This window comes from Pinus tabuliformis, chromosome 6 (assembly GCF_031772625.1).
Source record: "Pinus tabuliformis cultivar Carrire ecotype Pingquan chromosome 6, CPIR1, whole genome shotgun sequence".
Taxonomy (NCBI): domain Eukaryota; kingdom Viridiplantae; phylum Streptophyta; class Pinopsida; order Pinales; family Pinaceae; genus Pinus; species Pinus tabuliformis.
In genome coordinates, this window is record NC_142292.1 from 605,940,416 (window position 1) to 606,012,504 (window position 72,089).

The following is a 72,089-nucleotide window of genomic DNA, read 5'->3' on the forward strand; positions in this document are numbered from 1 at the left end:
CGTGCAACATAAATGTAAAGTGTATCAAATGGACATAAAATCAACGTTCTTGAATGGAGTGTTGAAAGAGGAAGTGTATGTTGCATAACCACCTGACTATGAGGTCGAAGGCCAAGAAGACAAGGTGTATAGGTTGAGGAAATCTCTTTATGGGTTGAACCAAGCACCACGTGCATGGTATAGTAGGATAGATGCTTACTTGTTGGACAATGGCTTCGACAAATGTGACGGTGAACCTACTCTGTACATCAAAGAGAGTGATGGTAAGCTTCTTATTGTTGTTTTAAATGTAGATGATTTGATTTTTACAGGGAGTGATGATTTCATCATCATTGATTTCAAAGAAGTCATGAAAAGTGAGTTTGAAAGCATTGACTTGGGGCTATTAAGATATTTTTTTGGCATAGAAGTGAAGCAAACAGAAAACGGTATCTTTATTTCCCATGTCAAGTATGTAGCAAATATTTTGGAGAGGTTTAATATGAAAAACAACAAGCCCGCACCAACTCCAACTATCATGGGGTTGAAGCTGAGCCAAGAAGATTGCAGCAACAATGTCAATCTAACATTATACAAAAGTAAGGTGGGCAACTTGATGTATTTGACCGCAACTAAGTCAAATATAATGTATGTAGTAAGCATGGTGTAGAGGTTCATGGAGACACCCAAAGAGACACGTTGGCAAATAGTCAAAAGGATTCTAAGGTATGTCAATGGGACAAAGGAGTATGGTATTTTCTACACTGATACAAATGATTTTAGGTTGGTTGGTTACACTGACAGTGACTCGACAGGAAGTGTCGATGACATAAAGAGAAAGTTAGGATATGTTTTTCATTTGGGTTCTAGAGCCATTTCATGGGCCTCCAAGAAGCATCCGATAGTGTCATTGTCCACAACATAAGCCAAATATGTCGTTGCAACAGTAACAACATGTAAAGCAGTTTGGATGAGAAGAATGTTGAGATATTTATGCCATGACCAAGAGGGGACAACAACTATTTTTTGCGACAACAGTTCTGCAATTGCACTATCAAAGAACTCTGTTTTTCACAAGAGGACTAAGCATGTTGACGCTAAATATCATTTTATTAGAGAGTTAATTAAGAATGGTGAAATTGTGTTGTAGCATTGCAAGTCACAAGAACATTTTGTTGATATTTTCACAAAGCCATTGGCACATGAAAATTTTGTTTATCTCAGAGATTGTTTCAGAATTGTCAATGGTGGTAGTTGTGATTATGGCGGAGTGTTGGAAATATTAATCTCGACTACCGTAGTTGCAGATTATGCATGTTGCAGATTTTGTTTGCACATTGAAGAACAAAAGCTCTGAGTATTAGTAGGAGTTCTCCATTTCGCAACATACATCAAGAATTTAAGAATTAATGTTTATTTAATAAAGGGTTGGTAAATATGTATTGTCAAATATTTACTGCACAACTCTTACTTGTAGTCCGACAAGTTTAGAAAGTCACTTACCTTGTACAATCACACATCATGTGCCTTAATGTTTTGTTCAGTCATGTATTAATTTTTCAAACATGCATGTGCTCCATTGTTTTACTTTGTTTGTTGTACGTAAAATTTATGTGTATAATGTATTTCATGCATTAAGAAATATAAGCCAAAGTTTTTATTGTGTTGCTCCATTTTTTTTTACTTTGTTTTACTCTGTTTTGTTGTGCATCAAATTTATGTGTTTTTTAAGCTCCTGTCCAATTGCCATTTGTTCGCCACAATTGAATATTGATCTCCACAACTAATTTGTGGAGGGTGAAGCCCCTGAATATTGATCTCCACAACTAATTTGTAGAGGGTGAAGCCCCTGTCCAGTTTCGATTTCGATTTGTTCACCACAATTGAAGATTTGGTCTCCACAACTAATTTGTGGATGGTGACTCCTCTCCTCTACCTCCTGTAATTTCTTTCACACCATGGGTTTTTATCTTTTACCAGAAGGTTTAAATTTTTAATACTTGTGCTTGTGTAATGATAGGTTAGCTTCTACTCATCTAACATGGAATGGAATAGCACACAAAACTATTTAAGCGTTTGATCTAGACATATCACAAAGAATGCTTTAATAATGTATCCTGCCACTAACTATCCTTGAATATTAAGCTAATAAAAAAATTTGCCATAGGGCAAAGCCTAAAGGTGGACATGGGCTCTACTGAGATTTGAAATTCGGTTTACATGTGTAGCGAATGTTGTGAGCAATTTCTCTAGGCTTAGGAATAGAGTGACAGTTCTATCTTAGGTCTCTAAATGACAGGTGACAAGTCTAGTATTTCTCTTGATGTTAAAACAAAAAGTAAATATTTTTTTTTAAGATAATGGAATTTATTATAAAAAATTTGAGTGGATTTAGTAAGTTGGAATCCAGTAAAAAATATTTCAAAAAATCTTATAATAGAAATGATTGATACGAGTTTTTAATGGTGGAAATAAAGCCAGCACCATCAGAAACCCCTAAAGCAGCCAAAATATTGAAGTTTAACAATTATAACATAGATTTACAAAATTTCCTACCCAACTTTATCAAAAACTTGCCAAAATTTCTATAATTTTGGAGAAATTTGAACGGGGTAGACTACGGTTAAAAATACATTAGACACGATACGAGTCAGAAAGCTCAGGTTTCACGATTTATTTGCCAAACGTAGAAACTTTAGTTAGAAAGTTCGAAGTATCACGGACTTTAGGGCAAAGTTCACCTGAATGTTATAAGATTCAGGAGAAAGATCGAGTATCACGGATTTTCGGAAAAAGGTTCACCGAAAAGTTTGTCACAAAATTCAGCAATTAATAAAATTTACGGGTGGAATCAAGTATTGTGAGCAATGTTTACCGAAAAGTTTGTCACAAAATTTAGCAATTAATAAAATTTACGGGTGGAATCAAGTCTAGTGAGCAATATTTTCAGTAATCTCGCCCATGTGAAACCAATGTTTGGAATCGATTTGCATAGTCTCACCACCCGTGTTCTAGTCCCACCACCCGTGTTCTAGTGAGCAATATTTCCGAAATTCCGACGAAAATTATAGGAGGAAAAAACCAAATCAAATATTTCAGCAGGACTAAGTGAATGCCGCCTATCCCACGGGGCTCTCCCAGCTGATTTGCACAACCTATCAAGTTGGTCGCCAATATTGTCTTCATGTTTTCTAAGCCGCTGATATTTATTGAAAAATAAATCAAGAGAAAGCAGAACATGTTTTTCTGTTCCCAGTTCAATGCAATGTCTGGAACTCCTCTCCTTCGCCTTCATATATGCACTCTGCTCATCCTCTTCTTCTTCTCCTCGTCAATATCATGTTTCCCGAATAATTGGAACAATTGTTCTGCTGTTAATAGGTGCGGCAACTTCAGTTTCAGCTATCCATTTGGACAGAAACACAGCAGCTGTGGTGACCGTTATTTTCAGATTAACTGTGATCCAGGTATTCACCGCCCTTTTATAAATATTAGTGAAATTGAATTTCAGATATTGGAGCCCTATATCTTGGGGAATAATAGAACTAATCAGAGCATCAGAATCCTCATCAACGATTTCTGCGGGACAGGAGCCAAACTTTTTGGTAATTACTCTCGTTCGTGGTGGTATCGTCCCAAGCTTTTCCAAATGGACCCAGGATACACAGATTTGCCGTTTTGGACGGACTGTCATCAAATTAATCCCTCTGAGAAGAATTATACATTAAAGATGCTTGAGTTATGTGGCAAAATTTGGTACTACAGTTTCAACGCAGAAACCGATATGAATCGGACACTTCTATGTGAAACGCATCTTCATCTACCAGTTAAGAAGGAAGTTGTGGAGTTCAATCAGTCCATTAGTAACCAGACATTCATGAAGCAGGGTTTTTGGATAACATGGCGTGTCGACCCCTACAGAGATCAAAACTGTCGGACTTGTTTGTCGAGTCAAGGGTTTTGCGGTTTTAACGTATCCACAGAATTTCTTTGCTATTGTCCCGATGGTACACCGAGGTCTGACAAATGTCATGGTCAGGGTCAGGGTAGGTCTTCCCTTCCTTCTAATCATTGAAATACAAAGTTCAATATTTTTAATATTTACATGATGAGCCTGATCATAATTTAGTTTTTTTTAAGAATTCTTGTTTTCCAAATATAAATAGGTTAGATTTAAGAAAGACTGTATATTTTTTCTTACTTATTATATAAGATTAGATTAAATTCTTCCTTATTGTAATTTTGATAGTCAATTATTTTATTATTATTATTTTGTTTTAATAATTTTAATAAAACATATATATATTTATAAGATAACCATTAATAATACTTGTCTTTAATATTGGTATAAAAAATAAAATAACAAAATTTACTTAATATATAATCAATAGTATTGAGCTTTTTCATATTAATCAACTATTAAACTTATATAACCAAACTAGTGTGTTTTTTCTTACTAGTAATAATTAGTAATAATCTGTAACTATATAGTAATAAAATTTTCAAATTTCATTTTTATTACTACAATCTCACCAAAAAAAATGAAAAATTAAATTTAATATTATATAAAATTTCCGGAATTAATTTCTATTACGGCAATCGCATAATTTTTTTTTTTTTTTTAAATTGAATATTATATATATGCGCCAAGGAATTACACATTCAAGTCCCACTGAATTGCACAACACATTTCATTTCTGTTGATACTTAAATAGGATTCTTAAAAAAGTGATGTATAAGCCCTTCTATTACTCCAAAAATAATGCACTGAGATAATATTTTTTTCTATTAGTGCAAAAATAATGTTTAGATAATATTTTAAAATTGTTACTATATATTTTTCCTGTGAAGTATGCATTGTCTTACCAAAAAACGGTGTACCCTTGATACAGTGGGATCAAACATATCAGCCATTATAACAGGTAAATATGTTTCCTTGCAGTTCGGTACCAGAGGAGAATTTGTATTTTAGTTCCATTAATATTCCTATCAATCTCTTCTTTCGATCGCCGTGGATTTGCAGTGTGTTTCCGTTAATATTTTCTTTGGGGATTGCTATCAATCTCTTTATTCGATTGCAGGTTGTTCCATTGGAGGGGCTATGCTCACAGCTGTAGCAGTAATACTACTGTTCATGATGTTTTATGTGAAGAGGATAAAAAGTGTTAGGATGGATTTTACAAGTAGTTTCAGCAAACACAAGAAGAAAGACATGGAAGAAACTGGACTCGGTGAGCTTAAGATACGTAATTTTCCTATATTCTCTTATCAAGAACTTTGTCAGGCTACAAATTGCTTCCACAGGGAGAACGAAGTTGGGGATGGAGGGTTCGGGTTGGTATATTTTGGAAAGCTCGGGGACGGACGAAGTGTGGCCGTAAAGAGACTCTATAAAGATAATGCTAGAAGAGTCGAACAATTCATCAACGAGGTGACGACATTTTCCAGCTTGAATCATCCACGTGTGGTTCGTCTCTATGGCTGTGCCTATGAAGACAGTCCAGAGCTTTTGCTCGTATACGAATTTGTCTCAAATGGAACCTTGGCAGATCATCTTCATGGCCAGCGCAGAGGCCCCAAGGGATTAGCATGGGACACTCGTTTGAACATTGCTATACAAACGGCTCAGGCTCTGGCTTTCCTTCACAGTCATGATCCGCCTTTATTCCACAGAGATGTGAAATCCTCTAATATTCTCTTGGACGAGGATTTCAATGTGAAAGTAGCAGATTTTGGGCTTTCCAAGCTTATGCCTCTTGATGCCACACATATCACCACTGCTCCACAAGGCACACCCGGCTATGTTGACCCACAGTACCATCAGTGTTATCAACTGACGGAGAAATCTGATGTCTACAGCTTCGGGGTTGTTTTGATGGAGATCATCTCTGGCAAAATAGCAGTGGACATAAATCGGAAGAAAGGAGAAATCAACCTTGCAAACATGGCGGTAACAAAGATCCAGGAAGGGGCTTTGCATGAAATAGTGGATGAGCAGTTGGAGATTGAAATGAATCCAAAATTGAAGGTCGGGGTAACTGCAGTTGCAGAATTGGCCTTCAGATGTCTGGTGTCAGAGAGGGATGACAGACCAGTCATGAATGAAGTTGTTGCTCAGCTGGAGCAAATCAGACAATATTCGTGGCTCACCTCAATACCTCCAGGTGAACAGTCGGAATCATTTTCTGACATCAAACAGCCAACGACAGAGGAAGTATCTCCCATATCTGTGCAGTACAAGTTGCCTAGCATAAGCTCTACTCCCAACAGTAGTGTATAAATTTATGCTTTATATCTGAGAAGCAGTATACCAAGGAGGACCATACTTTTCATCCATTATGTAATGATATCCAGATTGTACAGCTTTGGACCTATGCATCTTCACGGTTTTTGTTTACCAGTAGCAGTAGAATCTTTGCAAAGGAGTTTGTTTGTGTCATTATAGTTGTTTCACTGGTCGGTTTATAGAACATACATCTCTGTATGGTTTTTTCCAAAGGAAATATCTAAATACGTCCACTAACATATTTAGCTCGGACTGAGAGCACTTCAAATTTTAGGCCATTACTTCTTTTTTTTCCTTGGAAAAAAACGCTTTTGAATTTATATTAATAAAAACAGATAGTACATCTTGTTTGGTTTTCTATTCTGTCTGTATTCAAACACTTTTTACTTGTGTCTATCTAAAATTCAAATGCAATAAAAACTATTTTTTAACTTACAATATGTCTGGAGTGTTCCCATCTTTACATTGCCTTGTAAATATTAGTATTATCCCAAAAAAATATCAAAAAAAACTGTACAGTCCATCATACCTCCGATATTTATGAAAAATTATGTTTCTAGCATTTACCATGGTTCCTTGTTTACATGTTGAAAAGAAAAACTTACCGTCTTTTTATCAATTTGTTTCTTTCATAGCAAGTAGTCTAGTTCTGTTCCCGGTAGATGTGATGATATATGTTCACCAAAGTCCTCATACCTTTCATTCAATTGATTAATATGTGAGGATTGAAATTGGTATAACCTTTCACCCAATCTATTATTCTTTTTGCATCACCGTAGACCTGTATGTGTTCCATTCCTAGCGATTTTGCCGTGATCAACACTCCCCATAGTGCAATAACCTCTGCTTTACTGTATGTGCCTTATCTTCCTTCCCATCAGAAATGAAAGAATTCCTACGGTTCTATGACTATGTAGGCCCCACATCCACATCTTCTTCTCGAGCAAGCACCATCAAAAAATCCCACCAGATATGTTTTCCAGATATCTCTGTGCTTGGTAATTCTGAGTTTCTTGCTATTCTTATATGGGCCATATTCATTGAAATATGCCACAGTTTTGAATAAGTGCATTCCGACTTCGCCAAATGGACCATAAAAGATATAATGGAAGAAATTTATACCTATCATGTGTTTTGAACCAATACCTTAGATAGTGCCTTAGCATTGTTTGATGTAGAGGAGACACAATGCCGAAGAAGTCTGAGACCCCTTCCCAAAGAGCTTTCATGTAAGAGAAATGAAGAAATAGATGAGCATTATTCTCAGTGTTGTTCCTACAAAGTAGACATATCCCTAGGACTGAGTACCCTCTACACTTAATTATCCCATGTCAAGGTTATGTCCATGATAGGTAGCCGACAGAAACATTTGATCTTGTTAGGTAGATTCTCTTTCCAGATGACTTGAACCCATGTTGGTGCCGATTTCCTTTCTCTTTCTTTTGCAGTTACATATATTATTTCCTTTACCATCGGAAGTCCCTTTTTTAAGTTACCCCCCCATGTCATCTGATCCTCCTAATCGTTAAGTGATATACCTGTATTTATGAGATTTGCAATATATGCTTCCCATTCACCAATATATTCTTGAGGCATTTGTATATCCCTAGCTCTTGTCCACGATTGTCAATCAATGTAGAGTACATTCTGGCTGAAAATTTGTTTAAGGAAAACAATCTTTCTTAGGATCTGAAATGATAGAGAGTGGTTTCCCACCATACCTTTGATTGCATCCAATCCTATCATGATCTTTGAGCCATCGTCTGCCTCCCACCGTACCAACCCTAAGAGCCAGTGGATGTTTTTCATCATACTTCTCTAGATGTATGATGTAGTAGATTTTATCTTGGCCCCTCCAATAATCCATGGTGTGAAAGTTTGCCCAAACATATATTTTTCCTTGATAATTTGAGACCATATTCTCGAACGAGTTACTTCCCTCCACATGTTTTTAACAGTCAACGCCCTGTTGAAATTTGTGGGATCTATGATGCCCCATCCACCTTCCTCAATGGGTCTTGTGATGAGGGACCATTTTACCAAATGAAACTTTCTAGTAGTGTCCCGTCCGAGATAAAGCATCTCATGATCAATTGTATCCTTTTAATGACTTCCTTAGGAAGTAGAAAAAGATGCATCCAATATAATCTCCCAAGATAAAGCATCTCATGATCAATTGTATCCTTTTAATGACTTCCTTAAGAAGTAGAAAAAGATGCATCCAATACACTACAGCTTTCCATTTCCAAGAGTGTTTGTACCATTTCCAATTGTGTTTTTCTATTTCTGATATTAATATAGATGTATATGTTATGAAAAAATCTACTTTATTATTTCTATTTCGTGTTCTGCACTGATAGTTAGTTTTGTTTTGGTATTTTTTCTTCGAAGGAGGTTTTTAATTTTATCTAAAAATTAAATTGGAAAAGTTATTTTCTAAGTAATAAAATACATAAATTATCATATATTTTTCTCATATTTTTTTTGGAAAAATATGTTGTAATAAATTATATTTGAATTTATTTTATTTTTAAATAGTTTTTGGTTGATTTAATTTTTTCATTAATAATAAAAATTTTATATTTAAATTTTACAATTTCGAAACAAATAATATTTAAAATGTATTTTTTATTTTGTAATTGATAAATTTATATGAAATGACTAATTATATATTATTTTATATAGATGTAATTGAAATGTTTTAAGATTTTAGTTTTTTTTTTTTTTAATCTTAATTTGATGATATAATTTCTAGTAAGATTATAAATTATTTTACCTAAAAAACAAAATTATAACAAAGTTACACACTTTTTTAACAAAGTTACACACAATAGAGGCTTCAAAGCATTCCATTGGCTTTTGAGCCTCATAAAAAATTTAAAGTTTGATAAAAAGTCTTTCTCCTTGTGACAGGAAGATGCTAAATGTCCACTTTTTACAAAAGTAATATATTAACAACATTTTTATATCACGTAGTCTAACGAGGTGGAGGAGTTTCCGGAAAAGTTATAGAAATTCTAGTCATATTTAGAGAAAATGGATATTTTTGTAAATCCAGGTTATAGTTGTTAAACTTCAAAATTTTAGGTGTCCTAGATGTTTTTGATGATGCTGAATCCATTTCCACCATCAAAAACACGATTCAAATATTGCCTCTACAAGATTTTTTGAATTTTTTTGGCCAGGATTTTGGCCACTTTTGGCCGTCCGGGCAATTCCTTCACCTCGTTAGATGACTCCTTTTTATATACCTCCTATGGATAGTTAAACATCTACGAGACAAAAGTAATATATGAACGACATTTTTATATACCTCCTCGGGATAGTTAAACATTTACATACTGTAGAATTTACATAGGTTAGGAAAATATTTTTGTTGTTGCCTTTTTTCAAATTTTGTGACTTTAAATATGCAAAATAGATTTGAGTAAATTCATGAATTTATTTTTGTTGTTGTTGTATTTTCACAAAAATTAGATTAAGAGTATAATTATGAATTATAGTTATTTCTTTTACCTAATATATAATTTTTTGAGATTCAAAATAGATATGGATAGAGGTGAGAATTTGTTGTAATTTCTCAAAAATTGGATTGAGAGTATAATTACATATTTTAATTACTCTTTTTACTTAATTTATGACATTTTGAGAATCTCTTTAGACATGGATAAATATGATTCCTTGTGAGATAGCAATTTGACATAATAATTTGAGAGCCAAAAGTTCAACATAATTGTTTGAAGCATGCCCAATATTTACATAAAAGAATATGAATGTTGTTTGAGATAAATGGAGTATTCCTCTCGCCCCACCCAAAGAGGGGGTCCATTGAGCTACCCTGTCAAAGAATGTCCATGGAGTGTCTTTATGAATTTCAGTTCAAGGAGATGATGAGAATGTAGAGCATGTTCCTTGTTAGGAAGATTTTGTGCAATGGCTAGGCTTGGAATAACAATATTGATTTTAGAAGTGGCCTTGTCTTCAGAGATGCCATGGTTTCTTTCTAGCCATATTCCCCAAGCCACAATTAAGGGAACGGAACCTATGGTGAGATATTTTCTGAGATGCTAGCCATAAAGAAAGGTATTCATAAGTGTTTGAGCTATTCCATGCATATGAAGTATGAAGAAAGGCATATCATGGTTAACCCCTCATATGTTGTTTAGACATAGAAGTTGTTCCTTCATAAAACTTCATAATATACATGAAAAATTAACTACGACATGAAAATACAACAAAAAACAAGGTCGATTCATTATACAGTGACACTTAACTACAACATACAAGGTAATTACATACACAAGAATAAAAAACTTTGTGCAAACTTATAATCCATTCATAACATTCATCATCGGCACAAAGTCTTTAAACATCAAGATCATATATTTGGAACAAAGCTCATTGAGATGTCATATTTATATTAACCAGTAAATACAAAATGTGCATCAGTTTTATGTGTTCGATAACAAAGACTCAAGAAGTGGGTGTTCATATTATACTGCTCATTGATGCCATACAATACAAAAAACACAACATCCACATAATGGTACCACGTCCGAGCCTCAATATTATTAATTCCATAGAATCCATCAATAGAACTAGATGGTATTAGACAATATAAAAAAGTGAACATAACAAAATAGAACAAAATTTCTGACCACTAAGAAACCAACTAAGCAACAACTAATCATTCGAATAGTTGAATAATGGAACCAACCAACCACAAAACCCTTCAACTTGGGGAATCATTTGGCATGTCACCTAGAGGAGTTGTCCTCGTATGTGAAAAGCCTCAACTGCCAGTCACACTACACTAAGCCGAATTGCCACCTTATCTCATATATAACCAACCTACACTGCTGGCGAATAACCTGTCACTTGGGAAATATTTCGGTTACTGTGTAATAATCTTAAGCCATTGTCGCACATTTTTGTTATCTATCATGTCTTTGTGGGGTCTGTAGTGTGTAATGTCAATACCCTCAAGTGCAATACCTCCATAATTAGATAAAATTTCAAAAAAATTACCCTCATCTCTTCTTTGCCCCAACAGAGGATATGGATAAAAAAATAGATGGAAGAAACATTAATTCATATATCACTAATGCTTTGGCCAAACTTATTCAAAATTGTAGTATGTCTCACCATGTATTTTTTTCTTTTTAATCCAAAAAGTCTAAATTATCAATGTGTTTGTGCTCGTCTAGTGAACTAAGAGGTTGGATTGTACTTATCTAACATTGGGTGGAATGTCAGACATAACTAATTAGGGTTTTGAAGTAGTGATGTCATAAGGAATGCCTTAATAATGTGCCCTACCACTAATTGATGTTTGATTATTAAGTTTATAAAATTTGTGCCCATTGGGCTAGGTCGAACGGTGGACGTTCTACACGGGAAAGATTTTTCCAATCAATATAGGGGCCCCTCCGAGGTTTGAAACTCAATTTACCTGTGCAGTGAAGCTTGTCAATAGTTGCACTAAGCTTAAGAGTATAGTGACAATCTCATCTTATGTCTCCTCAATAACAAGTGGGGCTCTCGTGGATTCATACACCTAGAAGGAATGGGGTTGTCTCAAAGGTTCAAGGTGTAAATTGGGGATGTGGATATTTTTTATGCAAAACTCATAAATAGAGTTATTCATCCCATCGAGACATAATAGATATCAAGAATTTGTTTGAAGAAAAGCATCCATATTTGGAACAAATACATATTTGGCTTTAATGTTAATGTGTTCAAGTTGCAAACATTTGGCATGGGACCCAACTTGAAGAGATTTGGTTCTGTTCCCATCTGGCTCTTTGCAAAAGTACATATGGCCAATTTATCCAAACTCTTGGATAGAGCTATAAATTTGGTGGAAGGATATTTGGGGTTGGGAGTTGTCTTCTGAGGTGACAATTTTTCTTAGAAAGCCATTTTTTGCTGGAATCTAGTCATTTGTTTTCAAAAAATCCAACCATATGAGTGTTTTAATCGTTTTTTGATGGTGGAAATAGATTCACCACCATTAAAATATGAGTGTTTAAATTGTTTTTTGGATGGTGGATATAGATTCAGCACCATCAAAATATGAGTGTTTAAATTGTCTTTTGGATGGTGGAAATAGATTCAACACAATCAAAATATGAGTGTCTAAATCATTTTTTCGATGGTGGAAATAGATTCAGCACCATCGAAAACAACCGAGGCACCTAAAATCCTAAAGCTTGATAGTTGTAACCCAATTTCCGAAATTTTTTGCCAAGTTTTAATTAAAATATTGCCAAAATTTTTACCATTTTTCAAGAAACGCTTTGGCCTTGTTAGACTAATCTTTCAGGCATTTAGCAGAGGCTTTTGTTAAAAATCATCCAAACCGCAAATTAAGTCAAATATTTGAAGGTTGACAAAACCCGAGCTCGTGTTAGGTGTCTAGTCAATTTAACGTCTTAAATTGCTCTACATAAATTATCAATCCGGGTATCGTAAACTGATGAAGTGTGGTGCACTATATGTGCTTAGTTAACCTTTCTCTTACTTCGTTGTTTTATAGTTTATGTTGTTTTTGGGGTTTTGTTATTGTTTCTTTTCTAAAGTGTTTAATGCAACTTAAAACATGTTATTGATGGAGTTAGTATTTAAACAAAAGTGTAAATATACAACTAGTTCAATCGAAATAAAATGCAATAATCAAATATTGAGAGAATGACTATGAGACCCAGTATCCTTGCTGCTTCAGCAAAAGGACAAGATGATTCTATCACGTCATTAGTTCATTAAAAGGCTATGTGCATCACTAATCTACAATCAACTTGAAAGAAATTTATGTACAGCTAATATACATGGTGAAATAAAATGCAAAAATAAAATGACAACTATACAAGGCAGGGGCCCTCTACCACCTATGAAATCAAATGCTTAAAGGAAAATAAAGAAATCAAATAAAGGACTAATGACATCGACCCAGTATCTCTGCTGCTGATTTAAAATGAAAATGAAATCTATATTAAATTCAATTAAAAGTGAGAACAACTATCTCACACTATTTTAACTCTTCAACTTAATCTAAGCAATGTGAAATCTAAGTGACACTACATAAAGGAGACAAATCACACTACTTTAACCTTTTCTTAACCTTTTTGCCTTTCAGCTAGATTTATCATGTGAGAACAGTTATGAGCAAGTCAGCAATGTGAGTCTTAAAGCAAACTAAACCAAGCTATACTAAGTGATATTTTGGCTCCAATAAAGTTATTTGATTATGGAAAAAGAACCATCAATAGATGAACAACTTGATATCTAAGAGCAGAAAGTAAAGTGCAAGTTAAAAAAATGATACTAATGAAAATCAAACTGCAGAAAAATAAAGGTTAGCAACATAGACAAGATGATCACACATGCCACTAGTTATGAAATCAAAGCAAAATTGAACACACTTGCATGAATTAAAATTGCATGAATGAAAAAACTAATCTACCTTACATTCTACAAAGCAATATTTACAAAATGAAATCTACTCTACCTTACATCATAATATGTTCCATGACATCTACTTCACATCTCCTTCCATGTTGATAACATCAAAGCTTTATTCAATTTCTTCAAAAGTACAAAGTACAACAAAGTTCTCCAAAGCTTTCAAAAGCCATCAAGGAAGAACTACAACTTAAGAACTAGGGACTAAAAAGACTAACAATTGAAGGAGAGAGATCTCCTATTTATACAAAAAGATGATAGCCATCTCATTAATGAGAATCCATGAATCTCTCCCTCTACCTCTAGAGTCCTAATCAAAATAGGAACTGATAAGACACATGTCTTTTTAGAGTTACAATACAATTAGGAGATGTGACACATATCCTCATGATCCCATGATTCTTTCCAACCAAATTCGAATTTGGCCTTAGAGTGCCACATAAGGGTCTTCTAGAAGCCTCCTTTCAACCTACACATGTCAACAATCTCAACCCATTTGTTAGGTATAAGCATATGCACATTATTTTCTAATGTTTAACCACAAATTCACTTAAAAGGCTTAGAAATAATAAAGATTGGAAAAACATAAAGGTGGCCCAATGATAATGAAAGTGGGATGAATGTGGTGACATAGTAGTGAAATGGAAGTGAAATGGAGGTGATATAATGGACATAATAGTGAAAGTGTAATGGAAATGAATGACATTTTCAAGACTCAACATACCCCCCAACTGAAGCTATTGCATGTCCTCATGCAATATATATATTACATTAACTCTTTTGATCCTTGAGCTTTGGCTTAACTTTGCATGATATCATTTGGTAACTTCATATTTCTGCAAAGTGTTTCACTTGAATTGCAACATGGTTGGTTCTTGTGTTACAACCATTTTATTTTTTATTTTTTTTTGTTGCCTTCTATTTTGATCTTTTAACTTTGCATAATGATATTTTGATTATTGTTGCAAAGTATATCTTTATTGGATTGTATGATGGTTGGTTCTTGTGTGACAACCATGATTTTGTTTGTATCCAATTTGTCCTTTAAGCACTTTTTTTTCAAAAGCCATTGTATGCTCATAATAGCAATGTAATAATTAATATATGTTGGAAGTATGTGAGCTCCTGAATATGATATGGACATGGCAAGATATGAATATGAATGTATTCCCCTCCCCAACTGATGGTTTTGGCAATTTTATGAAATGAGGAAGAGAAATGTTTTTCCAACAATTATCATTCTAGCTTTTTATGGAATTCTATGGTCAAAAGTTAGAAAATGCCGTACCTTCACTTACCCTTTGGAATGGATGAGTTGTATGTGTAGTGGCTGAAAATTTCTGATCATATTCTTCTTCAAGTGGCTGAACAGGAGGAGTCATGGATAGAGAGATAAGATGACTTTTTATTGCTTTCTACTAAAACTTGCTGAATCTGCTCCAAAATGCTGAAAATAATAGTCTTCATGTCTTCAAAACTCATTGGCACAATTCCTACTATGTGAAAAGATGTTCTGATGTCGAACATAGTAGGAAATTGTTGGCTTAGTGGCCATTAATGGATGCCACTAGTCAACACGAGAACTCTCACCATTGATGACAATGAGAGTCAAGATGCCCAAACACATCTTGCTAGGTACGAATGAATTTGCTGAAGTCGAGTCACCTAGAAGATCTGACGAACAAGGGACATTAATGTATTCCCATTGTTTGTCAGCATGAGGACTTGCCATTAAGGCATGCAAGCCTCAAGGTGTTTTTACAAAGAACTTAGACTCAAAGGACTATGGACTCAATAATTTGCATTGAAGCAGGGCTTATTTGCGGAATGAAAATGACAGGAAATGGAAGATGAAAATGGAAGATGGCAATGGAGAACAGAAATGGCAATGGCAATAAGCATGTGAATGAGCCTCTTGCTTTTATTTGTGGGTTATGAATGGACAAAAAGAGATATAAAGTGTATGTGAATGTAAGTGGAAAATATGGAGTGGAATGAGGTGAATGGTTTATTATGAAGTATGGATGGATGTGATGAATGTGATGGAGACAAGAGTATCTGAAAGTTTTTCAAGTGTTTGGATCTGATTTTGCATCAACATATTTCCTCTTTGTTGTTGATCATCCTCTTATGAAACAAATTGGTCTCTTAGAGAGACACCATTCTCTTGTAATCATTTGTCCTTCCTCCTGAAACCTGCAAAAAAACTAATACTTCTTCTGCAATGGAATGTAAGATTATCAAAGGAGAGAGATGGCCAATCTCTCTAGTTATGATATTTACACACAAAACTAAGGATTTGTATTAATGAAACAAGTTCTCAAAGGAAAAATCAAAAGAATTTATACCTGATTTGGAATTAGTGCCTCAAGTTGATGTTGCTTCTTTTCAGCAATTTATTTCATTATTTGCCATTTCAATCTCAAATGATGGATTTTTCATTGTGTAGATCTTGTTGAGATCTTTCCAATGGTACTTAAATCATCAAAATCTGATTTTGTATGAAAACGTTAGGCTGATTTGAACAATGAGGTTTTTTTCTGGCTGCGGAATTGGACTTTAGCTGCGGAATGTGCACAGTTCTATAGCTAAAAATCTTGAATACAAAGTTAGCCATTCATCTTTCATCATCAATCCAAAATTAATCAATACCTTCAGAAAAGTGAGCAAATAACTTATTCATTTCATTGATTCAAAATTATTATTTTTTTTTCTTGACATGTAGCGACTCAGTGTGGCGACTTAGTGATAACACACAATTTGACTTCCTTTTGACCAAGGTCTTTTTCATCAAATTTGATCGAATGAATAGGACACCATCCATGTACCAACATTCCCCCAGCTACCCATGTGACTTGTTTTGCTTGACGACACCTGCAACCTAGAGTTTAACAAAACAGCTGCGGAAAGTTGGGCTAGCTGTGGAAAGTGGCTAAAACAGTCGATCATCAATTTTGAAATTTTTTTTTCATTGTCTGTAAGTAGGAACTCTGTGAATGGAGCAAAACAATTTTATAGATGGACTTATAGTTTGATAAACAACCTATAACCATTTGGCCCTTCCGGTTCTATCCTTAATAACCGACCCATCGTTTACTCTGTTTAAAATTTGTTTGCCTGTGAGGGTTTAACAGAGGTAAGACAGCTGGGTTACGGGGTTTATGGAAAAGACAATAGATAAAATCTGATAAATAGTCAATGATACTAAGGTCATTCTCAATGATAACATAATTGTTTGGCCTGAGCTATTTGTGCAGCTTTATGTTGTAACAGTTGACCGGAACTTCCGTTGATCTTCTACGGTTTGTATGACACATTGGTTTCAGGATTTCTACATCTGCATTGTCTACAAGATCTGGTTTCAAAACGTATAAACATTGTCTTCCCAGTATTGTTCCCTTTTCTGGAATGATAATCCGGTAAGCCATTATGTTATGTGCAGTTGCAGCAATTTTGCGATTTCGCATGAGAGCCTCCATAAATGTTTTTATTTGATCAACATCAGTTACAGGTGACAAATGAGCTTGGAAAGTACTTCTCTTTTCAGTAAAAGGAGCACCGTGAACAATCCCAAGGATCCTGTCCAATTCATCCAAGGATTTATCATTGGACTCCATAAGACTACTCTCACAACTCCAAGTTTGTGGACTATTACCACCTGAAATATGCATGCATTCTGACACTTCTGGTATCAAATCCTCTTTGTGTTTTGCAATAACATCCAACTCTGTTTCTTTCCCAATTCTACTTATGTTTCCATCTAATTTTATTCCATTTTCTCCCAACATTTAACCGGCAGTGACGAAACATGCACAGATGGGTGGCAGCGACTTCATGGGATTTAATGACAGAGAGTCGTGTTCAATTGGAATACGTCTCTAAACAGGTTGAGTTTAATAAGATGGAAGGCGTGTAATCGGATTTCAGATGCCAGCATACAGTTGATTCCCAATTGGATTTCTCTTCCTCAGGCACGCGGAATTGAATCACGCATTCAAACTATCTGTTAATTAACTCAATTTTCGTATTTCTTCACGCGGCGGCAAAAAAGAGGCTCCAAAGAACCGAGGATTTCTCCCAGACCGCCACAAATTTCTTCAAACGGTTTCTGGGTTATCTAACTAACCCACCTGGAAAAAAACCCATGTTTTTATTTTTTAAAATTCGTCTCCATTTGGGCAAATCGAATGTTTGAAGTTTGACATTTTTTCTGTGTTTACGTTTTTCCTGAGTTAACTGTTCTCACTGTTCTGCCTTTTATGAATTTGCATTCGGCCTGTGAAATTTTGGAATTAACGGTTGGATGCATTCTCATACATGTTGGGCAACACATAAGGCCACATTGCATTCTTTGGAAGACATGGCAGAGACAAATGAAGTCCCTGAACAGCATGGACAAGCGGAGACAAATGAAGTCCCTGAACAGCATGGAGAGGGTGAAGGCATGGACTGTGAAGAGACTCGGGAGGTAATAGGTACAGGAGCGGGGGAAAATACTCATGTTGAAGAAGGCATTGTGAAGGTGCGAGATGAGAATGAGAGGCTGAAGAAGATGGTGGTTGATCTGTTCAATAAAACTGAAATGCAGAATCAGTTGATTAATACCCTGAGCCTGAGAATTGCACGGCAGAGGCACTTAATACCCCTTTGAAGCATGACACTTATTCAGTGATCGAGTTTTTGTTGTATCTACAGACGATGGAGTTTGTTGTTCTTCCTCTGATTTTGTTTAATGTTAAGTAATAGCTCAAACAAAAAAACAACAGCCCCTTTTACAGCAATTTGTGAGCCCCGCAAACCCAAAATAATGGTGATTTTAATAGGGTGTTCCAGTGGCTAATTTTTCATCATCATGGCCCAATTCGTTCCCTCTAACAAAAAGCTTAATGTGCTTCTGTTTTTCTTTTGTCATGGGAGTGGACATGAGCAGGGTTCAGTGTATTTTTTCAGTGTGAATTATTCAATTCTACAACCTAGCCCTTGTGTGCTGCTCGTAGCTTTAGATTTTTTCCTAAAAAGTCCTTGCTTCAATCTAATTTTTTTCATCTATACAGTGCAAATTTTTTTTTATGTTGCAGGTTTGTTTCAGGCCAAAGCTTGATCAAGGAGGCAGATTTTTTTTATTGAAGCCACAATGAAAACTAGGAATGGAGATAGCCATAGATTGTTTTTTTTTTTTTTCTCTTTTTTTCTCTGAAATTGTGAATTTTTATATTGCTTAGTCATACCTGCATTTTCATTTTATTGCACTAACATCTTGACTGTAAATTTGAAAAACAGAGTGGTGGCTGCGGAAACTGATTACAGCTGCGGAAACTGATTCCAGCTGTGGAAACTTGGCACAACAACCACTTAGCTAAATAGAGATAGTTAGGCAATCTGAATGGAAATGATCATGGGGGGAAAAAGTCTTTTATTGATGAAATGGATGGCATGGAGTGAAAATGGAAATGAAATGAAGTTTATTTTTTTTTCTTCTTCCTTTTTTTTTTTTGAATCAATTGAACTGATGAAGTTTATTTTGTCTCCTATATTTTTTTCTTAACAATTCTTTTTCTGATCCTCCAGATCACACAAAGTGCAGGAGGAGAGCATACTCAAGAATTATTATTTTTCTTTTTTTTTTTACTTAACAATCATTTTTCTGATCCTCTAGATCACACAAAGTGCAAGAGGAGAGCATACTCAAGAATTATTAACTTTTTTTTTCAGATGTAAGAAATAAGGTCTCCTAATTACACTTCCCCGGCAACGGCGCCAAAATGTCTAGTCAATTTAACGTCTTAAATTTCTCTACATAAATTATCAATCCGGGTATCGTAAACTGATGAAGTGTGGTGCACTATATGTACTTATTTAACCTTTCTCTTACTTCGTTGTTTTATAGTTTATGTTGTTTTTAGGGTTTTGTTCTTGTTGCTTTTCTAAAGTGTTTAATGCAACTTAAAACATGTTATTGATGGAGTTAGTATTTAAACAAAAGTGTAAATATACAACTAGTTCAATCGAAATAAAATGCAATAATCAAATAATGAGAGAATGACTATGAGACCCAGTATCCTTGCTGCTTCAGCAAAAGGACAAGATGATTCTATCACGTCATTAGTTCATTAAAAGGCTATGTGCATCACTAATCTACAATCAACTTGAAAGCAATTTATGTACAGCTAATATACATGGTGAAATAAAATGCAAAAATAAAATGACAACTATACAAGGCAGGGGCCCTCTACCACCTATGAAATCAAATGCTTAAAGGAAAATAAAGACATCAAATAAAGGACTAATGACATCGGCCCAGCATCTCTGCTGCTGATTTAAAATGAAAATGAAATCTATATTAAATTCAATTAAAAGTGAGAACAACTATCTCACACTATTTTAACTCTTCAACTTAATCTAAGCAATGTGAAATCTAAGTGACACTACATAAAGGAGACAAATCACACTACTTTAACCTTTTCTTAACCTTTTTGCCTTTCAGCTAGATTTATCATGTGAGAACAGTTATGAACAAGTCAGCAATGTGAGTCTTAAAGCAAACTAAACCAAGCTGTACTAAGTGATATTTTGGCTCCAATAAAGTTATTTGATTATGGAAAAAGAACCATCAATAGATGAACAACTTGATATCTAAGAGCAGAAAGTAAAGTGCAAGTTAAAGAAATGATACTAATGAAAATCAAACTGCAGAAAAATAAAGGTCAGCAACATAGACAAGATGATCACACATGCCACTAGTTATGAAATCAAAGCAAAATTGAACACACTTGCATGAATTAAAATTGCATGAATGAAAAATCTAATCTAACTTACATTCTACAAAGCAATATTTAAAAAATGAAATCTACTCTACCTTACATCCTAATATGCTCCATGACATCTACTTCACATCTCCTTCCATGTTGAGAACATCAAAGCTTTATTCAATTTTTTCAAAAGTACAAAGTACAACAAAGTTCTCCAAAGCTTTCAAAAGCCATCAAGGAAGAACTACAACTTAGGAACTAGGGAATAAAAAGACTAACAATTGAAGGAGAGAGATCTCCTATTTATATAAAAAGATGAGAGCCATCTCATTAATGAGAATCCATGAATCTCTCCCTCTACCTCTAGAGTCCTAATCAAAATAGGAACTGATAAGACACATGTCTTTTTAGAGTTACAATACAATTAGGAGATGTGACACATATCCTCATGATCCCATGATTCTTTCCAACCAAATTCGAATTTGGCCTTAGAGTGCCACATAAGGGTCTTCTAGAAGCCTCCTTTCAACCTACACATGTCAACAATCTCAACCCATTTGTTAGGTATAAGCATATGCACATTATTTTCTAATGTTTAACCACAAATTCACTTAAAAGGCTTAGAAATAATAAAGATTGGAAAAACATAAAGGTGGCCCAATGATAATGAAAGTGGGATGAATGTGGTGACATAGTAGTGAAATGGAGGTGATATAATGGACATAATAGTGAAAGTGTAATGGAAATGAATGACATTTTCAAGACTCAACAGTAGGATTATATTGTGAAGCTCATGTAGATACGTCTATACTGGTTCCATAGTGATGTCGCTGGCGCGAGCTTGAGGGGATATTCAGATTAGAAACTTGAAATAATGAAGAAAGTGACCTACTGTACTAGAACCCAAATACAATAGTTGGAAGAAATTCTAACTCTATCTTACGCAGCCTTTGAACCATAGACCACACAAAAGGGAAACTTTTGGGGAAATAAATTATAAAGGGAAAAGAGAGGATCAAATATTTTGGGCTTAAGAGCCCTGGGTGCTAAACCTTGATTCTAACCTTAGGCACATAAGAATTTGGAGTTTAGTTAGAGGGCTAAAGGGGAGTAAATACAGTTCAAAAGGAAATAAAAGAATAAAGAGGTCATTGGGGGCATTCCACTGCATCATTTATGTCTTGAAAATAGATGCTCTCTGATATTTTTTGGAGGAGGCCCTTTTTCAAGGTTGGCTTAAAGGTATCTCCCTATCGAAGGGGATGAAGATGGTTAACAATCACTTTACAAGTGACTCTGCCTTATTTATTTGTCACTGATTAGGAGTAAGTTTCCATTTCTAAGGAACATCTTTCTATATTCTGTGAGGTTTCGAGCTCTAGCATGAGTGAACATAAGAAAAAATTTGGCTTGTTGGTCTTGAAAATTTTATAACATGGATTCTAATTACTCAGATGTTTTTTCAACGAGGGGTTATTGTGGGACATGTTGGCATTCCTTTTGAGGTTGACCTTTCCCCATTTCTATGTATTTTTGGTGCTTGAATTGATTGCAACATAATTTTTTTGTATGTCAAGATAAAGATCTTCCTTTTTTTTGTAAGCCAACAATGGTGAGAAAAAATCTTTAGACCTCTCATATTAACTATGTGTCATGTTGGAACCTGAGTAAGACTTTGTTCAATTTAACTGAAGTAGATTCTACATTCTTATCCATGGGCCTCATATGGTGGATACTTAGGTCTTAATTTGTTCCTTTGAATGCTTGCATTATGCCTAATGATGAGGGATGTCTTAGTGTGATCAATGTGGTGATCCAAGGAAACATTTCGCCTACTAGATAGGTGATCAAATGGTTGGAGAGTTCATCCCTTTAGAAAGTGTTAATGCGACAAAAAATCATTGTTAGGCAAACATGTTGGAAAAACTATGGGTTAGTTGGCTTATGTGACATAATTTCTACTCATAATTTTCAAATTTATGGTTTGATCATTTTTAAGAGTATTTGGCCAACTTGGAGGAAGGTGGAAAACTTGGTGTGTTGGAAGAGGTCAGATAGTAGATTAGGTTGGGATTTTTCCAAAATACTAATCAAGAGTTAGAAACAATAAGTAACTTGTATTCTAATACTTCTCATTTTCAAATAATTAGTTTATTAAAAAAAAAAACACTTTTCTTTTCAAGGATCTTTGGAATTTCAATTCCCATTCTTAGAAAAACTGGTGTTCAGTGGATCAAGATTTTTCCCTACCCTCTCCAAATTTGGATACCTTTATGGATACTATCAAGATTATCCCTTAAGAAGACCTTTTTGAGATAAATATTGATATGGATGGTCCTTTCTAGAGAGATTGGGAATGGAGTTTTGGTTTCCCTTTGACTTGGTATGATTCTCATAAGCTCTATTTTATTTAGAATCAATGTCATGAGTTATGACTAGTTTGCAATGTTAGGTATTTTTTATGGATGAAGAAAATTGTTAGATTCATCAACTTCATGGTGTCTATTTGATTAGAGTCTCTTATAAAATCTTAGTCTTTTGTTGGTTGGTGAGATATCAAGGTTAAGTCTCAGCTAGGCTTACAATAAAACATTCCATTTTTGCCTTTCTACTAAAGGGAAAATGCTTGTTCATTTGCTGGTGCAATGTCATCTTCACCTTTCTTTCCATAAGATAATGGAACACTTGAACTTTTGATATCCTCTTTCTGGATCTTTATTGTGGGCTAACATTCTTTGTATTCAACATTTCCGCAGGTTCTTGGGGCTTACACTTTTCTTTAATGCTTTTTATTTCTTCAAGTTTTATTGCTTCTTCCTGACTAGCAATATCTGCACACTTAAAAGCAATGTTAGATTTATATAAAAGATCATAAAAAGAACCATTGTCATCCTTCTATTTTAAGAGAGCTTTCCTTCCTTCATCTTTCTTTGCTGACATAGTTGGTTGTTTCATGTCTTCAACCTCTTTAATCAACTTTGTTGCCACAAACATGTTGTCTTGCATTTGATTTGCATATGGAGGTAGGCAACTCTTCTCACCAAACAACAACTCATCAATAAGATGTTTTTCTTGCATTAGATTGAACCATTCTTCATGAGATACATAATTCTCATCAAATTTGACTTCATACGTCTCTGCATCAGAGAGACTTTCTTCATAAAAATATTCAGATTCTACATCAATGGTTGTTTCTTCATCCACACATGTTTCAATGTCAATTACAAGCACACATTCATCATCCATCATTGCAACCTCAATGTTGCCATCTTCAGTTTCACAATCAATTATGAGACTGAAAGCACAATCATCATTTTCAACAGAACTACTTTTAGCATCTTTAGCTTTCTCACTCCCCTCCATACTGTACTTCATTTCAAGAATATCCCAAAAAAAATGAATCACATATTTCACCAAATTCATACAAAATACTATACAAAATGTTTTCATCTAGAGTTGAAATAATGAGAAGCAATGCTACTACACCTCTTCTCTTATATTTTAGATTTATAGAAGTTTCTTCGACAAATTCCTATAAATCTACTAAACCAAGCTGTCCCTCCATTTTGATAGCCCAAATTTTAACGTTTACCTAAGAAAATTGGCAGAAGTGGCATTAACTACTTCAATATTACATCAGTGTCTTCAAATTCTTTAGGCTGACTCAGATTTATATTTGGTAGAAGAATTTCATACTCTTCTGCAGCGATTGCACTTTCATTATTTCTCCTCAGCTATTTCATTTTTATTCAAAACTCTTTGAGTCTCCTTTATTTACCCATTACTCTATCACATAACCAAATCTACAGCAAACAATGGACTTTGACTCTATCTTGCGGCTGCTACAATGCACAACACCTTTCCGTCGCAGTCACTTCTCCACATAGTGATAAACAACTCCCTAGAAACAAAGTAAAATAAATCATCCCCAATTAGTGCCAAATAGTTTGGCACAGACTTCAACGTACAGGCCAACAGAGAGACTTCATCACTAGAGGCTCCAAAAAAAGGCTCCAATCTTCACAACCCCACAACACTGCTCAAACCCTCAGTGACTCCTTATAAATCTCCATAGTACAGACACCCACAACACAACAAGGTCATGATCCATGGTTTTACACAGTCCAGGTCGTGGTGTACAACAGACAGATTCCCAAAAATAACTCTCTCCCGTCACCACAGACTCACAACTTCAGCTAGAGAACTCCAACAACTGAACATACTCGCATTCAACATTGGCAGCTTCTTTACGCAACTCCTTTTCACTAGAATGAAGATCCGTCCATACACGAATTTGACCCTTCTAATCTATAGCTTAATAAGCAAAGACTTATCAGAGAATAACACTCAAATAGGGTTAAGTTGACCACCCCCAAATACAGTAAGTCTCCTCCAAGCTTCATATGTGTTCAATATCTAATCAATTCAATGAAACTTACAACACCCTTTCTGTTTACTCCGCACACAAATTGGCAGCTCTTAAACGAGAATCTTCACAACTCTTCACGTATCCACAAGTTCTTACAGTCAACTTCCAACTTCTCTGCATAGGTCAAATGCAGCTTCCCAACGAAGTCGTCCCATCAAGAATACCACTACCTTGCATCGCAGAGACTATCAAATAGAGAAATGTTCACACAACCTCATACCATCCACATGACCGCACTCAAGAACATCATCTAGGCATCATCACACTGCATCCCCTTTTAACATTGCTCAGTCACCAAGCTTCAATTTAAAGAACCTCAGAATGATAATGCATGTCTCTCAGTTTACAAGCACATGATCCAATACACAAGGAAAGCTTCTCCTTCTCCCATGGCTCGACCTCCTCAAGTGCACTTGCTAGCCTTTATTAATGGCATAGTGAACTAAAAAACAACATAACCTTAGTTCCAGGATTCACAACAGCCACAACAAGCACCACAATCCATTTAGCTCCCACTCCAACGCTAGTCTCTGAGCTCCACACGTGGCACCACACATGCTATAAATCACAAATACATAAATTGGTCGTGCAAGAACAATGACCTACTCTCGCGTTAACAAAACATTCAACATAACTCACCCTCATGATGGCCTTCAACTATGGCTCCAATCGCTAGAAATATATATATCTTTGCATTCGATGCAACACGAAAATGATGAACGTCGGGTTCACTGATCACTGAACAACTCAACCCCATAGTTAGCACGAACTGTGTCCACACAATAGGCCAGACCAACCACGCTTCAAGGACCAAACACAATTCTTATCTTCTGACTGTAAATTTTACCAAAGACAACATTGGCATCTGACCACATATCACAAGGCACAATACAACATGCAAGGCGTGATTTCAAATTACACTTTGTGACTCCACAAGAAGTAGATCACTTTCAACAAACACTGAGATCCACAACCCTTCCAATTTATTCAACATGACTGCACCACCTCCAAGCTCACTACATGTTCTGTCATTCTCTTATCAAAGAATAGAACTCACAACAATTTCGAAAATCTTAGTGTCAACCAAGTTCCAACACCACTACGCCAAGCTAGAAGATTACTCAACACACCAAGCTCACCACGCCGGCGTTCACACACTCCTACACTTTGATTCTTCCAATTCCCATACAGCTCACAGCAACCATAAAAATATGGCCCCTCACTAATGTGGTGACACTAATGTTCCCCACAACAACTTCTAAAGCCATGATTGACTCCTTCAATTCACAAAATGAAACAATGCAAGACAAACACATGTTTCCTCTCGTCACAATATCAAGGTCCTACAAGCTCAATGCATTCCTCTTGGCACACACCTCAATGCTCGAGAAATCAAAAGAGAATAGTTATAGACTTTTTTCAACAAACATACATCTCCAATGCACAACACCCTCTCAACTAGCTCTGAGGGCTCCACATAGCTCAGTTTGACTATGTCGCTTTCCAACAGCAGTAAGAGCTCACACTCTCTACACACTCAACATGACTAACAACTTCACAATGTCTCATGCTCCCTATGTGATCGTTCACCAAAAGCACAACTCAGTTCTTCCTCACAGAGGTTCTCTCCTCCTAAACAAGGATACAACTCTATACCTAACAATGCTAGACCAAACACAACGATAGTCTCAAAAAACAAGGTTGCCTCTCCCACAGCTCACCTGAGCTCTGATACCATGACAAAAAATGAAACTCACAAATAGTTTGATCATTGCATTCACAAACACATAGATTTAGTTGGAGTTTCTACAGTGATATCTGTCGACTGTTGGGTTGTGTTATATTCTTTCCATGTAGTTAACAGGGGGTTTGAGGGGCACCCATAACCCCACTTTATGGGGTCTAGGGCAGCGCCTTGGAAAATTTTGGTTTTGGACCCTATGTTAGGTTGGGCGGACCCACCTATGGTTTTATGCATGATTTTCACACATGTTTTTTGGACACGATGGTTTTTGGTCCATGGTATTGGACGCGATGGTTTTAGGTCCATGGTATTGGATGCTTCGGCATGTATAAATATGTATTGTAACATTGAAAGGAACATAATGAAAAATCAAGCTGGTAGTCCCGATTTTGGGATCCAGGGGAAAATCTCTGTGTATATGTGTTTTATGTGTTCTGCTCTTGTATTATTTATTTTCTGTGTTTTAGAATTCGTATGCAGGTAATTTTTGTACGGGGTTAAAACCTACATCGAATATCATTTATCTTTCACCAACACTCGCCAACTCCCGCTGACTGACATTGATGACTCGCCGTCATATAAACAAGACGAATGACTCATGATTATTATTCTAACATCCCTTCCAAAGCTTGGTTGGCCAAATGTAACTTTATTGATCAATTGTGCCATAATTACTGCTCAATATTAGGGACAATGAAGCATATTTTATGGGAATGTTCGTTTGCAAGATCATGTTGAGCTTAGGTTCAATTTTAGTTGGCTAACATTTTCTAAGGTTATTTACATTAGTGAGAAACTTTGTTGGAATATTCTAGTTTGGTGTTTAGGGAATCTTTGTCTAATATTTAGCATTTTTTCCGAGTATCTACTTTATATACTCTTTTGAAACATCACTGCATATGCATTTTTTATAATGACATTAGTTTTGTGAGTGTTTTTTTGTCAATTGTGGTGTAATAAGGTATGTATACAAATTTTGGGCAAAGGAACATTGTTGATTAGTGATGTCAAACTATTAAATTTCAATTTTTATTGAAATTTATTGTTGTTTTAGCTACTATTAATGATGTCAAACTATTAAATTTGAATTCTTATTAAAATTCATTGTTGTTTTAGCTACTCTCAAGAAGAGGATACGATAAAATAAATGGAGGAAACATTATATCATGTACCACTAATTCTTTGTTCAAAATTATTCAAAATTGTAGTAGGTGTCACCATAGTTTTATTTTCTATTATGTTTGTGCTTTTGTAGTGATAGGATTGCTTGTACTCATCTAATAGGAGATGGAATGGCACACAGAACTAGTTGGGGGTTTGAACTAGCAATGTCACAAGGAATGTCTCAATAATATATGCTCCCACTAATGTATTGACCTCCCACAGGTTCAAATCTTGGTTTATTTGTACAATTAAGATTATGAGCGGTTACTTATCTAGCGATGATTTTGGGTGGTTGTGCTAGGAGTGCCTCAATAATGTACCCTCCCACTAATGTATTGGCCTCCCACAGGTTCAAATCTTGGTTCATCTATCTATTCAAGCTTGTGAGTGGTTACTTATCTAGCGAGGATTTTGGTTTATTAAATTGGTCACTAATGTCAGTGATATTTATTTAAAAATAAATAAAGAGAGAGCAGAACACATTTCGTTGTTCCTGGTTCAATGCAATGTCTCGAACTCCTCTCCTTCGCCTTGATATATGCACTTTGATCATCCTCTTCTGCTCCTCCTGAATTTCATGTCTTAGTAATGATTGGAACAATTTCACTTGTGTTGATAGGTGTGGAAATTTCAGTTTCGTCTATCTGTTTGGACGGAAACACAACAGCTGTGTTGACCCTTTTCAGCTTGACTGTGATTAAGGTCAATAAGATTAAAAAAATTCACTTAATTATAAGATTCATAAAATTTAATTTCAATAATATTAAGTTATTTATAATAATAAACTATTAAACTTATATAATTGAACTAATTTATTTTTATTTTTTCTTGTAATAAAATTCCATATTTCATTTCTGTGAAAAAAATGAAATGAATTACACCCTACAACATGAATTATGATGCGCTGCTTTTGTCGGGGGATCTTTCATATGCTGATGACAATCAACCTCTATGGGACTCCTTCGGAAGGCTTGTAGAACCATTGGCCAGCTCCAGACCATGGATGGTCACCCAGGGAAATCATGAGATCGAGAAGATCCCCTTACTCGTTAGCACACCATTCAAAGCCTACAATGCACACTAGAAAATTCCATATTAAGAAAGTGCTTCACCTTCAAACCTCTATTATTCCTTTGAAGTTGTAGGAGCACATATATTGATGATGGGCGCCTACACAGACTTTGGAACGGATTCCGACCAATACAAATGGCTTCAGGTAGGGAGCTGATTTCACCTAATTTCTCAATTATTTTAATAACTTTTATGGGTTAATCGCTACTCGCTAGTCATTATAAAAACTTGATGGCATAACAAAATCCCAAGTCGCAATTTTTTATACCCTACGTGCTCATAAATATCACACATCTCATTCATACTAGTTGATGAACCGTTTTCATTAAATATTCCTACAGGAATAAAAATTTCGGTTTTCGTGAAATCAGGGCGACCTATCCCAAGTAAACAGGCGACAGAATCCTTGGCTTATTGCTCTGATCCATGCACCCTGGTATAACAAAAATACCGCTCATCAGGGTGACGACGATTCTATGAAGGAATCCATGGAATAAGTGCTTCATGATGAAAAAGTGGACATTGTTATGAATGCTTTGTAAGTTCCCATCACAAGTTCCTTCACAAGTATTTAGTTTTACAAATACCTAATTTCTTGATCGTATGCTGACTATGCAATGAATGTATCAGACGCGGGTATTTGGTAACCAAGCCAATCCATGTGGATCTGTGCATATTACTATAGGATACAAAGGGAATCGAGAAGGCCTTGTTTCAAAGTAATGATCATTTCGATTTAGATTAATATTGAGTTCGAAGTAGAAATGGCCTAAAAATTTAATTAATCATGGTTTGCTTCAGTTTTTCAATTGAATTGGAAACATATATTGTTTAGGAAATAAACTAATTAATTATTATTGTGAAATGAGAACATATTGTTAGAAAATTTCACAGGGCAGAGGAGAGGAGTCCTGTTTAGAAATCAGTTTTGGAAAAGTCAACTTCAATTGTAGCAAGGATATCACAACTACAAAGAGGCTTAATTGAAATTGAATTTTAACACACATCAAAATAGAGTAAAACCAAAAAAGTTGCGATAAATTTACTCATGTAGGTTTAAAACCATATCGCAACAAACCATGATTTAGGTTATATTTCAAAACATAGGAAAATACATTCGCATGATAAATGGAGGCTACAACTCCAAGTAAAAACAAAAAAACTTATTGCGATTTATGATTCACTTGGGTTGTGGAGTAACTGTATGTAAAAATTGATAAAATTGGTTTTCATGCGTCCACCACAAATTACCCCACAATTTTCTCCTCACTACTTCACAGACTTTCACTCTCTCTCTCTCTCAACCTACAAATGAATTTTACTTTCATAATTATCTCAACATACAAATTTGACATTAATACATGACAAAGCCAATCATTAAGACACAGGATGGGTGATTATACAAAATGAGGGATTTTCTAAACTTGCAAAGGTTGCGGACTACAACTAAGAGTTGTGTAGTAAATGCTTGAATATACATTTTACCAACTATGTATTAAGTGCTTTAAATTCTTTGTTGTTTTGAGGAATGGTTAGCACTATACTTCTGCTCTGACTTTATTCCTTTCACTTGCAAAAAAAATCGCAACCTCTAGAAGTTGATTGGGCAAGTATGGTGGTTGTCAATGTGTTTAAGGCAGTGGTTGGGATTAATATTTCCAGCACTCCCCCTTAATCATAACTACCTCCATTGACAACTCCCAAACAGTCTCTGAGATAAAAAAAACTTTCATGTGCCAATGGCTTTGTGAAAATATCAACAAATTATTGCTTTGACTTGCAGTGTTGCAACACAATTTCATCATTGTTAATTAACTCTCTAAAAAAATGATATTTAACATCAATATGCTTGGTCCTCATGTGAAAGACAAAATTCTTTGACAATGCAATTGCAGAAGTGTTGTCACAGAAAATAATTATCGTTCCCTCTTGGTCATGGCGAAGATCCCTCAACATCCTTCTCATCCAAATTTTCTGACACGTTGTTGTTGTTGCAGTGACATATTCAGCTTCTGCTGTTGATAGTGACACTATTGGCTACTTCTTGGAGGCCCGTGAAATGGCCCTAAAACCCAAATAAAAAACATATCCTGATGTGTTATTTCTATCATCGACACTTCCTGCCTAATCATTTTCAATGTAACCAACGAGCCATAAATCATCTGTTGTGGCATACAAAATACCATACTATTTTTTCCCATTAACATATCTTAGAATCCTTTTCGTTGCTTGTCAATGTGTTTCCTTGGGTGTCTACATGAACCTCGACACCAAAACTCACTACATACATTATATCCAGCCTAGTGGCTGTCAAATACATCAATATTCCTATCATACTTTTGTATAATGTCGGATTTACATTGTTTTTGCAATATTCTTTTCTCAACTTCAACCCCATGACAGTTGGAGTTGGTGCAGGCTTGTTGTTCTGCATTTTAAACCTCTCCAAAATGTCTGCTACATGCTTTTCTTGAGAAATAAAAATGTCATTTTCTATTTATTTCACTTCTATGTCCAAAAATAACCTTAACAACCCCAAGTTAGTCACTTCAAATTCACAATTCATGACTTCTTTGAAATCAATGATGAGGAAATCATCACTACCTATAAAAATCAAATCATCTACATATAAGACAACGATAAGAATCTTACTGTCACTCTCTTTGATGTAGAGAGTAGGCTCACTGTCACATTTTTTGAAACCATTATCCAACAAGTAAGCATATATCCTACTATACCATACACGTGGTACTTGCTTCAACCCATAAAGAGATTTCCTCAACCAATACACCTTGTCTTCTTGGCCTTCAACCTCATAACCAGGTGGTTGCGCAACATACACTTCCTCTTTCAACACTCCATTCAAGAACGCTAATTTTATGTCTATTTGATACACTTTCCATTTATGTTGCGCAACAATCACCACCATTGTACACATTGTCTCCATCCTCATGACTGGCACAAACGTCTTCGCATAATCTCTTATGTGCTGCTGCTTGTATCCTTTGACAACTAGCCTTGCTTTTTGCCTTTCAATCTTTCTGTTGAGATTACTCTTGGTCTTATAGACCCACTTCACTCCAATGACATGTTTTCCTTTCGGAAGGTTCACTAACTCCCATGTGTCATTCTTTTTTATTGATTCTATTTCTTCCTCCATTGCCGCAACCCATTTTTCTTCTTTGAGTGCATCCGAAAAATGGATTGGGTCATCTACATGACAAAATAATGCAAATAAGGAATTCAGACCAGCGCTACTATCCACTTCATCTTGCTCATAAATCTCATTTAAATTTCTGAATTCTAGTCTTCTTGTGCTTGTTGAATATGGGCTTGACATGTCACTCGTTGTTTCACTTTGCAGCATGCTTGGAGAAGAACTTGCTTGACTATGCGACACTGCCCTCTTATTTGTTGATGGTGTTGCTTGTTGCCTGTTTTGTTGCACTTGAATAGGAGTAGAGGGAGTCACTGTTGAGGAATTTCTTGTTGTTGTCAATTTTGTCCTCATGTGGTATACATGCTTTGACATTAACTATCTTCTGTAAACTTCCATCCCATGCTTCCTCTTCTATGAACTACACATCTCTGCTGATTATGACTTTCTTGGTTGATGGATTGTAGAGCTTGTATGCCTTGGATTCATCACTATATCCAACAAATATGCATCTCTCCCCCATACTGTCCAACTTCTTCCTCAACTCATCTGTGACATGTGCATACGCCACACATACAAATACTCTCATGTGAGTGACACTATGCTTTCTTCCACTCCATGCCTCTTCAAGAACTACGTTCTCGACACTTTTGGTTGGACATCTATTCAAGATATATGTTGCACAAGTGACAACTTCAACCCAAGAATCATTTGGAAAATGCTTTGTCTGCAACATACACCTTGCCATTTCCATAATGGTCCTATTCTTCCTTTCCGCAACACCATTTTGCTGAGGTATATACCTTGTTGTAAATTGCTTGTGAATTCCATGCTCCCTGCAAAATTGAAGGAAGTCATTTGAAATGTATTCACCACCTCTATCAGTCCTAAGGAATTTGATGTAGTGTTCACTTTTCTTCTCAACAAGAGCTTTGCATTGGCGAAAGCGCTCAAACATATCGCTTTTCTGTTTTAGGAGGTAAACCCATGCCTTCCTTGTGTGGTCATCTATGAAGGTCAATAAATAATGGTTGCCACCAATTGATGGTGTTTGCATTGGTCCACATAAATCTGAATGGACAGACTCCAAAGGTGCCTCTGCCCTTAATGACTTTCCTACTAGAAATGTCTATGTATGTTTCTTGCCTAATATGCATCCTTCACATAGGCTGTCTAGTTTTTCTATAAGCAGCAACCCCTTCACCGTGTCTTTTCTATGCAGCAAATTGAAACCTCCAAAGTTAAGATGTCCAAATCTCAAATTCCATAACCAATTTTCATCTTTGACCTATGCTTGATAGTTTACTTGTGTGACATGTGCAAATTTTCTTCCATCCTCTTGTCATTTCATTGATAGTTTGCTTATGCACCTTCTTCCTTCAAATTTGATCTTATCTTTAGAGGAAACATTCTATTGTTTGTCATTTGAACCTTTACAATTAGCTGCCTTCTTGGAAGCCTATCCAAAATTGTGCACTCATCATTTTTTAAAAAGACATTGTAGCCATTTTGCATGAGTTGTCCAATGCTTATGAGGTTATGCTTCAAACTAAGGACAAAATAAACATTTGAAATATATTTCTTCTCCCCCTCCTTTGTTGGGATATTAACTCTTCCTTTTCCCATCACAGAGACTTTGCTATCAGTCCCTAATGACACTTCAGATTTCACACTTTTGTCTATATTGGAAAACATATCTATGTTCCCTGACATGTGGTTCCTACATCCTAAATCTAGATACCATATATCACTTTGTTTTTATTGTGCTACATTACAAGCTAAAAACATGCCATGGTTCTTATTTTCTTTTGTGAAATTTACATTTGGTTTGTTACTGATGTCATATTAATTCTTTCTACATTCATTTGCATAATGACCATACTTCTTACAATAATGACATTGAACTTGAGATTTATTATACCTCTGACCTTGTGCTTGATTTTGGCTTGGGCCTTGACTTGGATTTTGATTGCTTCCCATTCCACTTGAGCTTGAAGTGCTACTTCCCTCATCTCTATGTGGGATTCTTCCTCTTCCTATAGCATATGATCTTCCTCTTCCTCGACCTTTACCAAATGAAACTTGTGTCTTAAAGACAAGCTCGAATGAGGAGCTTGTTTCTCTATTCAGTCTATGTTCATGAGAAATCAATGATGCATGAACCTCATCCACTGAGACCTGTGAGATATCCTTTCTCTCTTCTATGGCCACAACAATGGAATCAAACCTTGCTAGAAAACTTCTCAAAACTTTCTCAACTATTCTCCTTTCCTCAAGTGTCTCACCATGAGACCTAATCTGAGTAACCATCCCAATTACATGTGTAAAAAGCAAGACTACATTCTCAGACTCTTTCATATAAAGTGTTCCAAAATCTCTTCTTAGCATTCGTAGCTTTGTTGTCTTCACTTTTGCCATGCCTTGGTAGGTTGTCTAGAGGTTGTCCAATGCTTTCTTGGACTTCGTTGCTGCTGTAACCCTTGGGAAAATACTTTCATGAACTTCTTGAAAATGTAGAAGAGGGATTTCACATCCTTCTTCCTGTTGTCCCTTAACAAATCCCTTTCTCCTTGAGACAAGGCATTGTATGTTGCTACATCTTCTGGTTCTTGAAAGCCATTCTCCACCAAATTCCAAATGTCTTGAGAAGAAACAAAGTCTTCATTGTAATAGCCCAATAATCATAATTTTTTCCACTAAACTAAGGCATCTGAGGATTAGTCTCATGAAGGTTTAAAACCATATCACAACAAACCATGCTTTAGATCATATTTCAAAACATAGGAAAATACATTCGCGTGATAAATGGAGGCTACAGCTCCATGTAAAGACACAAAAACTTACTGCGATTTATGCTTCACTGACTATTTGTAAAACTCTGTAAAACCGTAAAACTGGTGGTTGCGGATTTGTAAAACTTTGTAAAACCGTAAAACTGGTGGTTGCAGAGTAACTGTCTGTAAAACTTTGTAAAACTAGTTTTCACGTGCCCACCACAAATTGCTCCATAATTTTCTCCTCAATACCTCACAGACTTTCACCCTCTCTCGTAAATGACTTTTACTTTCATATTTATCTCAACAAACAAATTTGGCATTAATACATGACAGAGCCAATCATTAAGACATTAAGGCACGGGATGGGCCATTATACAAAATGAGGGTTTTTATGAACTTGTAGAGGTTGCGGAATGCAACTAAAACTTGCGTAGTAAATGCTTGAATATACATTTTACCAACTATGTATTAAGTGCTTTAAATTCTTTGTTGTGTTACGGAACGGTCAGCGCTATACTTCTACTCTGACTTTCCTTTCACCTAGAAACAAAACTTCTGCTCTAACTTTAGTCCTTTCACCTGGAAACAAAATCGCAACCTGCAAAAGTTGACTAGACAAATATGGTGGTTGTCACTGTGTTTAAGGCGATGGTTTAGATTAATATTTCCAACACAGATATGAAGATCTACAATCTAGTTTGTCAGTGTTTTGTGAAGCAAGCTTTCGACACAGTGAATTTCTGATATACAACGCAATGCATGCACACTGGACATGGCACCGTAACCAGATGTCCAATGATTTATTATAAAAAATTGAAGTGACCTTTGTTAGTCGGAATACTGCAAAATAATATTTCAAACAATCTTACTTTCGAGACCAATTTGAACACTAGGTAAACTACGGCTAAAAATACATTAGATACGATACGATTCAAAAAGCTCAGGTGTCAAGATTTATTCGCCAAATGCAAAACTTTAGTTAGAAAGTTCGAAGTATCACAGATATTAGGGAAAGGTTAACCTGAATGTTCTAAGATTCAAGAGAGAGTTCGAGTACCACGGATTTTCGGAAAAAAGTTCACCGAAATGCTTGTCACAAAATTCAGCAATTAATAAAATTTACGGATGTAATCAAGTCTAGTGAGCAATATTTCCTGAATTCCAACCAAAATTATAGTAGAAAAAAACCAAATCAAATACTTAAGCAGAACTAAGTGAATGTCGCCTACCCCACCGCACTCTCCCAGTTTCTTTGCACAACCTATCAAGTTGGTCGCCAATATTGTCCTCATGTTTTCTAAGTCACAGATATTTATTGAAAAAGAAATCGAGAGAAAGCACAAGAAGTTTTGGTGTTCCCAGTTCAATGCAACGTCTCGAACTTCTCTCCTTCGCCTTCATATATGCACTCTGCTCATCCTCCTCTTCAGCTCGTCGTTAATATCATGTTTCCCGAACAATTGCACTTCTGTTAATAGGTGTGGCAACTTCAGTTTCAGCTATCCATCTGGATAGAAACACGGCAGTTGTGGTGACCGTTATTTTCTGATTGATTGTGATCCAGGTGCTCACCACCCTTTCATAAATATTAGTGAAATTTAATTTCAGACATTGGAGTACTATATATTGGGGAGTACTAGAACTAATTAGAGCATCAGAATCACTATCAACGATTTCTGCGGGAGTGGAGCCAAAAATTTTGGTAATTACACTCATTCGTGGTGGTATCGTCCCAAGCTTTTCCAAATGGCCCCAAGAAACACAGATTTGGTGTTCTGGACAGATTTCCGCCAAATTGATCACTTTGATAAGAATTGTACATTAAAGATGCTTGAGTTATGTGGAAAAATTTGGTACTACAATTTCAACACAGAAACCGATATAAATCAGACACTTCTATGTGAAACGCATCTTCATCTACCAGTTAAAAAGGAAGTTGTGGACTTCAATGAGTCCATTAGTAACCAGATATTCATGAGGCAGGGTTTTTGTATAACATGGCGTGTCGACCCCTACAGAGATCAAAACTGTGGGGCTTGTTTGTCGAATCAAGGGTTTTGCGGTTTCAACGAATCGACAAAATTTCTTTGCTATTGTCCCGATGGTACATCGAGGCCTGACAAATGTCATGGTCAGGGTCATGGTAGGTCTTCCCTAGCTTCTAATAATTGAAATAAAAAGTTCAATATTTTCAATATTTCCATGATGAGCCTTATCATAATTTAGTTAAGAAAATAATTTAGTTTTTTTAGAATCTTTGTTTTCCAAATATAAATATGTCAGATTTAAGAAAAACAATAGAATTTTTCTTATTTATTACATAAGATTAGATTAAATTCTTCCTTATTGTAATTTTGATAGTAAATTAATTTTATTATTATTATTATTATTTAATTATTTTAATAAAATATAGGTTTTTTTTTTAAGGATAGTGATGATGATGGTTAACGTCCGCTGACACCAAATAATGGTCTATAGGTTTTTTTTTTTAAGGATAGTAACTAATGATAGTTGTCGAAAAAAATAAAAATAATAAAAATAATTTCAAATACAATTTAATTTTAATAATATTGAGCTTATTCATATTAATCAACCATTAAACTTATATAACTAAGTTAATTTATTTTTATTTTTCTCACTATTAGTAATCTGTAACTATATAGTAATAAAATTTTCAGATTTCATTTCTATTAGAACAATCTCACAAAAATGTTGAAAAATTAAATTCAATATTACATAAAATTTCTAGAACTCATTTCTATTACAACAATTGCATAAAATTTAATATATATATATATATATATATATAACCATTTTGAAATCCAAAAATTACACATTCAAGTCCCACTAAATTGTACAACACATTTCATTTCTGTTGATACTTAAATAGGATTCTTAAAAAAGTTATGTATAAGCCCTTCTATTAGTCCAAAAATAATGCACTGGGATAATATTTTTTTCTATTAGTCCAAAAATAATGTTTAGATAATATTTTAAAATTATGTTACTATATGTTTTTCGTGTGAAGTATGCATTGTCTTACCAAAACACTGTGTACCCTTGATACAGTGGGACTAAACATATCAACCATTATAATAGGTAAATGTATTTTCTTGCAGTTCGGTACCATAGGAGAATTTGTATTTCAGTTCCATTAATATTACTATCAATCTCTTTTTTTGATCGCTGTGGATTTGCATTGTGTTTCCGTTAATATTTGTTGAAATTTGAGAACGAGTTATGTAAACATGTGTAAATAAAATGTATTAGTTACTGCCAAGTTAGTTTTATACTGAAACAACAGTTATGTAACGGAGGAGGCTCTTATAAAACTGATGAATGCCCAAACTATTGTAATCATGGAGAATCATTGTTGATTTAATAAAGAATCCAATCCCTTGCCCCGTGGATGTTTCCTTGACACATTGTCAAGGTTTTACCACGTAAAATCTTGTGTTTACTTGTGTCATTCTTTTAGTTTCCAAATCAGTTATTTAGTTTGGTTTTTCTAGTTTAATGAACCACTCAGACCAACAAGTGGTATCAGAGCAGAATGGTCGAAGAGGCATGCATGCAGTGTATCTGCCATTGAAGCCCGTGGCGCTGGTGGTTGTGCTGGTGGAAAAAGACGCGCCCCTGTCGTGTCGTCGAGTGTTTGAGCCCACTTCTGCCACTGCCTGCCACATGCAGAGCATTCTTCATTGAAAGCATATTGTAGACCACGAAATTGGAGCGTATCCCTCCAATGCTGGAACCCTAGTAATTTTTCTTACATCTGTTGAAAAAAAAGGAAGTTGTGCAACATTCATCATGACTAGTTGCCGCTTAGTTTGGAGTCCATCCATCTTAAAAAAAAATTGTTGCTTGAAGAGGAGTTGTCGTCGAGGAGGTGATAGATCCCGCTCAGTTATTTTTTAAAAGAGGAGCCCTTTGAGTTTTGTTGTTTCTAATTTCCTGAAGATAGTCGCTGTCGAGGAGGTGATAGCCGTCGTCGAGGAAGTGCTGACTTGTTCAAAGCCCAGAGCCGTCAAAGAGGGTCCAAGAAGAGGTTGTCGAGGAGGGTTTGGAAAAAAGGACGCTGCAAACACAATCTGGTCAGATATTTTCTTAAGGGTTTCGATCGGCAGAAATGATCAGCAGAAATGAGTTTGGGTAATTTTTATTTAGAACAACAAAAAAAAAGAAAAAAAAAATTGAGATGTTGGTGAATTTAAAAAAAAGTTACGGTTTGAAGTATTTTTCCTGGAAATCGTTTCTTGTATATTTGAAGAAATCAATCTGTGTAGGTAGATAAAAGAAATTATGGAAAATAAATTAGGGTTAAAAAAGGGGGGGTGGGGGGGCAACAACAGAATTAAGTGTTTTGTGTTGAAAAGAAAGAAACCCTAGTTAAAGGCAGATTGTGGAGAAATTTAGATTTAGAAAATCAGGAAGAAACCCTAGTTGAAGGCAGATTGTGGAGAAATTCAAATTCAGAAATAAACCCTAGAAGCACAGTTTAGAAGAAAACTAGAAAGAAATGGCTAAAATGACGAATGTGAAGTTCGAGGTGGAAAAATTCAACGGAAAGAAAAAGTTTGATTTATGGAAGTTGAAAGGTAGGGATTTGCTGGTGCAACAAGGGTTGCACAAAGCTTTGGACAGGGAAAATAAGAAACCTGCTAGCATGACAGATTCAGACTGGGAGGACTTGGATGCCTAAGCTCTCAGTACCATCAGGTTATGCCAGGCGAATGAAGTTCTCTTCAACATTCTTGAAGAGAGTATAACTACATGTTTATGGGAAAAAATGGAAAAACTATATATGAAAAAATCATTAGCCAATAGAATTTATTTGAAAAGACAATTGTATAGTCTTCAAATGAAGGAGGGTACAAAAATTGCAAAACATTAAAATGTTTTTAATACACTTATATGAGAATTATCAGATATGGAAGTTAAAACTCAGGAAGAAGACAAAGCTATAACCTTGTTGTGTTCTCTGCCCTAGTCGTATGACCACTTTGTAACTTCAATCAGTTTGAGCACGACTGATTCTTTGAAATTTGAATCAGTTTTGGGAGTGCTCTTATTTGAAGAAGTACAAAGGAAATCTAGTACTGAAATAGCTTCACCAGAAGCCATGATAGCCAGAGGATGGTCAAAGGAAAGAGGAGAAAAAAAGGGGATCTTCCAGATCAAAATCAAAGGGAAAGAAGTGTAAGGTGAAATGTTGGTACTGCAATAAAACTGGACACCTCAAGAAAGACTGTTGGAAACGAAAAGAGTTTGATAACCCAAAGAAGGAAGAACATCAGGTTGATTCAGGTATGATAGATGAAGTTTTATTTGCTAAAGAATTATATATGATAGATGAAACTTTACCTGTATGTAATGTCTCTCAGGATTTTGAAAGCTGGTTGTTAGACTTTGGTGTTTCTCATCACATGTGTCCACACAGAAATTGGTTTGCTTCATATGAAGTTGTAAATGGTAGCTCTGTGTTTATGGGTAATAATGTATCATGTTACACTGTTGGGATGGGAAATATCCGGATTAAAATGTATGATAACATAGTTAGAACACTAACTAATGTTAGACATGTACCTCAATTGAAGAAAAAAGTCATTTCTTTGGGAGTATTGGATTTGGATGGTTATGAATTTACAGGTCATAATGGGGTGCTGAAAGTCTCAAAATGCGCCCTAGTTGTTACGAAAGTGGAAAAGGTTGGAAATCTTTACGAACTCAAAGGAAGTACTTAGGTCAGTGAAGCAATGATTTGAAATTTTTGAAGTTGGATTTCTGTAAACATTGTGTGTATGGAAAACAGTGTAAACAGAGGTTTAAAACTAGAAGTCATAATAGTAAAGAAATTTTGGACTATATTCATTCTGATCTGTGGGGACCATCTCCTGTTATATCATATGGAGGTGCTTTATATTTTTTAACGTTTATTGATGATTTCTCCCGTAAAGTTTTGGTCTTTCTGTTGAAAAAGAAAGCTGATGTATTCAATGTCTTTAAACAATTTAAAACAATGGTAGAAAAAAGAACAGGCAAATCAATTAAATGTTTAAGAACTGAAAATGGTGGTGAATTTACTTCTCTAGAATTTGAACAATACTGTAAGGATGAAGGAATTGTTAGACACAAAACTGATGTTTATACTCCTCAACAAAATGTTGTTGCTGAACATATGAATTAGATTCTTATGGAAAGAGCCAGAAGCAAGATCAGCAATGCTTACCTGCAAAAGGAGTTGTGGGCAGAAGCAGTATCCACTGCTTGTTATTTAGTTAACAGATCACCTTCAGTGGCAATTAATTGTAAAATTCACTAAGAAGTTTGGTCATGTCAGTTTTGTGATTATTCACATTTAAGGATATTTGGTTGTGATGCCTATGCTCTCGTTCCTAAAAATCATTGTTCAAAATTAGATCCAAAATCAAAATGCTATGTCTTTGTTAGGTATGACTATGCAGTGAAAGGATACAGGTTGTGGGATCCTATGTCGCAAAAGATAGTCATTAGTAGAGATGTAACATTTGATGAATCTTATCTTTTAAAATCAAATGTTGAAGAATTGAACAGGAACAGGTATCGCCAGATCAACAAATTCAATTAGAGGCTAGACCTTTTTTTGAAAGTCAAAAGGAAGGAGAGATTTCTGGAGGAAAAGGTGATGAAGATACAAAGGAAACTATTCAAGTTTCTAAACCAGTTTAATAACCAGTCACTCTAAGAAGGTTTATAAGGGAAAGAAAAACTCCCAAAAAGTATGAAGATTTTGTTTCATGTTTTTCTTTGATTACTAGAGATGGGGAAACTTCTTGATATCAGGAAGCAGTAGATGATACAAATAGCGAAAAATGGAAAATGACTATGGAAGAAGAAATGGATTCCTTAACCAAAAACAACACTTGGGATCTTGTAGAACTTCCTGAAGGTAGAAGTGTTGTTGGATGCAAATGGGTCTTCAAATTAAAATGGAAAGTTAATGGAAGTATCGAAAGGTATAAGGCGAGGCTAGTAGCAAAAGGGTATTCTCAGGTTGAAGGTATTGACTTTCATGAGATTTTTCACCGGTTGTAAAACTTATTTCTATTCATACTATGTTGGCACTAACTGCATTACTTAACCTTGAGTTAGAACAATTATATGTTAAAACAACTTTTATACATGGTGATTTGGATGAAGAGATATATATGGAACAAGTAGAAGGTTTTGTACAAGATCACAGCAAAAGATTAGTTTGCAAACTCAAGAAATCAATATATGGCCTGAGGCAATCTCCCAGGTAATGGTACAAGAATTTTGACTCCATCATAGTGAGCCAGAACTTTATTTGAAGTGAGTATCATCATCGTGTATACTTCAGGAGTTTTAGTGGCATATTCATTATCTTAGTTTTGTATGTTGACGATATGCTTATTGCAAGCAAAATCATGGATGAGATCAACAAGTTAAAGGCTCGGCTCTCTAGGACGTTTGATATGAAAGAACTTGGAGCAACAAAACATACCTTGGTCATGGAGATACATAGAGATAGGAAAAATGGTAAGCTTTGGTTATCACAACAGAAGTATGTGGAAAGAGTACTTGAAAAGTTCAATATGAACAATGTGAAACTTGTTAATGTTCCATTAGCTTCCCATTTTAAACTTTCTTTGGTTTTGAGTCCTAGAAATGATGAAGAAAAGCAACATATGTCTCACGTACCATATGCAAATGTTGTAGGCAACTTAATGTATGCAATGGTATCTACAAGACTTAACATTTCACATGCAGTTGGAGTTGCCAGTAGGTTCATGGCAAATCCAAGTGAAGAACATTGGCGAGTAGTGAAATGGGTGCTTCGGTATTTAAGAGGCACAAGTGATCATTGCATCATCTTTAATGGTAGTGAAGGATCAGTCTGTGTTGGAAATACTGACGGAGGGGTGAATCAGTATTTCTTTTTCTCACTATTGTTTTACCAGTTAAAACATATATATTCAAAACACAAGATGAACAGAAAGAATAAATGCTTTTATTAATATAAACAGTGCAGTAGAACAGATACAATATATAGATGGTTACAATCAATTGCCAAGCTCCAACTTGGACTTTGGTGAGGCTCCAACATCCCGAGCACCAACTCTATTTCACCAAGACACCAATCTTGGACTTAAGAGAACAAACTCCCAAGGACTTCAATCCTTCGTATTTCTGAGGCATCAACCCCAAGGACACCAATCCTACTTACTTCTGAGGCACCAGACCAAGAACTCCAATCCTTCTCACTTCTGAAACACCAGCCCCAAGGACTCCAATCCAATCTTGTCAAGACACTTTTGGTAATAATATTCTGCTCTCAAAGCTCTTCTCTACCGAGTTCTGTTTGTTTACAGCTTCACTGTAGTCTCCATGCTACAACATCAATGACAACCAATCTTCTTATGGAGAAGTCTTTACAACTCTCCATACTGTCCACACAGAGTCTCCAATAGTCTTTGTGCTCTCTGATAATGTCTTCACATAGCTTTAGTCAATTTACTGTTAGCTGCACTGAACTCTGTATAAAGAACAACTTTATGTTCAAGCTTATGTTCTCATTGTCACAGTGAATGATTCATCATGACTGTTTCTCTGCTGGCTGTTTCTCCCCTTCGACTGCCTAGTATCCTGTTGGTCCTTCATCCCTCTTTCTATTCTGTTGCACCCTATTTCTGTTCTGTTGGACCCTCACACGACCTCTATTTCCTCCAGCGTATTTCAACAACGTTCAACAGCTGCAGCAGCCTTCACCAGCATTCACTAGCAACTTCATACAATGCTTAACCACCTCTGCTGCATCTGCAACCATACATTCTGGTTCTTCACAACACCAACCGCTACAACAACAACAGCTGCAATAGCAACAACAGCAACAATAGCAACATCAGTAACAACAACAACAGCAGCAGCAGCAACAGTAGCAACAACAGCAACAACAGTAGCAGCAACAGCAACAACAACAGCAGCAGCAACAGCAGCAGTAGCAATAGTAGCAACAACAACAACAACAGCAGCAACAGTAGCAGCAGCAATAGCAGCAGCAACAATAGCTCTTTGTTTTTACTGTTTTATACATTCTCATGCCTTTGTCTATTCATTTTCGCTTACTCAATGGCTCTTTGGCTTCCTCTTCACTCACTTGAGCTTCAGTTTCCTCAACACTCGCTCGACCTTATGGCTTCCCTCCTCCATTCGCTTCAGCTTCCTCATGTTTATGATGTGCTGAAAATATAATGTCGTCACAGAGGTGTTTTAGCAACGTCGAAATATAATGTCGTCATGGAGGTGTTTCAGCAACGCCGAAATTGGTGTTTCAGCAACGCTGAAACTGGTGTATCGGCAACTTTTTACAAGTATCGGTGTTTCAGCAACGGAGAAATTGGTGTTTTAGCAACTTTTCTTCAACTTTGTAATATGTGCCTGCCAATAGTGTTAAAGCATATGTATATGGGTTTTCTCCTTCGATAATGTATTCTTCTCATACAATATAAACTCTGCCTTTTTCACTTCGTCAGTGTATTTTCATATAAGTCTAAGTCTTTCGCCTTCGATAGCTCTGTTTGCGTTAAATGCATATACAGGTCTTTGCTCCCATATGCATGTTTATGCTGTGGATAGTGTTACAGCACTATGTGTGCTCCACTTGGCTCCCCTTGGCTCCTCTAGCTCTGTCTGCTTCCTCTATGGCTCCAATGGTGGTGCTTCGTGCTCTGTTAGCTCTCTGTGTCCTCTGTTTGCTATTAAATGCATCCATTTCTCCTCTGATGGCTCCTGATGACTCTGATATGCCTCCTTGCTATATGGTTCCTCCTGCAGCTCGTCTTAGTCCAATGTGGCTCCTCTGGCTTGGCAGTGTCTTTCAAGGACCTCCTTGCATATATGAATGCCTCTCTTGCTCTGATATCCTTTAATATTCTTTGATATGCCTCCTTAGGTAACTCCTCTTTGCTTATGGCTTGGCTATCCTGATGGCCTTGCTCCTATCTCTTCATAAATCTGCTTTGCATCCCCTTGGCTTCATGTCATCCTCTAGTGTCCAGAATATTGCCATATTGACATCAATGACAACCTAGGTCAACAATCTCCCCCTTTGCTATTGATGGCAATATTCTTCTTCTCTCCCCCTTTGACATCAATGGCAAAGGAGTGCTCTGGGACTCCCGTGATCAAACTGCTTCTGTTCTTCCTGAATGGTAGATCTTCATGGGTCTGTGACTCTCCCTGTCATAGTGCTCTTCTTCTTTTTACTCAAGATAGAAGAATTCATATTTTATCATCAATTAGCACATTATTCCCTCTTCATGTCTCAGAACTGCTTTATCATGGCTTCAACAATGCTTAAGAATGCTCTACTTTAATGCTTTCATTTAGATTGCAAACGGCCATACACCAAGTGTCCAAGTCCAGGCTTTTTATGCTTCAATCCATATTGTTGTCTTCATAAGCAGAATTGAGAGACCTTCACAGTCTGAATCAAGAGAGACTACTGCTGAGATTGTCTTTCATCCTGTCTTTCTTTAGATCTGAATTTATTTGTGTCTCTGTGCTTCTTCTTAACTCACTACTATCCTTTCCTTGTGTTTTTGTACATATCTCAGCTAGTTATTTCCTCTTAGCAGATTTAGATATCCAATCTGTGACTGTCTTTTAAATACAATTGCAGATCTGCATCTTTTTGCAATGCTTCAGTTTGTTATATGCTGCCAGCTGCTCTTACTTCAAACTCCATTCCAGATATATCTGTTTGTTTGAAGACTACCTCTATCAGTGTCCAGAATTTCTCTGTTCTCACATTAAATTCCCGAGTCAATACATTCAACATTTGTAATATCAGCACCATAATTATTTGCCCTATTACAAAATCATGTTCTTCAATGGAGTATTCCTGAGAAATGATCTTTATCAAGGAATGACTGTTACTATAGTTCAGCAAGGATTTCATAAGGACCCTTTCACTAATAGCTTCAGCAATAATGATCAAGAATCACAGGCTCCCCCTAACTGTATGCATCATCTCTTTTGGCAGAGTCTTCTCATAAAATGCTTAGATTGTCAAAATTTAGGCCAATAACATATGTTGTTGGCTAGAGAGCTCAAGGGACTTTCGGATTGTATTTCCTTCCTTCTCCATACTTGTGTAACTTTCTTCTTTTGCATGGTTCTAGCTTGTGTAAGAGCCCATGTTAAGTTACAATCACGTGCCATATGACCAATGTTATGACACTTAGAGCATTCTACATTGTACATGAATAAGAATTCATGATTTCTTCTTGCAAAATTGTTTCTTGTAGATTGTTGGGGACTATAACATCTATCTCTATGAGATGGTTGGGGACCATAACATCTATCTTTATGATATGCTTTACAGTCTTTTGCCATGTGACCAAAGTTTGTACAAGAATAACAATAACCAAAAAATGAACTTTGGTACCTGGGAGATGGAGATTTCCTTGATGTACTTCTGAAGCCTTTCTGCCTTGATATCCTTTGATGATAACCATTGCCTCTCACATCTTTGACATCATCTACATTTCTTCTTGGAGCTGGTTTTCTTCTTGGATCAGGATTTGTTCTATTGTAGCTTTGATTTTTCTCCTTGCCTTTGCTGGAGCTGGGAGCATCACCATTTCTTTCTGGCTTTTTCACATCTCTTTTGTTTAAAGCATTTTCATTCTTGTTTGAGGATTCACCTACATATCCGAGACCTGATTTATCAGATGGACATTTGTGATAACTGAGCATGTCATCCAAGGCTTGAGAGCTCTTCAAGATTTTGTTCATCCCTGCAACCTTTGTTTTGAGCAAGACAACCTCTTCTTCCAATCTTTCACACTCAATATTCTTCTTAGCAATTTTTTACTCAGTTTCTTCCTTGATACGAGTAGCTTCATCTGCTTCTATTTTAAGGGAGATGATATCTAACTTCAATTTGAAGATTTCTTCATTCTTTTCTTGACTGCTCTCCATTTTCTTCTCAGCTCCTTGTGCCTGTTTCCTGGCTTCTTGTAATAGAGACTTAAGGGAGGAGACCTCTACCTTGTACTGACCAATATCTTCTTCAAGTTTGCTCAAGCTCTTGTGCCTTTGTTCAAGTTGGCTTGACAAGATATCTTCCTTCTTCTTTACTTTATCCAATTGATTTGTCATGGATATGACTTCTTCATGATGCGTTCTTTTGCTTTGATGATATTCCTTCTTAAGCTTGGCAAGCTCTTCATCCCTTTCTTGTACTTGATGGTTGATGAGGTCAACTTTCTTCCTTGTTTGATCTTGGTCACCAACTGGAGATGTCTTCTTAAGTGCCTCATTTTCCTTTTTCAAATTGTTAATCTCTTCCATGGCAGTCATAAGTTGAGCAAGGAGTTCTTCTACAAAATCTTTTTCATTCTCTTCATCTTCTAAGTCTGTTTTAGCCTTGATGTCATCATTCTCATTTTCAGCTTCTATGACGGGTTCAGGATCTCCTTCTTGATTGATGGTTATGGTCAGTGCTCCGTTTGAGTGAAGGTCATGAAGTTTGTCCCATATATCTTTTGCTGATGAATATTTTCCTAGATTGTTCTTTACAGAATCAGGTAGCCCATTCAAGATTGCCTTTGCTGCTTTTGCATTGTACTCCTTGGATTCTCTATCCATCCTGCTATCACTAATCACTGATTTCCAAATTTCAATCCCTTGAGTTTGTAAGAAATTCCTCATTCTTGCTTCCCATATATTAAAGTTCCTATTGAGCCTTGGAGCCTCATCAAATTGATTGTCTATTTTAGTAGTAGAGGGAGACACATCCTTAGGAGGATTGGAGACTTTCTTCCTTGACTTCGCCATTTGTGTTCTAAATGTCGACCTTCACGCTGTTAAGCTTTGAATGAAGGAACCTGCTTTGATACCAATTGTTGGAAATACTGAGAAGGGGGTGAATCAGTATTTCTTTTTCCCACTATTGTTTTACCAGTTAAAACATATATATTCAGAACACAAGATGAACAGCAAGAATAAATGATTTTATTAATATAAACTGTGCAGTAAAATAGATACAATATATAGATGGTTACAATCAATTGCCAAGCTCCAACTTGGACTTTGGTGAGGCTCCAACCTTCAGAGCACCAACTCTATTTCACCAAGACACCAATCTTGGACTTAGGATAACAAACTCCCAAGGACTTCAATTCTTCCTATTTCTGAGGCATCAACCCCAAGGACACCAATCCTACTTACTTCTGAGGCACCAGCCCAAGAACTCCAATCCTTCTCACTTTTGAAGCACCATCCCCAAGGACTCCAACCCAATCTTGTCAAGACACTTTTGGTAATAATATTCTGCTCTCAGAACTCTTCTCTACCAAGTTCTATCTGTTTACAGCTTCACTATAGTCTCCATGCTACAACATCAATGACAACCAATCTTCTTATGGAGAAGTCTTTACAACTCTCCATACTGTCCACACAGAGTCTCCAATAGTCTTTGTGCTCTCTGATAATGTCTTCACACAGCTTTAGTCAGTCTACTGTTAGCTGCACTAAACTTTGTATAAAGAACAATTTTATGTTCAAGCTTATGTTCTCATTGTCACAGTGAATGATTTAGCATGACTGTTTCTCTACTGGCTGTTTCTCCCCTTCCACTGCCTACTGTCCTGTTGGTCCTTCATACCTCTTTCTATTCTGCTGCACCCTCTTTCTGTTCTATTGGACCCTCACACGGCCTCTATTTCCTCTAGCGTCGACAACGTTCAACAGCTGCAGCAGCCTTTACCAACGTTCACCAGCAACTTCATACAATGCTTAACCACCTCTGCTACATCTGCTACCATACATTCTGGTTCTTCACAACACCAACCGCTACAACAACAGCAGCTGCAGCAGCAACAAAAGCAGCAGGAACAACAACAGCAACAACAACAACAACAGCAGCAACAGCAGCAACAACAGCAATAGTAGCAGCAGCAACAGCAAGAACAGCAGCAACAACAACAGTAGCAACAGTAGCAGAAGCAACAGCAGCAGCAGCAATAGCAGCAATAGCAGTAGCAACAGCAACAGCAGCAACAGTAGCAGCAACAACAGCAGCAGCAGCAACATCTCTCTGTTTTTACTGTTTTATACATTCTCATGCCTTTGTCTATTCGTTTCCGCTTACTCAGTGTTTCTTTGGCTTCCTCCTCGCTTGCTTGAGCTTCAGCTTCCTCAACACTCGCTCGACCTTCTGGCTTCCCTCCTCCATTCGCTTAAGCTTCCTCATGTTTACGATGTGCTGAAAATATAATGTCGTCACAGAGGTGTTTCAGCAATGCCGAAATATAATGTCGTCGCGGAGGTGTTTCAGCAACGCCGAAATTGGTGTTTCAGCAACGCTGAAACTGGTGTATCGGCAACTTTTTTACAAGTATCGGTGTTTCAGCAACGGAGAAATTGGTGTTTCAGCAACTTTTCTCCAACTTTGTAATATGTGCCCACCGATAGTGTTAAAGCATATGTATATGGGTTTTCTCCTTCGATAATGTATTCTACTCATACAATATAAACTCTGCCTTTTTCACTCCGTCAGTGTATTTGCATATAAGTCTATGTCTTTCGCCTCCGATAGCTCTGTTTGCGTTAAATGCATATACAGGTATTTGCCGCCATATGCATGTTTATGTTGTGGATAGTCTTACAGCACTCTATTTGCTCCACTTGGCTCCGCTTGGCTCCTCTTGTGTGCTCCTCTAGCTCTGTCTGCTTCCTCTATGGTTTCGATGGTGGTGCTTCGCGCTCTATTAGCTCTCTGTGTCGTCTATTTGCTATTAAACGCATCCATTTCTCCTTTGATGGCTCCTGATGACTCTGATATGCCTCCTTGCTATATGGTTCCTCCTGTAGCTCGTCTTAGTCCAATGTGGCTCCTCTGGCTTGGTAGTGTCTTTCAAGGACCTCCTTGCATATATGAATGCATCTCTTGCTCTGATATCCTGTAATATGCTTTGATATGCCTCCTTAGGTAACTCCTCTTTGCTTATGGCTTGGCTATCCTGATGGCCTTGCTCCTATCTCTTCATAAATCTGCTTTGCATCCCCTTGGCTTCATGTCATCCTCTAGTATCTAGAATATTGCCATATTGACATCAATGACAACCTAGGTCAACAGTCTGCAGATATGTGGATGTTGATTATGCAAGTGATTTGGACAAAATGAGATCTACCACAAGTTATGTCTTTACTCTTGCAGGTGGAGCAATTAGTTGGATGTCAAAGCTTTAAGAAACAGTTGTGTTTTCCACTACCGAAGCGGAGTATATAGCTGCTTCAAATGTCAGTAAAGAAGCAATTTGGTTAAAGAGTCTACTTGATGAGATTGGAAAGACGCAGGAGAGAGTGAATGTATTCTGTGACAGTCAGAGTGCTATTCATTTGGCTACAAATCCAGCTTATCATAGCAAGACCAAGCACATTGATGTAAGGTATCATTTTCTGAGACATTTGATGGATGGTGGAAAAATAGCTCTCAAGAAGGTCCATACATGAAAGAATTGTGCAAACATATTCACGAACCCAGTTACAGTAGAGAGGCTGCGATGGTGTTTGGTTTCTCTTGGGTTGCAAAAGAAATGATGAATGGGCATGGGCAAGGGATTAGGAAAATTGTTGTCAAGGTGGAGTTTGTTGAAATTTGACAACGAATTATGTAAACATGTGTAAAGAAAATGTATTAGTTACTGCCAAGTTAGTTTTATACCGAAACAACAGTTATGTAACAGAGGAGACTCTTAAAAAATTGATAAATGCCCGAACTGTTGTAATCATGAAGAATCATTGTTGATTTAATAAAGAATCTAATCCTTTGCTCCGTGAATGTTTCCTTGACACATTGTCAAGGTTTTACCACATATAATCCTGTGTTTACTTGTGTCATTCTTTTAGTTTCCAAATCAGTTATTTTGTGTGGTTTTTCTAGTTTCATGAACCACTCAGTGCAATAATATTTTCTTTGGGGATTGCTATCAATCTCTTTATTCAATTGCAGGTTATTCAGTCCAATAATATTTTCTTTGGGGATTGCTATCAATCTCTTTATTCAATTGCAGGTTGTTCCATTGGAGGGGCTCTGCTCACAACCGTAGAAGTAATACTATTGTTCATGATGTTTTATGTGAAGAGGAGAAAAAGTCTTAGGACGGATTTTACTAGTGGTTTCAGCAAACACAAGGAGAAAGACATTGAAGAAAATGGACTCACGGAAGAAAATGGAGTCAGTGAGCTTCATATACGTATTTTCCCATATTCTCTCACCAAAACCTTTGTCAGGCTACAAATTGCTTCCATAAAAAGAATGAAGTTGGGGATGGAGGGTTCGGGTCGGTCTATTTTGGAAAACTCGGGGTCGGACGAAGTGTGGCCGTAAAGAGACTTTATCAAGACAATGCTAGAAGAGTCCAACAGTTCATCAATAAGGTGACGACATTTTCCAGCTTGAATCATCCACGTGTAGTTCGTCTCTATGGCTGGGCCTATGAAGACAGTCCAGAGCTTGTGCTCGTATACGAATTTGTCTCAAATGGAACCTTGGCAGATCGTCTTCATGGCTAGCGCAGAGGCCCCAAGGGATTAGCATGGGACACTCGTTTGAACATTTCTATACAAACTGCCCAGGCCATGATCCGCCTTTATTCCACAGAGATGTGAAATCCTCTAATATTCTCTTGGACGAGGATTTCAATGTGAAAGGCAGCAGATTTTGGGCTTTGCAAACTTATGCCTGATGATGCCACACATGTCACCACTGCTCCACAAGGCACCCGGCTATGTTGACCCACAATACCGTCAGTGTTATCAACTGAACGAGAAATCTGATGCCTACAGCTTCGGGGTTGTTTTGTTGGAGATAATTTCTGGCAAAATAGCAGTGGACATAAATTGGAAGAAAGGAGAAGTCAACCTTGCAAACATGGCGGTAACAAAAATCCAAGAGGGGTTTTTGCATCAAATAGTGGATGAGCAGCTGGAGATTGAAATGAATCCAAAATTGAAGGTCGCGGTAGCTGCAGTTTCAGAATTGGCGTTCAGATGTCTAGTGTCAGAGAGGGATGACAAACGAGTCATGAAGGAAGTTGTTGCTCAGCTGGAGCAAATCAGACAATATTCGTGGCTCACCTTAACACCTGCAAGTAACAGTCGGAATCATTTGCTGACATGAAACAGGCAACTACAAAAGCAGTATCTCCCATATCTGTACAGTACAAGTGGCCTAGCATAAGCTCTACTCCAAACAGTAGTGTATAAATTTCTGCGTTATATCTGAGAAGCAGTACACCAAGGACGACCATACCTTCCATCCATTATGTGATGATATCCAGCTTGTACAACTTTGGACCTATGCAGCTTCATGGTTTTTGTTTACCAGTATCAGTAAAATCTCCGCAAAGGAGTTTGTTTGTGTCAGTATACTTGTTTCACTGGTCGGTTTACAGAAAATACATCTTTGTATGGTTTTTATCCAAAGGAAATATGTAAATACGTCCACTAACCTATTTAGCTCGAACGAAGAGCACTTCGAATTTTAGGCCATTATTTGTAATATTTCCAACCTTGTTTTTCTGATATTAGTATGTTATGAACCAATATACTTGTTAATCTGATATTAGTATATATTAGTATGTTATGAACAAATATACTTCATTATTGTTTCTATTTTGTGCTGTGCAGTGATGGATGGTTGGTTTGTTTGTTTTTCCAAAGGGTTTTGAATTTTAATTTGTAGAAATAAATTTGGAGAAGATATTTTTTATAATAAAAAAGGTAAATTATCTTCATCATATTTGTAATAAAATATCGTTCAATTCTTTTTTTATTTTTGAATTTGATTTAATTTTTTCATTGATATGAAAATTTTATATTTAAATTTAATATCTGGAAAATTGAAAAAAATTAATATTTAAAATATGTTTCCTATTTTGGGATTGATAAAATAATATGAAACTATTAATTTTATTTATTTTACATAGATGTAACTTAAATTAAATGTTTAACATTTTTGTTTTTCCATTATGAACTTTTCTTTTCAAAGAAAAAAATATATATAATTTTATTTATTTAAAACAATGTTAAAAACTATAGATTCTTCAGGACATTTTATTGGCTTTGAGCCTCGTAAAAAATTTAATGTTTGATAAAAAGTCTTTCTCCTGAGGTGTAGGAAGATGGTAAGTGTTCACTTTTTACAAAAGCTATATATTAAGAGCTTTTTTATATATCAATAAGAGATAGTTTCGTATTGATCAGAAATATCATTTGCAAAAGGCAAAAGTATTGATCAGAAATATCATTTGCAAAAGGCAAAAGTGTAAGGAGAAACATTAATAAATATCTATATAATGTAGAATTTACTTAGAACCAATGTTCACAAAAATATTTTTGTTTTTAGTCTTTTTCAATTTTTGTGACTTCAAATGTGTCTTGGTCAGCAAAATATTTTTGTGGATGGTTTTTTTAAATTTTTGTGATTCCAAATGCGTCTTAGTCTAGATCATGTTCATGTAATTGTGATTAAAAGAGTTTTGAGTAAAGTGAAGAATTTGTTGTTGTATTTTCTCAAAAATTAGACTAAGAGTATAACTGTCAATTCTAGCAAATCATTTTACCCAATTTATGATTTTTTGAAATTCCCCATAGACATCAATAGAGGTGAGAATTTGTTTTTGTATTTCCTCAAGAATTAGATTCAGAGTATAACTGCAAATTCTAGCTACTCCCTTTACCCAATTTATATCATTTTGAGAATGGGCCCATAGACATGGATAGAGGAAATTCCATGTGAGATAGAAATTTGAAACAATAATTTGAGATCAAGTTCCTTTCTAGGAAAATTTTATGCAATGGCTAGGCTTTGAAAGACAATCCTAGGAGCAAGTTCCTTGCTAGAAGCATTTTATGCAATGGATAGACTTTGCAAAACAATCTTAGTTCGGCTTTGAAAAACAATCTTAATTGTAGAAATGGTTTTGTCCTCAAACATTGCATTGTTTCTTTCTAGCAATATTCCCCAAGCCACAATGAGGGGAAAGGACCTATGTTGAGAACTTTTTCTAAGATACTAACCATAGAGAAAGACATTCTTCATTGCTTGAGGTATTCCATGCATATAAAGTATGAAGAAATACATATCATGGTTAACCTCTAATATGTGGTTTAGACATAGAAATCATTACTCGATAAGCCTTCATAGTATACATGCAAAATTAATTTCAACATGAAAATACAATAGAAAATATGATCCATTCATTATACACTAACAATTAACTACAACATAAAAGGTAATTGCACAGAAATGCACCAAAAACTTTGTGCAATCTCATAATCCATTCATAAGATTTGGCATTTTGACGAACTACCATCAAATTAATCCCTTTGAGAAGACTTATACATTAAAGATGCTTGAGTTATGTGGCAAACTTTGGTTCTACATTTATCTGTAAAAGGCATCTTCATCTACTAGTTAAGAAGGAAGTTGTGGAGTTCAAACAGTCCATTAGTAACCAGACATTCATAAGGCAGGGTTTTTGGATAACATGGCATGTCCACTCATACAAAGATCAAAATTATCAGGCTTGTTTGTTGAGTCAATGCTTTTGCGTTTTTAACGAGTCAACAAATTTTCTTTGCTATTGTCCCTATGGTACATCAAGGCCTCACAAATGTTATGGTCAAGGTCATTGTAGGTCTTTCATAGCTTCTAAAAAAGTTTAATATTTTCAAGTTATCATAATTTAGTTAAAAATATAATTACGCCGATAAGCGCCCCCCTATTGGAATTGGTTACTTTAATCCTTTTCCTAATTAATCTTTGTTAAACTCACATGGAATGTAAATAATGAAATAGAAAGATAGGCATTCAATTGCATATATTATTGACATGATATATATTTATAGTATATGGTGTGACCCTTGGATTCATATTCCAAGTGGTCTCTTGGACTCCGGTGACTATTCACATTACACACCAGCCCATAGAGGATTAGGTATCCAACATCTCCTCCCCTTAATCCCAAGGGGTATGTATGAGTCCAAGAAGAGAGTTGTAATAAAAAATGTGAAAAAATGCATGGCGTCACTAGGTTGAATGTGCTCTCTAAAATGCTGGCATAAGGGGGTGGTTTAAGGATAACCACCAACAGTGGAATGCTTAGTGCAGTTCCCGGAACTCCACCAAATCTGGTATGAAGCTGAAGTCTTCTACTAGAGGAAGTGCTCTTAATGTTTTGAAGAGGGAAACCTTCAAACTTGAAATGGAGGTCTCTCCCCACATAAAAAGGGAGAACCTCAACCTGAAAAGGGAGGTCTCAACCTGTGATGGTTTAAGGATGGGAACCAACTCTGGAATGCTTAATAAAATTCCTAGAACTCTTGCAAAACTCGTAAGAATGATCTAGGTGGATATTGGTGGCCACCCGCCAATTCCACTTGGACCCCACCATTTCTTCTTTTAGTTTTTCAGTTTCCTTAATTTTAGCACAGTTTACTATTTTTAGTAGTTTTCGGGTCCTAAACTTTCGAAGCTGTTTTGAGGCCCTAAATGACATTTTTTTGGAAATCTACCACTAGCAATTTTCTATCTAAAATCATCTTTTCTATAATAGTCCTCGGAGAGATCTTTCCAACGAGCTATCATGCGTGTCAAACAGAGATAATATGACCAAGTCGCGACCCCGGGAAGTTGGCTGTCCAACTCACCCCAACAGGGCCCATAAACTCTTGGTGTTACATCTCATCGAGTTAGGGTTTTGATTGTTTAGGGTTTTCTCTTATTGTTCAATAATAAAAAGGCCCTTGAGCCTCATTGTAAGGTAGTTCAAAGGCATGTAGCCACCACATCTCTTCTTAGAGATAAGCTACCATCGCCCTAGTTGGTTTACTTCCATTCCTGTTTGTAAGCATATTTCAACATTTTACATTAATGAAATTAAGTATTATTTCCACTGCATCTATGTGTTTATGGTTATCTCTGTAATTTGTTGCATTCTTGTTTAATTCCGGATTAGTGGCATCAGAGCGATCTGCTTTCTTTCTCTATTTTTCTTTACATGTACCCAACGAGGTCGAGATATAAGGAGTTAGGGCTTGAACTGGTCGAACCTTTGCAAGGCCAGCCTTGAAAATCCCAATGATCTCCCATGGTGGATGAAAAGAAAGATGAGGGGGCAGGAGATCCTATCAAAATCTTACTCGAAGAAGCCCTCGAGTGACAAAGGAACGTAATGATGGACAACTTTTTCCAGATCCTTCAGCGGCTACCCAGGGGCGACGCATTGGCTTCCAACAACTACTTTGGAAATGCCACACCATTTATGGTACAAGTTAATTTTGAAATCCCCATATTAGAGGGTCAGAAAGACGCAGATGTCATCGATAAATGGTTAAATCTGCTAGAGGGTTATTTTTCTGTTCATGATTTTCCAATCGGGAAAATATTATTTTTTCTCTTCTCAAAGTATCCCCCCATGTCAAGGATTGGTGGGAAAGCTACTGCAAGCAGAAGGATGAAAGTATAGGCTCACTATTTTTAGCTGCACCCACTTGGAATTCATTCCGGGATGCTATCAAGGAGCAGTACTACCCTGTCGGAAGTTATGACGATCAATACATAAAGTGGACCACGCTGCGGCAGGGAAGGGACCAAGAAGTGCTGGAGTTTACCAATATTTTCCATACCCTTCGGACAAAGTTGGGTATCAAGGTGTTGTGGCCAGCAACAAACCCCCCTTGTTATTTAGTTTTCTCACTAATACTAAATAAGTGGGGACCCTTATACAAAAATTAAAAAAAAAAAATTAGGACTTGTATTCCCTTTTTGAATAAATCTTACTGTCATAAACTTAGGAGAATACCCAAAAATCTAAAAAGACTTAAGTTTTATGTTAAGTTTGAACAAAACCGTTCTCTCAATAAAAAGCATCACATCGCAAAAAGGTAACAGATGCTTTCCTACAAAAAAAGTCCTAAGATTGGGAAATCGCAATGCGAGATCACATACTAAAGAAATTCATCGCATCGCAGTTTTCATGTGCTTCAAGTATCACTTAAGGTGAAATACCTCAAACCGCCGATATGCGATGGTGCGTCTCACAAATCGCATTATGCAGAAAACATAGGGTAATAAATGATTGTCACACACAATGGATTAGAGATATTGTGATCTGCGATATTGCGAAGCAAATCACAAAATCGCCTTATCGCAGATCTATAGGTCTCGTCATTCAAAAAAGCTTTTCCATAAACCAATGCCCAGTAATGCGCATTAATGTTAATTTAATGAGCTAGTTGGTAATCATTAATGAAATATGGTTTTGATCTGATCGAAGGGCCATTTCACGTAAAGTGATATATTTAATATGATTTCGGCGTTTAAATCTTTCCCATCACCTTTTTCTTATCATTACTCTTTCCTCATTTTCAAATTGCAGGAGCGAAAAGCAGAGAGGTATAAATAGCAGTGTTCAGAATATTATGGGAAAGAAGGGAAAAGCTTTGAGTTTTGAAGACAAAGAAATGACGCCCTTATACACAGACACCACCTGTAACAGAGATGTCGACATTACTACTTGGGAAGGCATGCACAGTCTACTCGAGGAAGAAAATCCCAGAGTAATGGAGGTTACAGCTACTGCAGACTCACGCAGGTCGTCTGAGGCATCAATTACAGAACTAGCATGCTCGTTCTTGCACCGGATAGCGGCAAGGCCTAAGATTCTTCCATACACAGACATGGTCAAATGGGTACTAGATAGTGTTGAGATAACAGATCGACAGTTTAAGACTAAGAGCCAAGGACTTATTGGCTTGTTCACTTCACAAGATCTGAGGCTCATGTACCATCTACCGAAGCCATTGGTGACCTATAATAAACAGTTCATGGAAAAGTTCGCTAAAGAAAATGAAGATTTGGCAGAATGCACCAAGGATTGGTCGAGAAGGGACAAACCACTAAAAAAGGATAAACACAGTATGTACAGTACTGGTTCTCTCGCCTCCCCATATTGTTTTGCTGCTGCTATGCTCTGTAGACTTTTTGGAAAACCCGACGTCAACAAATTTTCATCTGAATGGCTACCATTATTAGATGCTGCCACTAATGCTACTATTGTGGATTGGGCTAAGATATTGTCTGACAATTTAGCCACAGCCATCTTAAATTACCAGTCCAAAAGAACTACTCAGAGGATTTATCCTCCTTTCTACTTATCTGCTTATGTAATGGATGCAATCTGTTATGTTTCCAAGTTTCCTCTAATGGGTTGGAAATGGACTACTCAGGACCCCTTACCCATTCATGTTTATCACAAGGAATTATGGGATTCCAAGTTCATTCCATATTTTTATAAGATTTGTCATGGAGTCATGCTACCTCTGTACAAGATGTTGTATAATAAGGACGCTCCAAGATTTTCTCCCGAAGCGGAGGTCGATATACTCCCTGTCGCAAGATGGTTTGGAGAAGAACTTTTCACCTATGTTAGAGTATTCAGAAGCCTTGCTTCCCCTCACGTCCTACCTTTATATGTCCCTGATAAATTACTGGCATGAGAGATTGCGAACCAAACCTGCAGAGTAGGAGGTATGAGCAAAGAATTGAAGGAAAAGAAGAAGTCCATTTGGCCACAATTTCTTGTGGCTTGTGGGGCATTTTCACTCTTTGATTTAGGACATGCATTCAAAGAAGTAGACAACATGTTATGTCTACAATTTTTCAAATTTCCAGGAAGAAAATTTGACCCTTATGATATCATTAAGAATTTCACTGTTGCAGTCAAAATAAAAGTGTTTTCTAGAGAAGATCATCTTTTTGATGATACATTTCAGTAGAAAAGTACACTTAAAGAATTTCTGCATTTGGCCCAAATGAAATTTCCTCCAATAGAATTTCAAGAGTTCAAAATGTACAGAGAAAGGAGGTTAGCTAATATCCCTTTGGATAAATTATTCTTGGAACCAGTAAGGGAGCCAACTCCCAGGATCAGTCTCAGTCGAAGTTCAGGCACAGACGGGTCTAGATCTAAGTCCGGGAGACAAACACCAGAACACTCCAAGAGGTCCGAGAGTGACCATAATAAAAGCGAAGGGTTAGTAAGGGATACTGCCCAATCTAAGGAGAACCCAGAACAACAGGTTTTGACCACTCAACAGGTAAATCCTCCCCCTCTCATCATCTAGCCACCACCAGTTAGAACAGAGCTAGATGAAGAATGGGAGACATTTAATGACTTAATCAATACTGAGAGGCAGAGCACAAAGACACCTGAGAGTAATGTGCAGACAATGGATGATATAGTCACTTGAACAATTAGCAATGGCTCATAAATGGAACATATTCCCATTACCCCATCTTCCGAAATTATGCTCAAAATAGAGGAAATTCCTCCTCTCGATGTATTTTATAGTCCATAGCATAAGGTGGTGGTGAGAAGACAAAGAAAGAAAAGGAAATTGGAAAGCATGCTCTCTCTTGATGCAGAGCAATTAGACATCCTTTGGCAAGATCCTACCACTGACCCTACTGAAAATCTCACTAAATTATTTCAGATGGTAGGAGCATATGCTTCTGCAACCATTGATAAAGCATCCGAGGTACAACAATTATTGAAAGAAAAAGAGGATCAAATATAGATTTTGCAGCAACAACTACACCAAGCCAGCATCAACAGCGAAGCAGAGAAAAAGCTAGAAAAATTATAGCAGGACTTTCAACAAATGTAGCTAGGATACCAGAACAGTTTGGCCGAAAGAGAAAAACAACTATAGGTTATGCAAGAGATGCATAAGGATGATCCTAAGCTTACAGAGTTTGTCACAGAATCCATTTCCTTAAATGATCAACTCCTGTAGCAAGAAACATTGTGTCAAAGAATATCACAGTGGAGCTTTTATTGCAAGATAAGCGATAGAATTACTAATCAAGTCATGAACTTGCGACATGATTACGATTTAATTGATAAAATAGTTACTGAATATTTGGTTTGATAAGAATCAGAGGAAGCGAAAAAGGCAAGCGCACCCATAATCAATGAATCCCACAATGAAATGCTCTTTAATAAGTGGGATGCATAGATCAGGAAAGCAGAACAAGTGACAGAGGAAGCAGCCACTACAGCAAACAATGTCATCAACTATGTCAATGAAAAGTTACACAGGGAAAATCTCATATCAAAGACCATAGAAAATTTTAGGGGCGAATGTTTGCCCTTTGGCGAAATTAAGAGGTTTTAAATTTTTAGTGGGCGAATATTTTGTATCATAGTACATTTTTACAAATCACCTCAAATAGCCCACCTTATTTTAAGGGAGAGGGTAAAAAAGGTAAATTTAGCCCTTGAAATTAGGAGTTACAACCTTCCATTCGCCCATTTTCAAGAATAGGTTTTATTTAAGTGAATCCTATGGGCCAAAGGCTCAAATACCATATTTATAAAAGAGGTATGGTAAATTAATAAAAATATAAATAAATGAGAGGTATGGTAAATAAATAAAACATTTTTTATATTTACTCCATAAGTCACCTTATATACATGCAAGGGTGTAAACAAATAAAAATATAAGTAAAGTGGAGGTATGGTAAATAAATAAAACATCTTTTTATACTTACTCAAAAGGTATGGTAAATAAATAAAAATATAAATAAACTAGACGCATGGTAAATAAATAAAACCTCTTTTTATATTTAGTCCATAACCCTCGTTCTATTTATGAAGGCTCAAGAAAGAGGTTTTATTTAAGTGAATCCTATGGGCCAAATACCATATTTGTGAAAGAGGTATGGTAAATTAATAAAAATATAAATAAATGAGAGGTATGGTAAACAAATAAAACATTTTTTTTATATTTACTCCATAAGTCACCTTATATTTATGAACACTCAAAAAATGCATTATATTTAGGTGAAACCTATGGGCAAAATACTATGGGACAAATACCATGGACTAGATTGTTATTAATACCATGCAAAAAAACATTATTAACCCTAATATTAGTATTAATAAAAATAAAAATGGCACATGGTATTGACCCATGGTATTCACCAAAATGGCACATGGTATTGACCCATGGTATTCACCTAGAATGTAGCCTATTTAAATGGGGGAATTAAACCAGCATAGATCCATCTTTACTCTAGATCTACTAACCCCCGAGAGGTATCAAATATTGTGATATGCAAACTAGCATAGAGTGAAAAAATATTTGATCCGATCAAGAGTAAAAATGGATGTTGTAATTTAATGTATTTTAAACATTTTAGCTTGGTTAAAATAAAAAATAAAATAAAAATCAACTATTAATTTTATTAATTTTTATAAATTACTAATGGTAATTTTTAAGCTCTAGGTTTATGATAACCCATGGTATTGAACCATGGTAATACCATGGTGTTCATGTGAGTATAGACTATTTAAAGGGGAAGTTCTATCATCTTAGATCCATCTTAATTCTGGGTCTACCAAGTGCTCAGAGGGATAAATAGATTTCATCCCCCTAAGAGTGGTAGATGTGGAGTTAAGATGGATATAGGTTGGTTTTTATGATAATGAAGATATTAAATAGACTTAGGAAATTATATTGTAAAAACATCTTAAGGTGAATGGTTAAAGCATAGACATTGGACAAGTATATTTGTATACTTCTGTTTTAAACTGAAACAAATCCACGGCTAAAAGGAATGGATTGATTGCACTAGTCATCCTTCTATAACTTTCCAACATATGCTGGAGTAAACAGATTGTAATTTGGGTAATTTTTCTAATTGCAAACAGGAACATGATGAATCTGAATTTTTATTGGTTTTATATATAGTATTAGGTTTTCTTCTCATGCTTTCTGTGAATGGCACGGGTGAATTTTATCCTACACCCACTAGGTTATCAATATGCAATTTCGGTAATTTTGATTTCAAAAGACATTTTAAAGAAATGTAATGATTTCATTTGTGTATTCAATAAGCACAAGATTTTATAATTGAGTAAAATATTCTCCATGCCTGGTGAGAGATTCGCCAAAAAATTATATATACATATCATATTATTGATAAAATCGCCTTCCATTTTTCCTATATACCATGGAGATTCGCCCATTTATTATACATGTAAATTTAGGGGGGGTTCTTAAAATTTTCCCTATCAGAGACCACTCCAGGATTTCTACCAAATGTACAACATCTACAGACAAGCTAGAGACAAAAGGCTCAAGAAAGAGTAGAGTCCATCAAAACGTTAACCAAGATAAATTGGGATTCTTACTGGCAGTACCTAGTTAAACCACACAGTCAATGCATGACTCTCAAATGTATCATTAACTCTGCCGAGAAGATGGTGCCAGCACTTGCCGATTCTGTTTTCACAGGACAGCTCAAGTCGGAGGTCGGCTAGCCTACTCTCCTCAAGCCAATGCTGGATGCTTGCGACTACAAGGAACATATACATAGATAGTTAATTGCTAGATTTAGTTTTAGATTCAGTTTTAGTTTTAAGTTTTGCTTTATTTTTGCCTGAAATGAGGACGGTCATTTAAACTACCTCCTATATTTTTGTAATAAACTATTTTTAGATTTAGCTAGTAGTATTTAAACCCTTCTCATGCATTTAAGGAAGGGTCCTAAAATTTGCCAAAAACTTGTCCTCAGAACATGCACTTCTGCACCCTCCGAGGAGGTTTTGATGAATGAATTGAATAGGATTTATTAATATCTGTGTTTAATATCTGCTACTGAAATTGCACTTTTGTACTCTTAGTAGATATTGAATTAAGAAGAGATAAATCATTATTGCTGGAGCTCATGAGTAGAACTCGTTATAAATGGTACTTTTATCTCTTAACGATTACTGCTTATGTGTTAAGGTGATATTCATGTTCAGTTATTTATGTATGAATGCTTGAATTCTTGAGTTATCATTTGGCACTTTTGTACAGTGATAGCCATTTATTTATGCTTAACATATGAGTGACTTATTATGCAATATGTTTTTCACAATTGTTTCGTCTAACTTTTTATACGAAATGATTTATCTTTATTGAATTCTTTTCTCATAGCAATTGAATGATCTTTATTACCAATTGCCATTAGAAATTATTTTAGATCACATAACTGAAAGATTAAATCCCGGGTTAGTTTTAGAATTAGATATTTCTGTTCATTAGAATACAATTGCATGTTGTTAAATTAGATTTAGAATAAAAGCATTTTACTTAGAAATTATTAGGAAGGAAATATCAATTCTTAACACACACACACATAAATTGGGAAACAGGTCCCATATACCTAGTTGGACCCACTATACCAAACGAAAAAGGAGCTGCTAACCAAGGTCTGGACCGAGTGGGTATCCCCCTTGTTGTAGACCTCATTTTCGGGGCTTCAACATATTTGGTGCTAGAAGGACGGCCCGAATTGTGAATGGCAAGTAAATCTAAATCTAAATACCATTCTGAGAGTAAATCACCCTCACCATCTCCCCTGACTTCTCCATCACATTTAGAATCTTTAAATCTTGAGCGAGATTTCGATAAAACAACAACTACTGCCACAAACCCGAACATTTCAGAGAAATCTACTATTGAACCTCCTGAAGTTGAATCTTTGATCCATAAACTTCAATGATTTTCTATATCACCCCAAAAATCTAAAAAATCTCAAGGTAGTGTGACTTTGCAATATAACCCTTCTCATCCCCTTACCAGATTGCAGAGTGAAAAGTTTGGTATCGAACCAACTGAATTAACTCTACCTACAAGGAAAAGAGCAAGGAAATCACCTAAAGGGTCTGATAGTGAGACTCTTTCGTCATCATCATCCATCTCAACCTCTCCACCATGAAGTCAACCATCCAACCCTCCATTTCAAATTATTGTCCACCAGACCACTGGAACTTCGACATCTACTTCTTAATCATCTGGAACTGTAATATCCTCATCTTCCCAACTACAACAATCATCTTCTGTGCTTTCCTCTGTTAGTAGTTCAACGATGGCCCAAACTCCATGGAATAACCCAGGGGAAGTCTTAATGCTTGCGCCCTTGAGTCAAATACCGGCCCATCCTGAAAAATGGCTGCCTAAGTTTAATCCTGAAGCAGGCATGCCAGCAAAAGAACACATAAACAACTTTATGTTATCTATAAATCTCAATGGGGTTACTAATGAAGATGCTATCATCTGGCTTTTTCCTTACACTTTGCAAGGAGCAGTCGGATCATGGTATTTCTCATTACCATCCGGATCTATCACTAGCTGGGATATTTTCCAAGAACAATTCTTGACTAAGTTCGGTGATGACAGGTCTACTGCGACACTGATCAATGACTTTTCTAACCTTAGGGCTGAATCAAGGGAACCTATCAAAGATTTTAACTCGCGTTTCAAAAAAACTTTTGAACAAAATTCCTACCACCTCCAAGCCTAGCGAAGAAGTTCGAAGTGAATGGTATATATCTACTTTACCATCAAACATAGCAATCTTCGTTGATAGAGCTAACAAAACAACTTTCGCTGACAATATGAAGGAAGCAATAGCGGTAGAGAAACGTATCATAGCCTTAGAAAAGAAAAGTGCTGTTGACGAAAGAAAATCTAAGAAGGTTACTTTTAAAGAAGATCCAAAGAAAAAACAGTAGAAAGACCCATTTGATTTAGAAGGATTGCAGAAAGTTTTGAAAACCATCTCTAACGAAATGGTTGACATTAAGAAACAAGTAGCAGAGACTTATTCTAAAAGACCTTACAAGCCTTATAGAATAAATCCTTCAACTGATTCAAAGCCTCCCAATGCTATCACAAATGTTGAATCAGAAGAAGAAGAAGAGGAAATTTCTAACGAGGAGCCTACTGATGAAGAAGAAGTTGTAGAAGTACAGGGAATGTGGGATTTCATCCTCCCAGGTGAAGAGTATCAAGAGGCATCACCAATTAGTACCAGAAGTAGAAATCAACTCGATCCTCCTCAACCTACTCCTAAGCCAAAGAACACAAGCTCAATGTCTAAGGATAAAGTCGCAGGTAAGAAAACGTCACCCAAAGCGACTCAAAGAAGCCCAGTTCAAACAGATTCACCAACTCCATCTAAAACATTGATTGTTTCTGATGAAATGGAGTATAATATCATAGAAGACATGAAGAAGACTAGGGCTAACATTACCTATTATAAATAGAGCAAGTTAAAACATCAACAAAAGCTACTTTTGAAAGAGTTACATGCAATGCCAGTTGCACCTCTGCCTGTCACTGTAATCTCGCAAGATTCTCATGAGATTGGAAGACCTCCAACTAATGTGACTAGTAAAGTTGATCCAAACGATATCGCTCTAATTGGAGGAAGGTCAAGATCTCATACTCCATTTCTTCTTACTTATGAAGTTTTCAACAAAAAATTGCATAATTGTTCAGTTGATTCAGGATCTTCATCTAATATCTTACCTAAATCAATATGTGCAAAGCTGAATGTTCAACCTCAAAAATCTACAGTACGCATAGTTCAGCTAGACCGGTCGCAGGTTGAAGTGATCAGTGAAATAAATCAGGTTACCATAAGGCTGTCATCTAATCCAAAGGTATGTCAAGTTATTGATATTTTAGTTGGAGACATTCTAGAATTTTATGGCTTAATTCTTAGCACGGATTGGTCTGAAAAGCTTCATGGATATTTTGCAACCGACTGGTCAAATATGTGGCTCCCTTACAATGGTAAACCAAATCAAATAAAGGTTCAGCGAGAAAAGCATCAAAAATACATAGTAATAGAATTGGAAGGAGAAAATGAACCTGTAGCATACAACAACAATATAATTGGCAACTATTCTGTGGACTTTTTCTTAGGAAATTTCAATGCTCATACTTCACCTTACTTAGAACATTCTGTTTTATCTCAAGTAGAAAACTTTTCTCAAACAGATAGTTCTAAATGTGTTAATTTTATAGATAGTCTTGTAAATAAATCTTTATTTTGGAAGTTATTTTTTTATGGTTCTAAGTCTAACGATAGAGCAGGAGTAGGATGCACATTAGTTAGTCCTGAGGAAAAAAAAACTATGCTAACTTGTAGACTCAAGTTCGATTGCACCAATAATACTGCAGAATACGAGGCTTTAGTCCAAGGATTATACAAAGCAATTGGATTAGATATCAAGTATCTACGAGTTTTTCGAGATTCTGAAATTGTAATTAGATAGGTACGAAATACTATACATTGTCTATCAGGTCATTTAAAGCATAGAAAATTTTAGGGGCGAATTTTCGCCCTTTGGCGAAATTAAGGGGTTTTAAATTTATAGTGGGCGAATATTTTGTATCATAGTACATTTTTACAAATCACCTCAAATAGCCCACCTTATTTTAAGGGAGAGGGTAAAATAGGTAAATTTAGCCCTTGAAATTAGGAGTTACAACCTTCCATTCGCCCATTTTCAAGAATAGATTTTATTTAAGTGAATCCATTCGCCCATTTTCAAGAATAGGTTTTATTTAAGTGAATCCTATGGGCCAAATACCATATTTATAAAAGAGGTATGGTAAATTAATAAAAATATAAATAAATGAGAGGTATGGTAAATAAATAAAACATTTTTTATATTTACTCCATAAGTCACCTTATATATATGCAAAGGTGTAAACAAATAAAAATATAAGTAAAGTGGAAGTATGGTAAATAAATAAAACGTCTTTTCATACTTACTCAAAAGGTATGGTAAATAAATAAAAATATAAATAAACTAGACGTATGGTAAATAAATAAAACCTCTTTTTATATTTAGTCCATAACCCTCATTCTATTTATGAAGGCTCAAAAAAGAGGTTTTATTTAAGTGAATCCTATGGGCCAAATGCCATATTTGTAAAAGAGGTATGGTAAATTAATAAAAATATAAATAAATGAGAGGTATGGTAAACAAATAAAATATTTTTTTATATTTACTCCATAAGTCACCTTATATTTAAGAACACTCAAAAAATGCGTTATATTTAGGTGAAACTTATGGGCAAAATACTATGGGACAAATACCATGGCTAGATTGTTATTAATACCATGCAAAAAAACATTATTAACCCTAATATTAGTATTAATAAAAATAAAAATGGCACATGGTATTGACCCATGATATTCACCAAAATGGCACATGGTATTGACCCATGGCATTCACGTGGAATGTAGCCTATTTAAATGGGGGAGTTAAACCAGCATAGATCCATCTTTACTCTAGATCTACTAAGCCCGAGAGGTATCAAATATCGTGATATGAAAACTAGAATATTTGATCCCTCTCGGGGCTTGGATCAAGAGTAAAAATGGATTTTGTAATTTAATGTATGTTAAACATTTTAGCTTGGTTAAAATAAAAATCAACTATTAATTTTATTAATATTTATAAATTACTAATAGTAATTTTTAAGCTCCAGGTTTAAGATAACCCATGGTATTGACCCATGGTAATACCAAGATCTTACAAGATTTTATAATTGAGTAAAATATTCGCCATGCCTAGTGAGAGATTCGCCAAAAAATTATATATACATATTATATTATTGATAAAATCGCCTTCCATTTTTCCTATATGCCATGGAGATTCGCCCATTTATTATACATATAAATTTAGGGGGGGTTCTTAAAATTTTCCCTGATTTAAAGCATTATCAATCTTTAGTACAAGATCTAACTGAAAATTCTATAGCATTCAATATTTCATCAATTCCCAAAATCCAAAATGCTAGTGCTGACCTCTTGGCAAACGTCGCTTCCAAGCTCATTCCGTCAGAAGACTATAGCCCGGATAGATTCTCAATCGAATTGATCTTTAGACCCTCGATTCCTGATAACATTAACAATTGGAGAATTTTGAACAATGATCCTGATATTGTAAGCTTCCTCACATCAGAGGGATCTTACACTAATCAGATAATAGATGAAGACCAACATGAAAAATAGTTGCAACAAGATAGCACTAATAATGCTATGCCAAAATCAGTAGTCAAATTGGAAGACCTATATGATTTGAAAGACCGATTCAAAAGATCTACCAATTCAAAACTTCAAAGTTCAACTTTGAACTATGAATTAGTAAATCTAGGAACTGATACCAAGCCGCAGAATATCAATCTAGGTCTTGGCCTAGCCCCTGAAGAAAGATTAGCGTACGTTTGTCTCCTGAAACAATACAAAAGTGTCTTTGCCTGGAACTATGATGAACTTAAGACTTACGACACTTCTATCATTCAGCATACTATCCCAATGATAAACGATGAAAAACCTGTCCAGCAAAAGCTGAGAAAGATTCATCCTAATTTGGAAAATCAGATTAAGTCTGAGCTCAATAAATTATTGAAATGCAAAATCATTTTTCCTATTCGACATTCTAAATGGGTTTCCAATATGGTTCCCATTATAAAGAAAAACGAAGAAATTAGAATTTTCATTGACTTTCGAAATCTTAACAAAGCTTGCCAGAAAGATAATTTTCCTTTGCCTCAATGGAGCAAATATTACAAGCAGTTGTAGGATCAGAATTAATGTCATTTTGGATGGTTTCTCCGGCTACAACCAAGTTTTGGTCCACCCTGATGATCAATTAAAGACCACGTTCAGAACCAAATGGGGTACTTATGCATATCAAAAGATGCCTTTTGGTCTGATCAATGCTGGCGCCACATTTCAAAGGGCCATGGACATCGCATTTAAGGGATTAGTAAACAAATCAATAGTAATCTACTTGGATGATATAACTATATATTCCAAAAAATGAGGTAATCATCTCAGAGATTTGAAACAGATCTTCCAACATTGCCAAAGGTATGGAATTTCACTTAATCCAAAAAAGTCATTTTTTGCATTAAGTGAAGGAAAACTTCTTGGATTTATAGTGTCAAAATCTGGAATCCATATTGATCCTGACAGAATCAAGGATATTTTCGAAATACCCTTACCTCACAACAAGAAAGCTATGCAATCCTTCTTTGGCCAGATTAATTTTGTAAAGAGATTTGTTCCAGACTTTTCAAGGATCGTATCTCCCTTACAAGCAATGATTAAAAAGAATTCAATCTTTAAATGGGGCCAAGAAGAATATGAAGCATTCAATCTGATTAAATAAGTGATTATAAACGCCCCATATTTAGCCACTCCAAATTTCTCCGATCCTTTTATTTTGTATACATTTGCCTCTGATAGATCATATGCTGCGATACTCACTCAAGCAAATCAAGATAAGGCAGAAGCCCCAATTTCCTTTTTCAGTTCAAATCTACAAGGGGCCGAATTAAGTTATTCTGACGTCGAGAAGCAAGCTTATGCTGTTTTCAAAGTGATCAAACATTTCAGAACCTTCCTACTTAAAACCCATACAAAAATCATAGTGTCATTTCTAGCGGTAACAAATCTCTTAGTACAGAAAGATGTGGGTGAGAAGAGAGAAAATTGGGTTACTGCCTTACAAGAATATGATACTAAAATTAAACCAGCAAATATTATAAAAAGTCAACGTTTTTGTAAAATGCTGGCTGGAGCATCGCTTATTTCCAAAATATCGTCTGCAGAAGTACAAATGTATGAGGTAAGCCTAAACGATATTGAATCATTATACGCTGATATCATATTCTATCTAAAGAACGGATATGCTCCTTCAAACCTAGATTATACAAAGAAAAGAGCCCTAAGGTTGAAGGCTAAGCAATATCAACTCGTAAACGATGTACTTTTTAGGATGAATTATGATTCTGTTCTCCTTCGATGTCTCGAGAAATCTGAAGCTGAAAAGGTGTTGCAGGAACTCCATGATGGACCAGCAGGTGGACATTATGCTGGAGATACTACAGCACATAAAATCTTGCGCGCAGGGTACTATTGGCCTACACTATTCAAAGATGTGCATAGCTACGTAAGGAAATGTCAAGTTTGTCAAACTGCTGCTGGGAGACAAAAGAAACCATCATTGCCTTTGCAACCAGTCAATATCGATCAACCTTTTGATCAATGGGGATTGGATATAATAGGTGAGATCATTCCTCACTCTTCTAAACAGCATAGGTATATCCTTACAGCTACAGATTATTTTACTAAATGGGTAGAAGCAGTTCCTCTCAAGACAGCTAATGCCGAACACATCATTGATTTCATAGATCAGTTCATAATCACCAGGTTTGGTTTACCCTCCGCTTTAATGTTTGATAATGCATCATATTTTTCTAGCAATGCTATGACTGAATTTGCACTCAAAAGAGGTTTTAAGATTAAATACTCTGCCAATTATTACCCAGGGGAACGGGTTAGCTAATCAAACAAATAAACACTTAATTAGAATCATTAAGTGAACCATTGATCAAACTCATAAGAATTGGGACAAATCCTTAATATATGCTCTATGGGCAGACCGAATAACGCTGAAAGCCTCCATTGGTACTTCTCCCTTTAATTTGGTTTATGGGAAAGAAGTGGTCCTTCCAACTCATCTAGCGATTCCCTCATTGGCCTTAGTTCAATTTATTGATGAAACACCAACTTTTTCCTTACAACTAAGGTAGCTGCAAATCCTTAAGCTAGAAGAGCAACGAGAATAGGCTAAAATAACTCATGCGCATCACCAAGCATTAGTAAAAGCTTATTTTGATTCAAACATGATATCTAGAAAGGACTTTCAGATTGGAGATCTAGTTTTAAAATGGAATAGGGCTCATGAGGAAAATGGAAAAGATACGAAATTTCAACGAATGTGGCTTGGCCTTTTACAAATAGCAGGAATCATAGGTCCATCTACCTTTATGTTACAGGATTTAACAGGAAAAAGAGAATCTTTACCTGTTAACAGGCAGATCCTCAAAAAATACTTTCCAAAGGAGATCATTCTTCTATTTTTGTAAATTAGTTTTTCCTTTATTTTGATAATAAAACTAGTTGTAAATGGTTACATTTGGAATTCACGAAAAAGACTAGAATTTCTTTTAAATTTTGTTTTTTTCGCTTGTATAAATAGGACTGATTTAGAAAATTGGTAATTATTATTGAAAGATACAGTCAAAGGCTATAAGCTTGAAAATGATACTAGTTTCAACCTTGTAAATTTTGATTAAAAACGACCTTTAGTGGGAATTTGTTTTATATCAGTCAAATGAAAAGCATCAATAACAAAACAAAGTTTTTTTGTAGAAAATCTCTTTCCAAAAACTCTACCATTGTCATCCAGAGCTATTCTTAAGGAAACAATGACTTCCTCCCCACGTAGGGAATCACGAGCTTCAAGGAATAATCCAGTGATACACTTTAACTTAAAGAATAAGAGGTCTCATCATGAGCCGACTTATCATGATCATATATATTATAGCTTGCTGACTTTGTCAAAATTGCATATCACAATAGGGCAATGACTTGAGATTATTGCAATCAAAAGACAAGGGGTCTCATCATGAGCCAGCTTGTACAGCAAAGTTATAAATCAAGTGAGTGGCACTGTCATAATTTGGCTACCAAACCAAGGCATTGTTCTTTAAGGATTAAAAGAAAATAAAAGCCATAAGTGTGGATATGGATTTCCCTTTGAAAATCATATATTTCTCCAGGTACGATACATGATCATTGCTGGGTAACAGGTAAACCTATCGAGGCTATAAATGCCTACTGGCAGTAGAGGCTCTACCTATGATAAATGAGAATATTTAAAACTGATTTATAGAGAAGGTTTTGTTTTTATCTTTATAAACCAAGTAGTGACTGATGTAAATACAATGACTAGCTCTAGGAAGTAAATAACCAAAGTTAACATAGAAGAAAAAAACTATCCTTAACAGCTGAAAGCATGGTGTACTTTATCTTTCTATAATAAAGTTTGATTCTCTAAAAAACCTTTTGTTTTGGAAGTTTAGAAAATTCAAAAGAAAAGCAAAGATAACTGGTTCTTCCAAGTGAATCGCCAATTGTTGTGGCCAGCAACAACCCCCCCTTCTTATTTAGTTTTCTCACTAATACTAAATAAGTGGGGACCCTTATCCAAAAATTAAAAAAATAAATTAGGACTTGTATTCCCTTTTTGAATAAATCTTACTATCATAAACTTAGGAGAATACCCGAAAATCTAAAAAGACTTAAGTTTTATGATAAGTTCGAACAAAACCGTTCTCTCAATAAAAAGCGTCGCATCGCAAAAAGGTAATAGATGCTTTCCTACAAACAAAATCCTAAGATTGCGAAATCGCGATGCGAGATCACATACTAAAGAAATTCATCGCATCACAGTTTTCATGTGCTTCAAGTATCACTTAAGGTGA

At 35.8% G+C, this 72,089-nt stretch overlaps 1 protein-coding gene and 2 pseudogenes across 1 annotated transcript; all 3 read left to right on the forward strand.

The window, feature by feature from the left end:
* Positions 1-3,100: 3,100 nt before the first annotated feature.
* On the forward strand, positions 3,101-6,562 carry LOC149260025 (LEAF RUST 10 DISEASE-RESISTANCE LOCUS RECEPTOR-LIKE PROTEIN KINASE-like 1.4). Its single transcript, XM_089378495.1, has 3 exons — positions 3,101-4,025; positions 4,872-4,901; positions 5,061-6,562. Exons 1-3 carry the CDS (start codon positions 3,218-3,220, stop codon positions 6,257-6,259), a joined length of 2,037 nt encoding a protein of 678 aa, XP_089234621.1. The 5' UTR covers positions 3,101-3,217; the 3' UTR covers positions 6,260-6,562.
* A 22,139-nt stretch (positions 6,563-28,701) lies between these two features.
* On the forward strand, positions 28,702-35,626 carry LOC149260026 (purple acid phosphatase 22-like; annotated as a pseudogene).
* A 15,959-nt stretch (positions 35,627-51,585) lies between these two features.
* Positions 51,586-52,008, forward strand: LOC149260027 (LEAF RUST 10 DISEASE-RESISTANCE LOCUS RECEPTOR-LIKE PROTEIN KINASE-like 1.4 pseudogene; annotated as a pseudogene).
* The last annotated feature ends 20,081 nt before the right edge of the window (positions 52,009-72,089 follow it).

Bases quoted from the DNA above. Each gene is read 5' to 3' on its own strand.
- LOC149260025 (XM_089378495.1), top strand. From the start codon at position 3,218: ATGTTTTTCTGTTCCCAGTTCAATGCAATGTCTGGAACTCCTCTCCTT. The intron at 4,026-4,871 runs GTAGGTCTTCCC...CCCTTGATACAG, and splicing joins ATGTCATGGTCAGGGTCAGG to TGGGATCAAACATATCAGCC. The intron at 4,902-5,060 runs GTAAATATGTTT...ATTCGATTGCAG, and splicing joins CATATCAGCCATTATAACAG to GTTGTTCCATTGGAGGGGCT.